The sequence below is a fragment of the Haliotis rubra genome, unplaced genomic scaffold (genome assembly GCF_003918875.1).
Source record: "Haliotis rubra isolate DU_JTF1 unplaced genomic scaffold, ASM391887v1 Scf28, whole genome shotgun sequence".
Lineage (NCBI taxonomy): Eukaryota > Metazoa > Mollusca > Gastropoda > Lepetellida > Haliotidae > Haliotis > Haliotis rubra.
Window position 1 is genome coordinate 2,449,974 of NW_025766891.1, and position 72,089 is coordinate 2,522,062.

The window sequence follows — 72,089 nt, forward strand, 5'->3', positions numbered from 1 at the left end:
AATCTGCGGAATCGATCCGTAGCTGCTACATAAACAGCTCGGACAGTTCCAGGATTGAGTGAGTATGGGTTTACGCCGCTTTTAGCAATATTCCAGCAATATCACGCGGGGAACACCAGAAATGGGCTTCACACATTGTACTCATGCGGGGAATCGAACCCGGGCCTTCGGTGTGACGAGCGAACGCTTTAACCACTAGGCTAGACCACCGCCCCAGTTCCAGGATTGAGAAACATTTGTGGCGGAACCGTATGCCTCAGAGCGAGGAACCTGACGAAACATCTCCGTCTCGGACGACACACCGAGGGCAGCATTCTCCTTACAGGTTTTTCCAGGTTTCATCTGATTGGCATGCAAAGGGTCTACAAGAGAACCTTTTAACAAAACTAGCCGTACTGACCGTTGTTTGCTTGGGAGTGGACATAATATAGGGTATAGGGTAGCATCATAGCTAATGACCTCCTGAGAGGTTACATAAATCCCAAAACTTTCAAAGCAAATTCAATCATTTTATAAATTGTTTTTAAAACGTAGTATTTTGGTGATTTCAAATTATGACACATGTTCTTACAATCGCCAGCGGCTGAAGGGATGGTGTAAATCCATGTAGGATCCATGCAGGTAGAAAAGGCACCGTACATGGACCCTAGTATGGTGATCTACCTTCAGTTGTTAGTGATCTATTTTTATAATAGGATTTGTCCAAATAGCTCTATTGTTTTAACTTTACATGCTAGTTTAAATTCTATCTGTGATAATCTAGTTGTTTTACTGACCTTTGATTACAGGTTTTATAATATATACATAATTATTCTTTATCAATGTCAGATTTGTTCACGTCACGATTAGATATGGCTGAAACACTGCCGATGGTTTCCCACATATTTTCTGTCAACCTCAAGGAAATTGGTTCGCTATGTCCCAGCCTCACGATATTCATTTTGTTTGACTTGTATAGCTTGGTAAGCACACACATGCACGCACGCACGCATGCAAGCACACACACACCGCAAAATCTGCAATTATGGCATTACAATCTTCAGGAAACAAAACATGCAAGAAACATTTTGTGTGTTTGAGATAGGTAGAAGTAGGCAAGAATCAAATTGTGTAAAGTGTATAAACGACGCCAACAACATGACCAGAACTAGAGCACTGCCGCCGTCTTGCATTTATCCATTCACATGGTGTTCACACCTGGTAATGTTTAGTGGATTGTTATCCCCTCATTGATCAGACCAGTAGCCAAATCTGTTTCAATAACATAACAGTTATATCTCTTTATTTCAAACACCTGCAATGCAGATATATGTGAAGGACAGATAGCCAAGCCGTGAGGGTCGCATAGCAAACAATCTGTAAGGTCATGTTGACTGACACTTAGTTTTTGACAGACCCAAATAATTATTTCTAAATTGAAAAAGAAAATCGGTGAGATGGGAGATTCCTGAACCTGAGGAAGTGTAGACTTGCCTCATTCAGAACCTTAGCACTTCTGGGAGGGCTAGGCAGTAGGGAAAACAGAGTAGTACAGTGACTGCTGACGATCACTCTTAGTCATCACTCTTGTCATAGGAACAGAGTGTATTCCTAGAACTGACTGAAAACACTTTACGGCATGTAATCAAGTGATTGTGACAAGCTTCTTACATTACATAACGTTACGGCAGATCTTTGGGCCGTTCTATGCATTTTCCGGTCTTAAGCCACTGTTTCATATCTGTGTAATGCTTTCTTGTAATATTACCATGTAACTTGGCACACAACTGACACCTCCAATCAAACTCCGTACTTTCTGAATGAATGTATTCATATTTGTGCTTCTTTGCAAGAATATCCCCCATAGCTGTCTCATTTCTCTCCAAATATTTGATATAGTTCGCCAAACTCTTGGGACTGTCAAATGATGCCGTGTTGATGAAGGTTCCTTCTGGCAGAAGACGTGCATAGTCAGCGCCTCCACGAACGATGGGAATAGCTGAAGTCATGAACGTGTTGTAGAACTTTTCTGTGATATAGTCTTTACATAGGGAGTTTTCAAACGAAAGATAAAACCTATACGTGGTGTTTAAGAGACTAATACACCCGAGGGACAGTTCTTTCGGGCAGTCATAGCTCTTGTTAGATCTGCAGGCGCCATAAATGTCAACATCAATATGTTTTCGCAGTTCTTGAACATACACTTCCCTCTTTGACGGTGTACCACAGTTACTAACAAACCAAGCTATTGATCGGCTTTTTCGTCTTAGAACATCACTTATATTCACAGTGCCTCCTGTATACAAGATCCTATTGTAAGGAAAGGGTATATCCGAATCCAAACGGTACGTCAATGTCCAGTTAAAACGTCCATTCCAATCAGAACGGAAAATCGTGTTTGAATAATAGTGAAGAGGAGATTCCCATCCATACATAATCCATACCTGATCCATGTTATTGTTTGGGTGTTTTGAAGCAGGCAAATGCACACCATGGACAATAACAGCATCAGCTGATGAAATGAGTGCCTCGCTGGTACTTATTTCACACGAACGAACGTTACAGTGGTCGAAGGATTTTGCAGTCGTGAACCAAGGCGGGACGTTCATCCACACAATACGTTTTAATGTTCCGTTTGGTGAACCTGCTGACGTAATCTTCACACTCTGCCAATGAAGCACGAGGGGATGCTTTTGAGAGACTTCCAAGAGGGATACTTGCTTCACGTTAGGTGTTGATGACATCAAACCTTCCACTACAAACACATCCAGTGACTGAAACCATGTCAAATAGAAAGCTACAGCAGCCGTAGTTGTCCCCAGACATACAAGGAAACCTCCTCTGTAACTGCAATTCATTGTGATTAAAGCTGAAACAAAAAAAGGGGTATTTAAACAAGATGTTGTATGTTAGATTAATACTTTTCATTCATGACACTACCACTCCCGCACACATACCATGCGTGTGTGTGTGCGTGTATGTATACATAATGTAGGAATGTATATATGAATGGACAATTAAGAGTGCATGGAGAAATCAAAATAATGACACAATACGAATTTCCATCCACCTTTAAACCTACCTTCCTGATAATAGGTGCATTTAAACTAGATTAATATTTTGATTCATGAATGTATGACTCCCCTCCTCCCTCACACACGTGTGTGTGATTGCGTGTGCATAATGTACATGGATGTTTGAATGGATGGATAAATGGATATATGTTTATGAAGAAAACCGCAAAATAATGACTATTTCCCTCCATCTTTAAACCTACCTTCCCGATAACAAGGGATTATGTATACTTTATCTATGTACTAATTATTGTCTTTGTTCTCTATAAGGATAAATGAAATGTATATAAACACGACGCGTATCATAGATTTGGATTGGAAATCGTCCAATCATTTCATTGAAAACTCCTGATGTCGGATATGGATGTGTGTGCAGTGCTGTTTATTCAGCACATCTTTCCAGGCTGTGTCGACAAAGTAAACTGATAACAGAGCATTGAAAGCGTTAGTTTAACGTGAAACCGCATCAGAGCGGCGTTATAAAATAGGTGGTTAACTCGTAAAATGCGTACAGGGAACATTAGATTGAAGCCTTCCATTTGCCTTGCATTCCATTGATATGCATTAATCAATACAATAAAGGAAACACAATCCTTTCCATAAACAGTAAATATTTTTGCACAAATTACAATATTTTTCTCAAAAAAGGAAGGGCTGCTTAAAACCACGACGCTTACACATAATTGTTCATCAACTGGACTGTAAATCGTCCAGTGAACGTAATAAATGCTACATAAATGAATACATTGTTGCTACTAGATATAACAGTGTGTGCAATATCCTTTCCAACTAACTGGATGGAGATATATATGAGCATTTTTCCATGAATCCTTATCAAGAATTGATTGTCCCAGAGGTACGTGAAACTGTCAGCGTACTCGGTTGCGATCTGCTATTTCATTGTTATCGATAAACGTGGCTAAATCACCATCCACATTTATGGTTTAACGCCCCATGGATAATAATGATAAACATAAAAATAATGTGTGTACTTATATTGCCCTAATCTCTAGATTCAAGTGTATGACCAAAGCCCTTACATTAGTACCAGTGAATCAGTGTACACTACATGTACAACTCCAGCTGTAGGTGAGGGTTATCAGTAATCTCATCCCATTCTGAGCAGATGTTCAAAGCCTATAGCCTAGGTGTCCCCCCAAACAGCAAACAAACATTATAATATATGAGAGATACCCTTGGACTGTTTACCAAACACCAGCCGCCCGCTAGGTCACTGTGTCAATCCGATTGTCGATTGGGTTATAAATTCATATGAAAATATAGAAGATACATAAACGGGCAAGTGACGTTTGACGCTTGACTGATATAGTTTCGTATACTAAGGTGCAGAAACGTGAATGGCAATACATTGCCTCGATCAAATAACAACAGCAAATGAACACTACCTTGAACGACATGAATCCAGCCCGATGTCCGCCAGTAAAATAATCCTGTTCACGTGATTACACCCTCGTGTCATATTTCGTCCATCACATTAAGAGTACATCTGCAGTGTGAATATCTCTATTCTCATGCCTCCCATCGACAACAGGCTTATCGTTGTGTTTTTAGGTCGACCTTGTCGGCAGGGGAGTTTTTTCCAGGTGTCGGTTAAAGCGGGTATACAAATATGTCAGGCTCAGCATAGAACATTGCTGTTGTTCTTTCCACCATTAACATACGACGACAACGATATCACTGTCCACACCGTGTAACCACACATTTGGTTTGTTGTATAGTTTTAATACAAATAAACCACGATTGTATAATATACTTGCATAACACCAATATGGCTGGGGTAGCCATAAAGAGATACGTAGATGTATACTGACGGAAAAAAGTAAGTGTACATAACATAAAATTGTATGAAATAAAAGTTATTTGAAAAGTTAAAAAAAATAACCCTGAATAACATGTAGCAAATCACTTTGCAGGAAATGTTTTGTTACGTATCGTGCGTTGCACGTGCACTTTGTGCACAACATACTTACTCACCTTTTGCATGCTTTTTGACACCTGAAACTTGAAAATTGAAGAACTGGTGATTATTCTCTTGCCTCTGAATGTTGTTGAAAAATACGTAAATGACATCGTACGCCATGCCACGGCTTACAGAAAATCAGAGTCTCCGCGCCGTGGGAATGCTGGAGACAGGAATGGCCCAAAATGAAGTGGCCAGACATTTGGTGTCCATCAAAACACGATCTCATCTCTATGGAGACGTTTTCAACATGAACGAAAACATGAGAGATTTGCCTCCAACCGGGCGTCCACGCGTGACGTCACGTCAGCAAGACAACCGCATTCGGCTGACCCATCTAATAATTCGATTCCAGACTGCCAGTTGACTGCTCGGACCGTCCCTGGTTTACGTCCAATCACTTCTAGGACTGTACGGAACCGACTGAGGCAGCAGAGCATCAGACCCCGTCACGTTTTGCTCGGTGTAGACAGCATTTAAGGTACAGGATGAAAGATTGGGATGTTGTTTAATTCCCTGACGAGTCGAGATTTCATCTGGACAGCGGGTGTATTCCCAAACTGCCTACAGTTCCAAACTACCTACAGGTGAAAACAACATGATAGGGTCCAGTGATCAGGAAGCGAATGGCAGGGCAAGTTTGTACAGACGGCGAGGTGAACGGTATGCCGACGCATGCGTTGTTTAACGTCGACAGTTTGGTGGCGGGGGGTTATGGTATGGGTAAGCATCACATCTCATGGTCGGACACAACTTGTCATTGGCAATGGCAATCTCACAGGTCTGACTGACTGACTGAGTTTGGTTTTACGCCGCATTTAGCAATATTCCAGTAATATCACGGCGGGGGACACCAGAAATGGGCTTCACTCATTGTACCCATGTGGGGATTCGAACCCGGGTCTTCGGCGAGACGAGCCAACGCTTTAGCCACTAGACTACCCCACCGCCCCTCACAGGTCTCGGGTACCAGGGATGAAATCATTGGGCCTCTTCAGCAAGATAAATGTCCTTCCACATGCCAATCGTGCTCTGACAGATTTCCTGAGACAGCAGAACATTCCGGTACTCCCTTGGCCAGTTGTTTCTCCTGAGCTGTCCCCTAACGTGCACTCTTCGGATGAATTGGAATGAATTTGGACAAGCGTTGGTTCAGACATGGAACACCATTCCTCAACCTTTCTTCAATCGTCATACACTAATGGTGAACCAAATGCAAACCTTATGCAGATGGGTTGTAAGAGGATTATGCATCAAATTGCTGAAAAGCATGTGCAAATATCGTGCATGCGAACAGCTGCGTTTTGGTGTTGAGTTTTGCTAAGAATTCGCCAATTTTCACTGAACTCATGATAATAATCTTTTCAACGTGAATTTACAATACATCAGTTCATGTGTAAACAGTACCTTTAAAGAGTATGGAATATTTTGCAAAATCTAGTTTAGAACAGTTGAGTGAAGTAAGTGGCTACATTTACACTAGTGAGTCTAAACATTTGATGGGTAGTATACATACTTATTGAACTACACGTTCGTTTAAATCCGTCACATTCAAAGAGATGAAACTTACATGTGATGGACAATTGCGAAGACAGATGATTCACTGATACAGCTTGCTACTTCCAACTCATCTTATAACCTATACATTGGTCACACTTAAATAATAATCGATCAGAATTACGGAATCACCGTCCACGGCCTTTAAAATGCCGTGCCCCTATATATGCTGAAATAGTGTATTTATACTTTAACTAGAACACTGTGAGCATGTAACACAATGTAACACAGCAACTTCTTACGTTTATAAGGGAAAGCCAAACAAGGTTTCAAAATAATGTACATACAACTATTTTAAAAATAATGCTAACAATGCTATTTCATAAACGTAATTTGTTTTGTCCACAATTTGTGGCTGGTCCAGTGTTAAATCAAGATACTAAAGTAGTATGCGTGTACATAATTTTGTACTACTTTTCGTCGTATCCTGCTTTGGACACGTAAATTAAGTGAAAAGTGAACATTATAATATCGATCGCTGATAATGATCCTGTCGGTGTGCCTCTTGTGTCTGTATATAGTACAAAACGATTACCTGTCAAAGACTCTCCCCAGCAGCTTACAGGATTTACCAGGATTTACAGTTTTATCGCCTGGACTGGCTCGATGACTGATGCCCATGGATTGTTGCATCTCTGGTTATTTGATCGAGACATGATTATTTTTAGGTCGTCTCATTAGGTGGTTATGAACTTTTAACAAACAAAAACATGATAAAATGAACGACCAAGGAATGTGTATCACACTTGGAAACGATTATCGAAGCATTACAAGCAGAAACAGCTGATCGTACGTTCAATATACGAATCCAGTTCCCAAGGTAGTCTGGAAACGGCAAATGTTCAGCACATCACACTGGATGGAAAAGTGGCTACAGTCGGGGAACCGTTCAGTTATCAGATTAGTAGAATTACCAAGGTAGTCTGGATACGGCAAATGCTCAGCACATCACACTGGAGGTATCAGTAGCTACAGTCAGGGAACCGTTCAGTTATCAGATTAGTAGAATTACCAAGGTAGTCTGGAAACGGCAAATGTTCAGCACATCACACCCGATGGAAAAGTGGCTACAGCCGGGGAAACCGTGCAGTTATCAAATTAGTAGAATTATCAAGGTTTGCCTTGCACCTGATGTTATATTACGTCCGTTCTGAATTTGTTATGGGTTGCATGACTGAACATTTCTTGTATTACGCTTTTCAGAAAACTTTCAAATGGTCTCAAAGGATTTCTAAAGATAACTGTTTGTTGCTAACGTATTTTATTTAAAGTCCCATTTCCTCAGACTGGCTGACTGACTGACTGAGTTTAGTTTTACGCCGCTTTTAGCAATATTCCAGCAATATCACGGCGGGGGACACCAGAAATGGGCTTAACACATTGTGCCCATGTGGGGAATCGAACCCGGGTCTTCGGCGTGACGAGCCAACGCTTTAACCACTAGGCTACCCCACCGCCCCTCCTCAGACTGGTATTGAGAAGGCTTGTTTCATGATCACTTTATAACGTGAATATACATGTATATTTGAAGTATGCTTTCTCAAAAGTCGCACCATTTTTGCATAAAGTATCTAACTTAATGAAAATTTCTCGTTATTTAAAAAGAAAATCCTTATTTTGTTGGTAAATTCGACGTTTTTGACGTGTGTGTTCTGGGTTGACAACAGCCGGCAAAGGATACTGGACTGGCATTGATGTTCTATATTTTTGTAATAACATATGAGTATCTTTTGACAGCAACATCTGTGATATTTATTAATATGTTATTTTGTAACCGTGCCATATATTTCAGACTGTGCTGGTTTTTCTATCACAACGGATAAACATTTCAGTGTGAAATCAGTCGGGGATCTTTTAATAATGTCGGGTTTCATTTGTTTTTTTTATTTTTGAAGCGAAATAGAATTTTGATGAGTGTGTTTTCGGAATAGATAAATAGCACAATCTCCAATTGCTTCGATGATGGTGTAAATCTATGTAGGGTCCATGTAGGAAGCAAAGGTACTGTAATCGGTAAGTGACAATCTACAGTTTAAAACCCCTGTTTGTCTATTGTATGGGGTTTACAGACTAGTGAGTGAGTGAGTGAGTGAGTGAGTGAGTTAAAATTTAAAATCACATCGGCAATATTTCAGCCATATCGAGACTAAAGCTAGTTATAAATTCATAATACATTAAAATTACTAGATTATCACAAAATGAGTTAAAACTAGCTAGCATATATCTTTAAAAGTATTTTTGGACAATACAATGTAAAAATGGGCTGGTAATCGCCAACAACCTAGGTAGATCACCATACGAGGGACTACATACTAGTGAGTGAGTGAGTTAAGATTTATAGTCACATCGGCAATATTTCAGCCATATCGTGACTTTAACAAATTCAAATAATAAATGCAATTAAAAAATGAACAAAGCTATCGAAGAAGCACAGTAAAATAACTAGATCGTCACAGATAGAGAATTAAAACTAGCATGTAACTGTAACATTAAACACATTTTATGAACAATACAATATATAAAAACGGGCTAGAGATCACTAGCAACTGAAGGTAGGTCACCATACTAGATCTACATATTAGATTTACATACTAGATTTAGATACATTTATATACTAGATTTACATACGAGTTTTACATACTAGATTTACATACAAGATTTACATAAATTTATATACTAGATTTACATACTAGTTTTACATACTAGATTTACATACTAGATTTTCATACTAGATTTACATACATTTATATACTAGATTTACATACTAGTTTTACATACTAGATTTACATACTAGTTTTACATACTAGATTTACATACTAAATTTACATACATTTATATACTAGTTTTACATACTAGTTTTACATACTAGATTTGCATACTAGATTTACATACTAGATTTACGTACATTTATATACTAGATTTACATACTAGTTTTACATACTAGATTTACATACTAGATTTACATACTAGTTTACATACTAGTTTTACATACTAGATTTACATACTAGTTTTACATCAGTCTATATTTGCGATATTCTAGTTGTAGTTACTGTTTTTCGTCAACAGGTTTTTATGTTCCGAGTTTATGTGTCATGGATGTGCAACTTGCTTGGCTGAAATACTTCCAATGTGGTTAAAATATCTTTCCGAACACTTTATAGAACACTTGCATCACTGTGAAAGCTGTGTACCCGTGAAGATCCGGGTTAAAATTTGACTTTAGAGGCGACTAACGGGATCGAATGGTCATGCTCGTTGACTGGCTTGACACATGTTCTAAATCCGTACATCGATACTCATGGCGTTGATCACTGGATTGTCTGGCCCAGACTCTATCATTTACAGGCCGCCGCTATATATCTGGAATGGAATGTTGTTGTGTGCGGGATTAAACAACAACCAAACCAAACCCAATGATTAGGCTGGAAGAGTCGATCACAAACATCGACTTTGGAAGAGGCTATATGTAACAGTGTACTTTGTTCAGGCTGGACGGACGAAATATTAAGTACAAAGGAAGGAATGATCATTTCAATGTATCAATGAAGAATGAATAACGTTTAATATACAACATCTAATGTACAGATCTATGTCTACGAGTGACGGACAAAGAACGTCCTCTTTCGATCGGATCACGCACAATCAGTAAGGTCGCCTGTATTGACGATCACCCTCAGTCGCCAAATTAATCATGTGAGTTAGTAAAACATCACATATAAGATAATGTTCTGAAATTGTTATGGTCCAAGAATTGAGTGTGAACAACCACTGTCGTTATGATATCTAGTTTCTTACAATACCAATCATTACGGCAGATCGTTGACCCGTTCCATGCATTTTCCGGTCTTAAGCCACTGTTTCATATCTGTGTAATGCGTTCTCGTAATATTACCATGTAACTTGGAACACAACTGACACCTCCAATCAAACTCCGTACTTTCTGAATGAATGTATTCATATTTGTGCTTCTTTGCAAGAATATCCCCCATAGCTGTCTCATTTCTCTCCAAATATTTGATATAGTTCGCCAAACTCTTGGGACTGTCAAATGATGCGGTGTTGATGAAGGTTCCTTCTGGCAGAAGACGTGCATAGTCAGCGCCTCCACGAACGATGGGAATAGCTGAAGTCATGAACGTGTTGTAGAACTTTTCTGTGATATAGTCTTTACATAAGGAGTTTTCAAACGAAAGATAAAACCTATACGTGGTGTTTAAGAGACTAAGACACTCGAGGGACCTTTCTCTCGGGCAGTCATAGCTCTTGTTAGATCTGCAGGCGCCATAAATGTCAACATCAATATGTTTTCGCAGTTCTTGAACATACACTTCCCTCTTTGACGGTGTACCACAGTTACTAACAAACCAAGCTATTGATCGGCTTTTTCGTCTTAGAACATCACTTATATTCACAGTGCCTCCTGTATACAAGATCCTATTGTAAGGAAAGGGTATATCCGAATCCAAACGGTACGTCAATGTCCAGTTAAAACGTCCATTCCAATCCGAACGGAAAATCGTGTTTGAATGATAGTGAAGAGGTGATTCCCATCCATACATAATCCACACCTGATCCATGTTATTGTTTGGGTGTTTTGAAGCAGGCAAATGCACACCATGGACAATAACAGCATCAGCTGATGAAATGAGTGCCTCGTTCGTACTTATTTCACACGAACGAACCTTACAGTGATCGAAGGATTTTGCAGTCGTGAACCAAGGCGGGACGTTCATCCACACAATACGTTTTACTGTTCCGTTTGATGAAACTGCTGACGTAATTTTCACACTCCTATGAAGCACGAGGGGATATTTTTGAGAGACTTCTAAGAGGGATACTTGCTTCACGTTAGCTTCAGTACGTTTTAACGTTCCGTTTGGTGAACCTGCTGACGTATTGTTCACACTCTGTCTATGAAGCACGAGAGAATGCTTTTGAGAGACGTCAGGTGTTGTTGACATGAAACCTTCCACTACAGACACATCCAGTGATTGATCCATTTTCAAATATAAAGCTACACAAGCCAAAGTTGTCCCCAGGCATATAAAGAAACATCCCCTGTAACTGCAATTCATTGTGACTGAAGCTGAAACAAAAAACGATGCAGAGTCTTTGAAGGGCATTTAGAAGTGAATACACATAAAGGCAAGAATTTTATGGATGTCAACTTCTTTATTGTGAAGGGTCACGTTTTGAAGTATATTCTTACCCTACATCAGGTGAATGAAACAGTTAGGAACAAACAGCTATATATGTACATGTTAAAACAACAACAGTTTGGAGATAACAAGGGAAACCAGTAGTTAATTGGAAGATGGACAAGTGGAAGCCAGGGAACGTCGTGACTCCTCACAATATAGAAGTTGACATCCATAACATTCTTGCCTTAAAAAAGGTTATCTCTCTCTCTCTCTCTCCCCCCCCCCCCTCTCTCTCTCTCTCTCTCTCCCAATTAAAACACACGATGACAGCTATTAATTGTTGGAGGATTTATTGTTACCTGCACCGAGTGCAGGCTGTTACTGAAGCTAGCCTATACAAGCCATTTAAATGTTTAACATGTACCAGGGCAGGTTGTAAATAGTGAAATTGAACCTTCATGTGGCGTCACTTAAATGAGGGATTCTGTTTGGTTTATTCTCGTAACTTGACACGGGGCTTAGGACCTGCCCAGTGGTTGTTATGAACAACGGCTCCCAACACACCCCTGTTCATAGTTGTCATGGTGAAAAAATGAAATTCTTCAAATATCCAAGACAAATCAATCTTACGACTGCATTTTTAGACAAAACAGCATACCCCACCATGAGTGTGATCGTAGTGCTGAGTTGGTCGCACCTAAACTGTCGTAGCGGGCTGGTTGCTATGCACACAGGACCCGATGCTGCTTGTCACTTGTGCTGGTGTGAACATCAAATGCTTGAAAAATCCAAGACGTTTCGTAGGGGTTATTTTATGCACAAAAGCCTCTCATAACACATGTGGGCGGCTGGTATATGAAATATAACCTATTATGTATTTTAAGACGTAATATATCGGGTGAGACTTAAATACGTAATAAATAATCTCTCTCTCTCTCTCTCTCTCTCTCTCTCTCTCTCTCTCTCTCTCTCTCTCTCTCTCTCTCTCTCTCTCTCTCTCTCTCTCTCTCTCTCTCTCTCTCTCTCTCTCTCTCTCTCTCTCTCTCTCTCTCTCTCTCTCTCTCTCTCTCTCTCTCTCTCCCTCCTCCCTCCTCCTCCTCCCTCCCTCCCTCCCTCCTCTCCCTCTCCTCCCTCTCTCTCTCTCTCTCTCTCTCTTCCTGATAACAGGTGCATTTTAACAAGATTTTGTATGTTAGATTAATAATTTTGATTCATGAATGTATCACTTCCTCCTCCCCCATATACACACATTGTGTATGTGTGTGTGCGTGTGCGGGCGTGTATGCGTGCCTCTGTGTATAATGTATGCATGTAAATATGCCATTATATGGGCGAATGGGAGGGTGAATGGATATATGTGTATGAAGAAAACCAAAAAATAATGATAATTATGATTGTGTATACTTTATCTGCGTACTAATTATAATGTTTTTGCTTTTTATAAAGATGAAGGATATGTTTATAACCATGGGGCGTATCATTGATTTGGACTGTAAATCCTCCAATCAATGATTAAGAGACCATTACATTGAAAACTCTTGATGCCGGAAATAGAAGTGTGTGTAGTGTTGTTTATCCAGCACATCTTCCCAGGCTGTGTTAACAAAGTGAATTCATAACAGAGCATTGAAAGCACTAGGTCAACGTGGATCTGTATCCGAGCGTTTGCTATTATAAAATAGGTGATTAATAAAATTTTATATTACATGGTTCAACAAAGGCAAGGAACATTGCATTGAAGCATTCCATTTGCCTGATGGATATGCATTAATATATTACAATATATAGGGGACAAAATCCTTTCCATAAACAAGAAATATATTTGCACGAATTACAATATTTTTCTCAAAAAAAGGAAGGGCTGCTTAAAACCATGACGCTTCCACATAACTGTTTAAGAACTGAACTGTAAATCGTCCAATGAATGGAATAAATGCTACATGAATGAATAGACTGTTACTACTAGATATAACAGTGTGTGCAATATCCTTTCCAACTAACTGGATGGAGATATATATAATAAGCATTTTTCCATGAATCCTTATCAAGAATTGATTGTCCCAGGGGTACGTGAAAAGGTCAGTGCACAGCAACCCGACAGCGATCCGCTATTTCATTGTTATCGATAAACCCAGTTAAATCACCTTCAGTATTTATGGTAAACTGATCCATGAATAATAATAATAGTAATAATAATAAACATATAAACGATGTGTCTGCTTATATTGTCCTAATCTCAGATTCAAGGCTTATCCTCAAAGCCCTTACATTATTGCTAGTGAATCAGTGTACACTACAACCCCAGCTGTATGTTAGTGTTATCAGTAAGGTCATCCCATTGGGTATCCGACCACTATTGTGTGAACCAAGGAACATATTTGAACAACGTCACTTGCCTACTGTTTTACGTGGATCAAGGAAATACAGTTGGGTTTCAATGACTTCAATTTATACTGAAAATGAGGGTAGAGCTCGTTTTCTGAGATGTTCAAAGCCTATAGCATAGGTGTGAATAAATATATGGGAGATACGCTTGGGCAGTTTACTATACAGCCACCAGTCGATCAGGTAACTGTGTCAATGCGTTCATCTCCGAAGCAAACAAATCTCGTGCATGATGTGGCAACTTGGCTAAGTACTTATCCATGGAAATCCGACTAATATAGTCTCGTGTACTAAGGTACATAAAAGTGAATGTCAATACATTGCCTCGAAAACATATGAACAGCAAATGAACACTACCTTGAACAAGAATCCAGCCCGGTGTCCGCCTGGAAATATCATCATGTTCACGTGATCACACCCTCGTGTCATGTATCGTCCTTTACGTTGTGAGTACATCTGCAGTCTGAATATCCCTTTCCTCAGTCCGCGTCTCGACAACAGGTTTTTCATACTCGACAGGGGAGTTTTTTCCAGGTGGCTGGTTACAGCGGGTATGCAAATATGTCAGGCTCGGCAAAGCATACAACATTTCTGTTGTTCTTTCCACCATGAACATACGACGACATCGATATCACTGTTTGTAACTTCTCAACAACATGTAACCACACATTTGGTTTGTTGAATAGTTTTAATACAAATAAACCACGATATTATAATATACCTACATGACACCAATATGGCTGAGGGGTAGCAATAAAGAGATACGTACATGTATACTGACGGAAAAAAGTAAGTTTGCATAACATAAACTTTATGAAATAAAAGTTATTTGAGAAGTAATAAAATAACCCTAAATAAACATCTAGCAAAGCACTTTGCATGAAATGTGATCTCACGTATCGTGCGTGGCATGTGCACTTTGTGCACAATGACATTATTCACCTTTTGCATGCTTTGTGACACCTGAAGTTCCCACACCAGACATTGAAAAGAACTGTTGATTATTCGATAACCTCTGAATGTTGTGGAAAAACATGTGAATTTCAACCTAAACTGCGCGAACGTCATGGCAAGGCTTACAGAAAATCAGAGTCTTCGCGCCATGAGAATGCTAGAGTGAGTGAGTGGGTTAAAATTTCATATCGGCAATATTTCAGTCATATCGTGACTAAAACTAGTTCTAAATTCAGAATACATACATATATTATATAAAACCCTATAAACGAAGGACAGTAAAACTACTAGATTATCACAAAATGAGTTAAAACTAGCTAGCATGTATTTTTAAGAGTAGAAAATTATTTTGGGACAATACAATGTCAAAATGAGCTATTGATTGCCAACTACTGAAGGTAGATCAGCATACATGGGACCATGGGGACTCACAGTACTTTTGCTACCTGCATGGACCCTAGTTGGATTTATATCATTCCTTTAGCCCCTGGCGATTTTAGTCAAATTTAGCGATAAATTAAAATCACGAAAATACTACGTTTAAAGAACTTGGAAATTTGAAATTTACTTTGAATGCTTCGGGACTTATGTACCCTCTCACTAAGACAATAGTTTTACAATACTTTAACCCCCTTTGAGGGTACAACCACTAACAACCTAAGTTACCTAACCTACCAATCATTAAATAATACAATCTATCTGCAGAACATATTAATCTAAATTCATCAAATAAATCAAAATCCCTAAATGAAAATTAACAGTGGTAAAAAGATCCTTAACTGTTTTCATATTGAAATAGTTATCCCTTATGATGGATAATACAATACAGTCAAACAAGGCATGCTTGACTGTGACTCTCTCATCACAAGGGATACAAAAGGGAGGATCTTCACCTTTTAACAGGTATTTGTGAGTATGACGCGTTTGGCCAATGCGACATCGTCGCAAGATGATCTCCTCAAATCAGGACTGACAACACAAGCAGGTGTAACCGATATAGGATTTTATTTCATGTAATTTATTGATACAGATCACGGATGTACGTTCTAACGAAAGGACGATGTCTCATTGGCCAGTAGCAAGATCATTATACAATTCAATAATTTCTATTAAAAGTGGATGATGGTTAGAAGATATATTTTAATAGCCTGAAGGCACGAAAGAGAGACTGAATAGATGGTCTTTGAGTATATTTAAGAGCCGTTAATACGGCGTTGGCTTCTGCTGTGAAAATAGAGCTTTTATCTGGTAGTTGAGAAGATTGTCCTGAATCCAATGACATTGGCACAAGCAACTGCGCAACCACCCTTGGACCCAGCTGTAAATAAGGATTTGTATGTATTGTATTTACTTTTTAATTGATTAAATTCTTGTTTATATTGTTATTCATTAGGTTCTGATTTTTAAATGCTGTCAGTGTTAGGTCAACTTCTGGCCTCACGAATTGCCAAGCAGGAGAAAAAAGCAGATGGGAAGGAGCTATATTTTCCAACTCAATGCCGGCAGCAGAAATGAAAGGTTTAATTCCGAGCACAAATAAATCCTCATAGAGGGGGTTGAAGACACAGTTATATGCAGGGTTAGATTCGTTAGAGTATAGTTTTGTCATATATTGTGAAGATAATTTAATACGGTGTTGCGTAAGAGATGGCTCATCTGCTTCGACGTAGAGACTGTCAACAGGAGAAGTTTTAAAGGATCCAAGACAAAGTCTTAGACCTTGGCGGTGGACAGAATCAAGAATTTTAAGATTGCTTTTGCAGATTCCACTACATACGATGGAGCCGTAATCAAGTTTCGAACGGACCAGTGATCAGTATAGGTTTAGGAGGGTAGCTTGGTCCCCTCCCCTCTTAGAATTAGAAACGACTTTCAAGAAGTCAAGTGCCTTCAGGCATTTATTTTTAAGGTATTTGATATGCGGAAGTAAAGTTAAATGGGAGTCGAAAATTTGACCCAAGAACTTGGCCTCCTTGACAACTTTGATGGGCGTGCCAATTAAAGATAGTTGTGGGTTCTTGTGTGGCTTATATTTGCTACAGAAGTGTAGACAATTAGTTTTTGACTTAGAAAATTAAAAGCCGTTTTCAAGACACTATTCATTTATTTTATTTAAACACAACAGCAGTTGCCGTTCATTAGTATGCATATTTTTACCGCGACAAGAAATATTCAAATCATCCACAAAAAGTGATTCATCGATTGAATCATTTAAAACCTCGGATAAACTGTTGTTCCTAATGCCAAACAGTGTGATACTCACTCACTGTGGACCTTCGGTATACCAGACAGGGTTGAACCCACTCAGATATCTGTGATATAAAAAGGAGGTAAACGACCCTCAAACCAAACTCATGAAACCTTCGCCATTCCGGTCAATTTTTCTCGAAAAATATCGATACGACATTCTCTTTTACTGTTGCATTTTAAAAAAGTTCTAGACTGATCAATAACGGATATTCGGATTTCATGTTAATCTATTGTTTCCGTTCCATGGTTTTACGGTACATTTTTGCAAACAAACCGCAATGTCTAAATCAACATACAAACACCAGATTGACTCACCTTCCGGTCCCATTCTCTTACGTTATAAAAGTGACTGTCTATAACGATATTCGCTTTGATCTTTTACACCCGCTAAATCAACACAAAATTGACTCACCTATCCGAAGGATCTACCGCTAAGTGTGAAGGGAAGTGCGAGAGTCCCACGTGTTTTGACACGAGACGTGGTGTCATATATATTATTGTGTCTACTCACGGATCGAAACGAAGTGTAGTTGACAGAAAATGCATAATATAGCTTCTCTAAATATCATATTTATTGTAGCAACAAACTGGCTTGCTTATTTTACCCCATTCAACAATCACGAACTGATTACCGCCTCGTTTTCCATTGACTGCTAGTTTACAGTAACATCGGTAAAAATGTGTGAATTTAAATGGCTTCCGTATTTTACCCCATTCCATGTGCGTACCACGTTCATGAGGGTCCGTATAACCTTAGGGTTGATTATATATATTTTACATAAAAACTGTAAATAAAATTCTTTGGGTTAAATAATAGTATTCTGTATTATATTTTACTGACGACTGCGTCAGAATTCATCCCGTTATATTATTGTGCATGTTTGAACTTGTTCGCCGGGTAACGTGTGCACAGCTGATTGCTATTTCCGGCTTTGTGTACGAGACAAATACGCACGGTAATCTTAATCCCTGCAAATAATACAATGCCCAGCAAAAACAACTTATAACTTAAAAGGTAAATAATCTTGTCTAGTGATGTTTAATTGTAAATTTGACGTCTCTACTGACAAAGTCGTCTTCTGTTGTTTGTTCACGCGAAGTGATACGATGTTGTTTATTCAGTCAAAGCAATAAAAGTGCAGTGTGTCGATATTCAAGCCAGTTATGTTGTGATGCTGTTTTTGAATGTCTATACATGTATAATAAACGCTTGATGATCATAAATATTTTGGATTTTCCTTGTATCCGAAAAAGACTGTAAAGGATCTTCTCTGTTCCTAAAAAGATCATGCTTCAAGTGTTCAACACACAGAGTCTTATATAATGACCAATCATTCCTGGTGAAGTTCCTTCTTGATACAGGTGGATCATCACCAGAGTTGATGTTTTTGAGAATGGTGGGGAAGTGAACACTCCCACTTACGTCATCATGGACCATCCATTCAAATTCATTATATAAGTTGGAATTTGCAAGTGATAGATCCAGGGAAGAATATTTTCCCGTAGCTGGATGTAAATAGGTGGCTGAATCGTCATTGTAAATACATAAATTATTATTAGAAATAAATTCCTCAAGGATTTTACCTTTATTTATTTATGTGTGATCACTTCCCCAAAGCGGGTTGTGCCCGTTGAGGTCACCCATAATGAGAAGAGACATGGCTTCGGAAGTTGATCATATAAATTTGGGAGCTTAGACTGTTGAATATTACTAGAAGGAGGTATGTACAGGCTGCACAGTGTTATTGCAATCTGTAGGGTCAAACGAACAGCTACACTCTGAAGATTAGTATTAAGAACGACAGGGCTATGTATGATATCCTGTCGTACTAAAATGGAAGTACCCCCTGTTGCTCTATCTCCAGGGGGAGAATAAGAGTGGTAATTACTGTACCGTCTCAAATTAAAAGTATCTGTATCTTTTAGGTACATGTACGTCTCTTGCAGACATAACGCTGACGGTTTAAAATCAACAAGCATTGTCACTAAGGTGACATAATCCCCCGCCGCAAATCATCAAATCAAACTTAAAAAGCAATGAAAGTGAAGATTGTAGTTTAAGATGAAGTTAAATGTTACCAAAAGCATGACCAGTCAACATGCACCTTCCCAAGATGATGCTTTGTGTCAAATATGAAGAAAATACAGTGAATCGTTTGTGAGATGTCTTGCTGACAAGCTTAACATGCAGGTTAACATGCTGAAATCTTCAAAGTGTCGCCATGACCTTGAAACGTATGTAAAGGTCACCAAAATCGACTGATGATGAAGCTTGGTGTCAAATATGAAGGAAATCCAGTGAACGGTTCTTGAGATATCTCGCTGACAAGGGTAAGACGTTAAAGTCCGCTTGTGGCCTTGAAAGGAAGGTCAAGGTCACCAAACCTGACTGGGACCTTTTGCATACTGTGATGAATCTAGGTACTAAATCTGAAAAGAATCTAGTCAACGGTTCTTGAGATATTCCAATTTGTACGTACGTACGGACGGACGGAGGCTAATACTATATCCCCGCTTCCCGCTAACCGCGCGACGGGGCATAATAAGTGGATCTCATAGAGTTATTCTGCAATCCTCTGCAATTCTATTGCATTAAAGTCGACATTTCATTCTGAATTTCAGTCTGAGACCTGACGTAGAGTGACTGACTGGGGAAGTAGGTTTAGAGGTTGAAGAGACAGGTTTTCTGACTAGACCCACGTCAAGTTAGTCTGACATGCAGTGGAGGACACCGCAACGGAAAGGGTGACTGCGGCAGAATAGGTGATATTTGATGGAAGTGATGACTGATTTGTGAAAAGTTTTTTTGCCTCAAGGTAAGAAATATTTTTTTCACATTTAATTTTCATTATTTTTTATTCCCTTTGAAACACAGGGCACCCCCTGGATGAAGCTGAATGTGGGCCGTCACAATTGGCACATTTGTAGTCATTTGTGTAATCTGTATTTTCATCGCGGTCACCACTACGATGACACACCATTGTATTACGGCACGAGTGAAACCGATGTCGAAAGTGTTGACATTTATAACACTGGAGTGGATTGGGGACATACACATCCACACCGATGTTCACATAACCTGCTTTGATCGACTGCGGAAGGAATGATCTAGCAAGGGTCAGGAGATAAGTATTTGTATTGTGATTTTGCCATCTTTTTTATAGTAAAACGTTTAACCGCCGTGACGGCCTGGTCTTCAAGCTCTTCAGTTATGTCCTCCTGTGACATGTCAGAGAGACAACAAGCTCTGTCTCTTATAATACCTTTGCAGGAATTGAGAGTCCTGTGCACGGAGACTGCAACCTCAACAATAGCAAATGTTTTGATAGACAAGAGATTAAGAGATTGCTGTCTCCGTGCGCACTCCATAAGAAGTGAACCACTACGGAGACATTTCTAACTTCCCCACAAATACCATGGATGGCTTTGGAAATAGCGAATGGATTCAATTTAATAGGTAGGTAGTCATTCAGCTTCGATCACTGAGAATCTAGCCAAAGAATCAACGTTTAAAGAATTGTTTTCATTTGGACGATCCATTTCGTCTAGACGTCTCTTTTTTCATTCCGAGATGAACCAGCTTGTTGGGGTAACATGATGAAAGGAAAATAATTCGACACCCCTGCTCCCCACCCACCACGGAGTGTCAACAGGGATGTTGTCAAAATAGCAACGGATATCCAGGATGCTGACACCAAGGATACAGGGGTGTTATACTCCAGAGAAAATGACACAAATAGCTGCCTTTATCTACCGATTTGGAGGCCATTATCACCAGATTGGCCCATGAGCCATCGTCTTCTGGCATAGGACTCTATATTTAACATAATAATAATAATTTGTACATTTACGATCAAAATAACCAAGGCCCAAAAATAAGTAAAGGTGCAAATAATATGATTACCATGCACAGGGCTTGGCGTGACCATCCAATTGATAGAATCGGGCCAATTCTACCACCCGTCTAGGTGAAGTAAGGACCAAAGATGGGTCCTCGGATGGGTGCGTGAGTGTTTGGCAGCTCGACTCCTGAAAGTTTCTAGGACTTCAGTCCTGCCCCACAACGAAGCACATGTGACGCATGTGGTCTCACCTTAGGCAAGTGAGTTTGTTCAAAATTGCTTTTGTCCACCCAGCAGTAAAACTGGGTACCTGGTCTGATACGATGGTAGTCTGAATTTGAACCTTGAGCGCCTGAAAGGCGACCGGATGTATTCTCCACATGGAGTGTTCTGTACTCGTTGACCAGGGGTAATATGTCAGCGCTTTCAGCATGCAATGTGCATGGATAAACGCGCAATATATATAAATGGACTATTATTATAAAGTGGTGTGTTGGGCAAAAGGAACACGGTTCCAGGCTCCCAGTGCCCTCAACCACCAGAATCCCGTCCTCCACCGACACAGGGGCGTAACCCACGGCAAACAGATTGCCCAGTTCGGTCTTACGACCAGTAATTGGGTTACCCAGCACCCACCACGATTAGGTGGCTCTTCACGGGTGCCACGAAGTAACGAAGAATGTGTTTCATCAAATGTAGGAGATTACACATGCACACACATATATCTGATTTAAACATATTTTATTCAAAAAACGAATAGAGATTGATGAATAAACTGTTATTGCTGGTGTTAACACCGCTCCAAACAACATCTTATACAATACAAATTGTAATGTCAGAACATGATATACATTATCATACAAGTTAACAACTGCATGTTACAGAGAAGCACAGAAGTGTGTTACGCATTCCTCACAAGTCCAGTGTCCTCTGGGGTTATTCTGTATAGGTAACTCAGAACATATTCCACTCCTAGGGATTACAAAAATATATACGGTGAGGCACCACACGCTTTAACCTGTAGGCTGCCCCACCGCCTGGAAACAAAATGAAGTGGTTAATACAAAAACGCTCTCTTTGCTCTTGAAAAGCAGAAATATTATTAAATGAAGCTGAGAGTAAATTCATATTGCTGATACAGGTTCACTTCATCAAATAGTGTACTTACAATTATGTACAATATACCATGTTTGGAATTATTACATCTATGCCCATGACAAATGCATCTACACCATTCTGTGCTGATCACAGAATGAGTTATTTACAAATACTTCTAATGTTCGGAAATATCTTGAATTTGAATAAATGCGAGATTATCACGAGCGTCTGATTCCAGATGGTACAATCCTTTATGGGGGAATACGTATTGTATTTGGCGAGCACTTGTTTGGCTGAAATACTGCCGAAGTGACTACAACTCACTCACTCTATGCTGCTAAAATAAAAGTTCGAAGTTTTGATCATAAATATAGGATGATACATACAAACTATCCCGTAAGACATACATTGAATACCCTAATAGAACCTCAGTTTCGTATTGAATGTTCTAAATCATACAGTCATGGACACGATATACAAAAAGTGAAAACCAGTTTGTGAATGTAACGTGACAGAATAGTTGTCCACACCGAATATATAACATCTTTTCATTATATGTGAAGCAATTCATTTTGCAGTGCATTTGTAGAACGACGAGTGATTTACACAAGATATATAAACAGTGAAGGTCCGGGTTAGAATGAGCCTTCAGCAACCCATGCTTGTCGTAAGAGGCGACTAACGGGATCAGGTGGTCAGGCTCGCTGACTTGGTTGGCACGTCATTGGTTCCCAATTGCGCAGATCGATGCTCATGTTGTTGATCACTGGACTGTCTGGTCCAGACTCGATTATTTACAGACCGCCGCCATATAGCTGGAATATCGCTGAGTGCGGCGTAACACTAAACTCACTCACTCACACAAGATATATATCTGGAATGTTGATGTGTGCGGCGTTAAACAACAACCAAACCAAACCAAAGGATAAGGCTGGAAGAGTCGACATCAAACATCGACCTTGGAAGAGTCTCTATGTAACACTGTATTTTGTTCAGGCTGGACGGACGAAATATTAAGTATAAAGGAAGGAATGAAAATTTCAGTGTATCAATGAAGAATGCATAAACGTTTAATATACAGCATCTAATCTACAGATCTATGTCTACGAGTGACGGACAAAGAACGTCGCCTTTTCGATCGGTTCAAACACATCAGTAAGGTCGCCTGTATTGGCGATCACCCTCAGTCGCCAAATTAATCATGTGAGTTAGTAAAACATCACAGATAAGATAATGTTCTAAAATTGGTGTGGTCCAAGAATTGAGTGAGAACAACTGCTGTCGTTATGATATCTGGTGACAAGTTTCTTACAATACCAGTCATCACGGCAGATCTTTGGGCCGGCTTATGCATTTCCCAGTCACAAGCCACTGTTTCATATCTGTGTAATGCTTTCTCGTAATATTACCATGTAACTTGGAACACAACTGACACCTCCAATCAAACTCCGTACTTGCTGAATGAATGTATTCATATTTGTGCTTCTTAGCAAGAATATCTCCTATAGCTGTCTCATTTCTCTCCAAATATTTGATATAGTTTGCCAAACTCTTGGGACTGTCAAATGATGCCGTATTGATAAAGGTTCCTTCTGGCAGAAGACGTGCATAGTCAGCGCCTCCACGAACGATGGGAATAGCTGAAGTCATGAACGTGTTGTAGAACTTTTCTGTGATATAGTCTTTACATAAGGAGTTTTCAAACGAAAGATAAAACCTATACGTGGTGTTTAGGAGACTAAGACACCCGAGGGACATTTCTTTCGGGCAGTCAAAGCTCTTGTTATACCTGCAGGCGCCATAAATGTCGACATCGATATGTTTTCGCAGTTCTTGAACATACACTTCCCTCTTTGACGGTGTACCACAGTTACTAACAAACCAAGCTATTGATCGGCTTTTTCGTCTTAGAACATCACTTATATTCACAGTGCCTCCTGTATACAAGATCCTATTGTAAGGAAAGGGTATATCCGAATCCAAACGGTACGTCAATGTCCAGTTAAAACGTCCATTCCAATCAGAACGGAAAATCGTGTTTGAAAAATAGTGAAGAGGTGATTCCCATCCATACATAATCCACACCTGGCCCATGTTGTTGTTTGGGTGTTTTGAAGCAGGCAAACCCACACCATGGACAATCACAGCATCAGCTGATGAAATGAGTGCCTCGTTCGTACTTATTTCACACGAACGAACCTTACAGTGGTCGAAGGATTTTGCAGTGTTCAACCAGGCTGGAACGTTCATCCACACAATACGCTTTACTGTTCGGTTTTGTGAACCTGCTGACGTAATCTTCACACTCTGCCAATGAAGCACGAGGGGGTGCTTTTGAGAGACTTCTAAGAGGGATACTTGTTTCACGTTAGGTGTTGTTGACATCAAACTTTCCACGACAAACACATCCAATGATTGAGTCATTCTCAAATAGAAAGCTACAGCAGCCAAACATGTCACCACGCACATAAAGAAACAGCCTTTGTAAGTGCAATTCATTGAGGCTGATTATAAACCTGAAACAAAAAAAGGTACATTTGAACAAGATGTTGTATGTTATAAGTCTATACTACCTATTATTGGTTTGTATTACAAGGGGGTATGCACATTAAATGAAACACCGAGAACAAGGAGGGTTGGTCTAAGTTAACGCTCATCACATACCGAACGTGCATTTGTTGCACTGTTTCAACTACTGCGCTTACCCCCTTGTAAAAATACAAACCAATAATAACGATTTGAATTTATGATCGTTTGCTAAACAACTTTTATTCTAAGTTGAAAAAAATTCAGAGATGTAAAACGTTCAGTTGGCAAGTTATAAAAATGAGGATTCGCAATCTTAATTTCACTTTATTTGATTTACTTTTTTGTTTAAAGTGAAATTCATCGGTACGTTTTCAACGCAAACAGACTGTAGACACTTTTGATTCACGAATGTGTCACTCCCCCATCCCTCAAACACACACAAACCATGCGCGCGCGTGTGTGTATACTAAGTATTCATGTATATATGGATGGATCGATGAATAGATATACAACACGAATTTCCCTCCACCTTAAAACCTTCCTTCCTGATAACAAGGGAGTAGGTATACTTTATCTATGTTATAATATCTTTGTTCTCTTTAAGGATGAATGAAACCACAACATAGATTTGGATTGTACATTTTCAATCAATGATTAAAAGACATTGAGAAACCCTGATACCTGATGGACGTGTTTGTAGTGTTGTTTATTCAGCACTTCTCAAAAGACTGTATTAACAAAGTGAGTGAGTGAGTGAGTTAATATTTAACGTCACATCGGCAATATTTCAGCCATATCGTGACGAGAACATTCGATATTAGAATGAAATATATGTATATTATAAAAAACCTGCCGACGAAGGGCAGTAAAACAACTAGAATATCACAGATATCAATATAAAACTAGCGAACAAAGCTAAAATATTCCAAGACAATACAATGTAAAAATGGGCTATAGATCGCCAACAACTGAAGGTAGATCACCATACTAGGAACCATGGGGACTTACATTACTTTTGCTACCTGCATGGACCCTAGTTGGATTAACACCATCCCTTCAGCCATTGGCGACAGAAGAGAAATCTAGCCATAAATTAAAAGCACACATATTCTACGATTAAAAACCTGGTACACTTAAATTGACTTTGAAAGTTTGGGGACTTACGTACCCCCTCAGGAGGACAATAATTTTACGCTACGTCAACCCCCTTTGAGGGTACAGCCACTAACAATCTCAGTTACTAATATAAACTACCAACAATAAAATATTTAACTATTTACAAATCAGTCAACAAATCTATTTTTTTTTAAAATGCAATAACTAAATGAGAACTGACATTATTAAAAAGATCATTCAGAGTTTTGGATTTGAAATAGATATCCCTTGTGATGGAATATTCAATGCAGTCAAGCAAGACATGCTTGACTGTGATCCTTTCATCACAAGGGATACAAAACGGAGGATCTTCGCCTTTTAATAAATATTCATGAGTATATCTTGTATGGCCAATGCGACATCGTCGCCTAATGACCTCCTCAAATCTGGACTGACAACCCAAGTAGGTGTAACCAATGTAGGGTTTTATTGCATGTAATTTATTAATACCTACTTGGATGTCCCACTTCTTTTGCATCAGATCACGGATATAAGATCTTATAGCAGCCTTGTAATCAGAGTAAGGAATAAGAAGTGGTGTCACAGATTTGTTGAGTGCTGCCTTAGCAGCAAGATCGGCCATTGTATTCCCAGAAATGCCAACGTGGCTGGGTAACCAACAAAAGACGATGTCGCATTGGCCAGTAGCAAGCTCATTATATAATTCAATAATTTCTAATAAAAGTGGATGTTTACAAGAAATATTTTTAATAGCCTGAAGGCAAGAAAGAGAGTCAGAAAATATGATATATTGTTGATATTTAGTGTGTTTTTTAATATATTTTAAGGCTGTTAATATGGCGTTTGCTTCTGCTGTAAAAATAGAGCTGTTATCTGGTAAACGAGAGGAGATTGTTCTGGATCCAATGACAGTTGCACATGCCACCGCGCCATCATCCTTGGACCCATCAGTAAATAAGGATTTGTATGTATTATATTTATTTTTTAATTGATTATATTCTTGTTCATATTGTAATTCATTAGTTTGAGATTTCTTAAACTTTGTCAGAGTTAGGTCAACTTCAGGCCTCACCAGTTGCCAAGGAGGAGAAGAAAGAAGACGGGAAGGAGCTATATTTTCCAGCTCAATGCCGGCTGCAGAAATGAAAGGCTTAATTCTGTGCCCAAGAGGCGGAACAAGAGAAGGTTTTTTATTGTATAAATCCTCATAGACGGGATGAAAGACACAGTTAAATGCAGGGTTAGACTCGCTAGAATATAGTTTAGTAATGTATTGTAAGGATAATTTTATCCGACGTTGTGTAAGAGAAGGCTCATCTGCTTCAACATATAGACTATCAATAGGAGAGGTTCTAAAGGACCCAAGACAAAGTCTTAGTCCTTGGTGGTGGACAGAATCAAGAAGTTTTAAGTTGCTTTTGCAGGCTCCACCATATACGATGGAGCCGTAATCAAGCTTCGAGCGGACCAATGATCGATATAGGTGGAGCAGAGTAGCTTGATCCCCTCCCCACTTTGAGTTGGAAACAACTTTCAACAAATCAAGTGCCTTCAGGCATTTAGCTTTAAGTGATTTAATATGCGGTAAAAAAGGTTAAATGGGAGTCGAAGATTAGACCCAAGAATTTGGCCTCCTTAACAACTTTGATGGGAGTGCCATTTAAAGATAGTTCTGGATCTTTATGCGGCTTATATTTTCTACAAAAGTGTAGACAATTAGTTTTGGACTTGGAAAATTTAAAGCCGTTTTCAAGACACCATTTATTTATTTTATTTAAACACAACTGCAATTGCCGTTCAATAGTATGCATATTTTTACCACGACAAGAAATATTAAAATCATCCACAAAAAAGTGATCCATCAATTGAATCGTTTAAAACCTTGAATAAACTGTTTATTTTGATACTAAACAATGTGACAGACAAAATATTGCCTTGAGGGACACCCTGATCCTGATTATAATGATCAGACAGGGTTGAACCCACTCGGACTTGAAATTGTCTGTCTTTTAAAAACTGTGAAATAAAGAGAGGCAAACGGCCTCTCAAACCGAAATCATGTAAATCCTTCAAAATGCCATGCTTCCAGGTCGTATCATAAGCTTTCTCAAGATCAAAGAAAATTGATACAGCATGTTGTTTATTTACTATAGCATTCTTAACGAAGGATTCTAAGCGTACCAAATGATCGATGGTACTACGATTTTTCCTGAAACCACATTGGATATCTGTTATAAGGTGATTGGTTTCAAGATACCAAGTTAATCTGTTATTCACCATACGCTCCATGGTTTTACAGACACAGCTCGTTAAAGATATTGGTCTGTAATTAGACGGATCTGTATGATCCTTGCCAGGTTTTGGTATTGGAACTACAATGGCATTACGCCACGAACGAGGAAATTCTCCAGACGTCCATATTTGGTCAAATATATCTAAAAGTGTCATCAGACATGGTTCCGGTAAGTGTTTCAGTAGCTGGTAATGTATATTATCATCACCCGCTGCAGTGTCATGAGCTTGCTCAAGAGCAGTATGTAGCTCATGTAATGAAAACACTTCGTTATAATCTTCACCGTTATTTGATTTGGAATTAAGTTTTGTCTTTTCCTTTTGTTTCTGATATCTCTGAAACTCAGGGACATAATTTGTCGATGATGAATTTTTGGCAAGGGTTTCGCCAATTTTATTTGCAATGTCAGATTTATCAGTTATCAAGTTATCACCATCTTTAAGATGGTGTACAGCTGATTTTGAACCTTTGCCTTTTATTCGCTGAACCATGTTCCAAACCTTAGACATTGGCGTGCGCAAATTAATTTTGGAGACATAATTTCTCCAAGATTGTCGTTTGTTTTGTTTAAAGGTACGACGTGCCTTTGCATTGAGTATTTTAAATTTATTTAAATTATGGACAGTTGGATGATGGCGGAAATAACGCTCCGCCTTTTTCCTCGCTTTTCTGGCTTGTCTACAGTCTGTATTAAACCATGGTTTTCGTACATGTGGAGTCGTAGAGGACTTGGGTATACACTCATCAGCTATTTCATTTAAAACATCAGAAAAGGTTTGAATGGGATCAGTTGTATCACTGAAACATTCAGGTCGCAATTTAGATTGACATAAAGTTTGATATAAAGACCAGTTCGCCTTCGAAAAGTTCCATCTTGTATACGATGGAGAATCAGAAGGAGTTATTTCTGAAAGTATAGTTGGGAAGTGGTCACTTCCACAAAGGTCATTATGAACAGACCAATCAAATTCATTCAGGAGGTGTGAATCTGCAAGAGATAAATCCAAAGAAGAATAAGTGCCAGTTGCAGGATGAAGATAGGTGCTTGAATCATCATTAAATATGCACAGGTCATTATTGGAAATGAAGTCTTCAATTATTTTACCTTTAGTATTAGTGGTAGTACTGCCCCAGAGTGGTTTGTGACCGTTTAGGTCACCCATGATAACACATGGCTTTGGGAGTTGATCATAGAGTGATTGAAGATCAGTCAGCTGAAGTGTTGATGAAGGTGGGATATACAGAGAGCACAATGTAAATGCTACACCCAGAGTAAGTCGCACTGCAACAGCTTGGAGATTAGTGTTAAGAGTAACAGGGCTGTGAATTACATCCTGTCGAATAAGGATAGTAGAACCTCCAGTGGCTCTATCACCTGGAGGGGAAAAATAATTATAGGCTTCAAACTGACGTAAGTTAAAATTATCTGTCTGTTTCAGATATGTCTCTTGCAGACAGAACGCTGATGGCGTTAAATCCTGGAGTAATAGCTGTATTTCATTAAAATTTGTCCGGAGTCCTCTACAGTTCCACTGCACGATATTGGTAGATAGACCTATCTTTTAGGCGGATTAATTGGGGATCTACCCCGCACCGTTTTCGAGGGCGACAAGCTATGTGCCCTAGAGTGGACGTTTTCGGACACGTCCATGTCCTCAAGTGATCCGTATTTATTAAATAACTTGATTTTATCATCTAACCCCTTGGGGGCTCTGCCACTTTGTTTCTTTGAATCTGGCTTCGGTTTGCCTTTGGTCTTAACAATTGGTTGAACGTTTGACGTTGATTGAGACCGTTGAGTTGACTGAGAAGAGGCGCCACGGTCACGAGATGGTTCTGATTGGACTTGGGGAGTACCAGGAAGTGGTTCTGCAGTTTGTGTAGATATTGCAGGTGACAAAATCTGAGGAGAATCGGTTGTAAGCCAGGTTAAATTCGTCTGACAGCTCACAGACGATTTGGTTAGTGGAGGAGTTGAATCAGACGATGTTTTGGCTATGGATGCATAGGATTCCTTAATTTCAGATCGTAAGACAAGCTTTTTGGCATCAGTAAAACTAATGTTTTGGGTGAACTTGATCTTATTGATCTCCATCTGCTGTTTCCAGATCGGACAATCTTTTGAGAATGATGAGTGATTTCCTGCACAGTTGGTACATTTCTTAAAGTCACTGTCACAATCTTCTGTTGTATGTGTCTTCTCACCACAGTGAGCACACACAACAGACAATGTGCAAGTACTAACCCCATGACCAAACTTCTGGCATTTAAAACACCTTAAAGGATTAGGTATGTAGGTGTCGACATTAATGTGACAATATCCTGCCTTTACTGATCTGGGAGCATTTGGAGAGGAAAACGAAAACAGGTACGTATTAGTCTGAAAGGTTTCCTGGTTTTTACGTGTTGTAAAACGCTTAACGTATGTGACCCCTTGATCTTTCATTTCGGAAACAATATCAAGTTCAGACATGTCAGCAAACAATCGATCTCTACCTCTAATGATTCCTTTGCTGGTGTTCAGTGTTCTATGAGGAGAGACTGACACTGGAATGCCGACGAATGTTTCAGTTGACATCAGGTTATTAGCCTGCGATCTTTTGCTGCACTCAACAAGTAATGCACCTGAACGTAAACGTTTGATATTTTTTACGTCACCGGCAATGCCTTGTATGCCTTTCTGTATTGCAAAAGGGTTCAATTTTAATCTTGTGCTATCTCGAGTCTCAATCACGAGAAAACGTAATGGATGTGGACAGTCGTTGTTCGTTATCATCTGGATCAGTGTCAAGTGGACGTTTTGTTTTTTAAAGGGGGGTTTCGTATGCCATGGTTAGTTTTTAATGGTTCATCATCCGAGCTCCCCACCCACCACGGAGTATCACAAGGACAATGCTAAACACAAGTGGGTCTCCAACTTGTAGCACCAAGGATACTCGGACGATATACTCAAGCAAAAAAAACTAAAAGATTAATTTTTCCACCAGATTGGCCCATGAGTCACCGCCTTCTGGGTATAGTACTCTAGGCAAATTACAAAAGTGAAATATGTTCAAATTCAAAAACAGAAACATGAAGCCAAGTCATTTCAGAAAACATTTTGCATAGTGTCTAAAACGTGTGTATCAAAATATACATACACAGGGCTTGGCATGACCAGCCGATTGATACAACCGGGCCAGTTCTACCACCCGTCTAGGTGAAGTCAGGGCCGAAGTGGTGTGTTGGGCAAAGGAACACTGTTCCTGGAACCAGTGCCCTCAACCACCAGAATCCCGTCCTCCACCGACACAGGGGCGCAACCCACGGCAAACAGGTTGGTGGACCAAATATCCCCCCGGGTCCGCAACGGGGGGTTGAAGGGCGCTTAGCGTGACCCAGCAACCACCACGAGGAGGTGGCCCTTCATGGTTGCCCTATTAACAAAGTAAATTGATAACAGAGCATTGAAAGCCCTAGGTCAACCTGGAGTGAGTGAGTGAGTTAAGATTTAAAGTCACATCGGCAATATTTCAGCCATATCGTGACTAAAACTAGTTCTAACTTTGTAATACAGACATATAATATATAAAACCCTGTCAACGAAGGACAGTAAAACAACTAGAATATCACAATTAGATTTAAAACTAGCGTGGAAGGTTAAAACTAATAGCACTATTAGGACAATACAAGATAAAAACAGGCTATAGATCGCCAACAACTGAAGGTCGATCACAATACTAGGGACCATGGGGACTTACAGTACCTTGGCTACCTGCATGGACCCTAGTTGGATTTACACCATCCCTTCAGCTGCTGGCGATTGTAAGAAATGTTAGCTACAATAAAAATGACAAAAATGCTACGTTTAAAAATCCTGGTAAGTTTAAATTGACTTTCGAAGTTTTGGGACTTACGTACCCTCTCAGGGGGACAATATTTTTACGATACTTCAACCCCTCTTGAGAGTACAGCCACTAACAATCTAAGTTACTAATCAAACTACCAATCATTAAAACACAGCTATATACAGAACATATTAATCAAAATTCATTAATGAAATCAATTTCTTTTAAAAAACCAAGAATTAAATAAGAATTAACAGTAGTAAAAAGATCCTTAAGTGTTTTTACACTGAAATACTTATCCCTTATGATGGAGAATTCAACACAGTCAAGCAGGATATGCTTGACCGTAACTCTCTCATCACAAGGAATACAAAACGGAGGATCTTCACCATTTAACAAATATTTGTGAGTGTACCTTGTATGGCCAATACGACATCGTCGCATGATGACCTCTTCAAATCTGGACTGACAACCCAAGTAAGTGTAACCGATATAGGGTTTTATTTCATGTAATTTATTGATACCTACTTGAGTGTCCCACTTCTTTTGCATCAGATCACGGATATAAGATCTTATAGCAGCCTTGTAATCAGAGTATGGGATCAGAAGTGGTGTCACAGATTTGTTGAGGGCTGCCTTAGCAGCAATATCAGCCATTGTGTTCCCAGAAATGCCAACGTGGCTGGGTAACCAACAAAAGACGATGTCGCATTGGCCAGTAGCAAGCTCATTATACAATTCAATAATTTCTAATAAAAGTGGATGTTTACAAGAGAGATTTTTAATAGCCTGAAGACACGAAAAGAGAATCGGAAAATATTATGTATTGCTCATATTTACGGTGTTTATTAATATATTTAAGAGCTGTTAATATGGCGTTAGCTTCTGCTGTAAAATAGAGCTGTTATCTGGTAAACGAGAAGAGATTGTTCTGGATCCAATGACAATGGCACAAGCCACCGCGCCACCATCCTTGGACCCATCTGTAAATAAGGATTTATGAGTATTATATTTATTTTTTAATTGATTATATTCTTGTTTATATTGTAAGTCATTAGTTACAGATTTCTTAAACTTTGTCAGAGTTAGGTCAACTTCAGGCCTCACCAGTTGCCAAGGAGGAGAAGAAAGAAGACGCGAAGGAGCTATATTTTCCAGCTCAATGCCGGCAGCAGAAATGAAGGGCTTAATTCTGTGCCCAAGTGGCGGAACAAGAGAAGGTTTTTTATTGTATAAATCCTCATAGAGGGGATTAAAGACACAGTTAAATGCAGGGTTAGACTCGCTAGAATATAGTTTAGTAATGTATTGTAAGGATAATTTTATACGACGTTGTGTAAGAGAAGGTTCATCTGCTTCAACATATAGACTATCAATAGGAGAGGTTCTAAAGGACCCAAGACAAAGTCTTAGGCCTTGGTGGTGGACAGAATCAAGTAGTTTTAGGTTGCTTTTACAGGCTCCACCATATACGATGGAGCCATAATCAAGTTTCGAGCGGACCAATGATCGATATAGGTGGAGGAGGGTAGCTTGATCCCCTCCCCACTTTGAGTTGGAAACAACTTTCAACAAATCGAGTGCCTTCAGGCATTTAGCTTTAAGTGATTTAATATGCGGTAAAAAGGTTAAATGGGAGTCGAAAATTAGACCCAAGAATTTGGCCTCCTTAACAACTTTGATGGGAGTGCCATTTAAAGATAGTTCTGGATCTTTATGCGGCTTATATTTTCTACAAAAGTGTAGACAATTAGTTTTGGATTTGGAAAATTTAAAGCCGTTTTCAAGACACCATTTATTTATTTTATTTAAACACAACTGCAATTGCCGTTCAATAGTATGCATATTTTACCACGACAAGAAATATTAAAATCATCCACAAAAGTGATCCATCAATTGAATCGTTTAAAACCTTTGATAAACTGTTTATCTTGATACTAAACAATGTGACAGACAAAATACTGCCTTGAGGGACACCCTGATCCTGATTGTAATGATCAGACAGGGTTGAACCCACTCGGACTTGAAATTGTCTGTCTTTTAAAAACGTGATATAAAAGAGGCAAACGGCCCTTAAACCAAAATCATGTAAATCCTTTAAAATGCCATGCTTCCAGGTGGTATCGTATGCTTTCTCGAGATCAAAGAATATGGATACGGCATGTTGTTTATTTATGATTGCATTTTTAACAAAGGATTCTAATCGTACCAAATGATCAATGGTACTTCGATTTTTCCTGAAACCACATTGAATATCTGTAATAAGGTTATTGGTTTCAAGATACCAAGTTAATCTGTTATTCACCATACGTTCCATGGTTTTACAGACACAGCTAGTTAGAGATATCGGTCTGTAATTAGACGGATCTGTATGATCCTTGCCAGGTTTTGGTATTGGGACTACAATGGCATTACGCCATGAAGGAGGAAATTCTCCAGACGTCCATATTTGGTCAAATATATCTAAAAGTGTCATCAGACATGGTTCAGGTAAGTGTTTCAGTAGCTGGTAATGTATATTGTCATCACCCGCTGCAGTGTCATGAGCTTGCTCAAGAGCAGTATGTAGCTCATATAATGAAAACACTTCATTATAATCTTCACCGTTATGAGATGCAAAATTAAGTTTTGTCTTTTCCTGTTGCTTCTGATATCTCTGAAACTCAGGGACATAATTTGCCGATGATGAATTTTTGGCAAGAGTTTCGCCAATTTTATCTGCAATTTTAGATTTGTCAGTTATTAAATTATCGCCATCTTTAAGATGGTGTACAGCTGATTTTGAACCTTTGCCTTTTATTCGCTGAACCATGTTCCAAACCTTAGACATTGGCGTGCGCGAATTAATTTTGGAGACATAATTTCCCCAAGATTGTCGTTTGTTTTGTTTAAAGGTACGACGCGCCTTTGCATTGAGTATTTTAAATTTATTTAAGTTATGGACAGTTGGATGATGGCGGAAATAACGCTCTGCCTTTTTCCTCGCTTTTCTGGCTTGCCTACAATCAGTATTAAACCATGGTTTTCGTACATGTGGAGTCGTAGAGGACTTTGGTATACACTCATCAGCTATTTCATTTAAAACGTCAGAAAAAGTTTGAATGGGATCAGTTATATCACTGAAAAAATCAGGTCGCAATTTCGATTTACAATTATATTGAAATGAAGACCAGTTAGCCTTCGAAAAGTTCCATCTTGTGTACGATGGAGAATGAGATGGAGTTATTTCTGAAAGGATAGTTGGGAAGTGGTCACTTCCACAAAGGTCATTATGAACAGACCAATCAAATTCATTCAGGAGGTGTGAATCTGCAAGAGATAAATCCAAAGAAGAATAAGTGCCAGTTGCAGGATGCAGATAGGTGCTTGAATCATCATTAAATATGCACAGGTCATTATTGGAAATGAAGTCTTCAATTATTTTACCTTTAGTATTAGTGGTAGTACTGCCCCAGAGTGGGTTGTGACCGTTTAGGTCACCCATGATAACACATGGCTTTGGGAGTTGGTCATAGAGTGATTGAAGATCAGTCAGCTGAAGTGTCATTGAAGGTGGGATATACAGAGAGCACAATGTAAATGCTACACCCAGAGTAAGTCGCACTGCAACAGCTTGGAGATTAGTGTTAAGAGTAACAGGGCTGTGAATTACATTCTGTCGAATAAGGATAGTAGAACCTCCAGTGGCTCTATCACCTGGAGGGGAGAAATAATTATAGGCTTCAAACTGACGCAAGTTAAAATTATCCGTCTGTTTCAGATATGTCTCTTGCAGACAGAACGCTGATGGCGTTAAATCCTGGAGTAATAGCTGTATTTCATTAAAATTTGTCCGGAGTCCTCTACAGTTCCACTGCACGATATTGGTAGATAGACCTATCTTGGAGGCGGATTAATTGGGGATCTACCCCGCACCGTTTTCGAGGGCGACAAGCTATGTGCCCTAGAATGGACGTTTTCGGACACGTCCATGTCCTCAAGTGATCCGTATTTGTTAAATAACTTGATTTTATCATCTGACCCCTTGGGGGCTCTGCCACTTTGTTTCTTTGAATCTGGCTTCGATTTGCCTTTGTTTTTAACGATTGGTTGAACCTTTGACGTTGATTGAGACCGTTGAGTTGACTGAGAAGAGGTGCCACGGTCACGAGATGGGTCTGATTGGACTTGGGGCGTACCAGGAAGTGGTTCTGCAGTTTGTGTAGATATTGCAGGTGACAAAATCTGAGGAGTAGACATAGCAGATGACAAAATCTGAGGAGAATCGGTTGTGAGCCAGGTTAAATTCGTCTGACAGCTCACAGACGATTTGGTTAGAGGAGGAGTTGAATCAGACGATGTTTTGGCTATGGATGCATAGGATTCCTTAATTTCAGATCGTAAGACAAGCTTTTTGGCATCAGTAAAACTAATGTTTTGGGTGAACTTGATCTTATTGATCTCCATCTGCTGTTTCCAGATCGGACAATCTTTTGAGAATGATGAGTGATTGCCTGCACAGTTGGTACATTTCTTAAAGTCACTGTCACAATCTTCTGTTGTATGTGTCTTTTCACCACAGTGAGCACACACAACAGACAATGTGCAAGTACTAACCCCATGACCAAACTTCTGGCATTTAAAACACCTTAAAGGATTAGGTATGTAGGTGTCGACATTAATGTGACAATATCCTGCCTTTACTGATCTGGGAGCATTTGGAGAGGAAAACGAAAACAGGTACGTATTAGTCTGAATGGTTTCCTGGTTTTTACGTGTTGTAAAACGCTTAACGTATGTGACCCCTTGATCTTTCATTTCGGAAACAATATCAAGTTCAGACATGTCAGCAAACAATCGATCTCTATCTCTGATGATTCCTTTGCTGGTGTTCAGTGTTCTATGAGGAGAGACTGACACTGGAATGCCGACGAATGTTTCAGTTGACATCAGGTTATTAGCCTGCGATCTTTTGCTGCACTCAACAAGTAATGCACCTGAACGTAAACGTTTGATATTTTTAACGTCACCGGCAATGCCTTGTATGCCTTTCTGTATTGCAAAAGGTTTCAATTTTAGTCTTGTGCTATCTTGAGTCTCAATCACGAGAAAACGTGGCCAGTAATCAATGGAGGTGGACAGTCGTTGTTCGTTATCATCTGGATCAGTATCAAGTGGACGTTTTGTTTTTTTAAGGGGGGTTTCGTATGCCATGGTTAGTTTTTAATGGTTCATCATCCGAGCTCCCCACCCACCACGGAGTATCACAAGGACAATGCTAAACACAAGTGGGTCTCCAACTTGTAGCACCAAGGATACTCGGATGATATACTCAAGCAGAAAAACTAAAAGATTAATTTTTCCACCAGATTGGCCCATGAGCCACCGCCTTCTGGGTATAGTACTCTAGGCAAATTACAAAAGTGAAATATTTTCAAATTCAAAAACATAAACATGAAGCCAAGTCATTTCAGAAAACATTTTCCAAAGTGTCTAAAACGTGTGTATCAAAATATACATACACAGGGCTTGGCATGACCAGCCGATTGGTTGAACCGGGCCAGTTCAACCACCCGTCTAGGTGAAGTAAGGGTCGAAGTGGTGTTTTGGGCAAAGGAACGCTGTTCCTGGAGCCCTTGCCCTCAACCACCAGAATCCCGTCCTCCACCGACACAGGGGCGCAACCCACGGCAAACGGGTTGGTGGACCTAATATCCCCCCGGGTCAACAACGGGGGGTTGAAGGGCGCTTAGCGTGACCCAGCACCCACCACGAGGAGGTGGCCCTTCATGGGTGCCTGGTCAACCTGGAACTGCTTCAGAGCTTTTGCTATTATAAAATAGGTCGTTAATCTATTCATATATTTGTGTACCCATATAAGGCAAGGAACAGTACTAGTGCATTGACGCATTCGATTTGCCTGATGAATATGCAATAATCTATTATATCATAAGGAGACAAAATCCTTTACATAAACAAGAAATATTTTTGCACGAATTACAAACTATTTCTCAAAACGGAAGGGCTGCTTGTAAACCACGACGCTCACACAAAGCATATGAACAGTAAATCTTCCAATAAATGGCACAAATCCTATTTATAATGAATACATTGTTGCAACTGGATATAACAGGTGAGGTGAGGTGAAATTGGGTTTAACGTCGTACTTGAGAATATTTCGCTCATATGACGACGTGCATGCGCGTGTATGTGTATGTGTGGCTGCTTGTAATAGCCCAGACTGAAGCTGGTTTTATAGTGCTAGCCCACTGAGATACCATGCCGCAGTGTAGCAATGAATACCCCACCCAGACACATTATACTGACTCCGAGCCGACCAGTCCTTGTTGTACCCATTAATGCCGAGCGCCAGGCGGGGACCAACCAGTACCATATTTTAACGTCTTTTGGTATGACGCGGTCGGGGATCGAACCCGCGACCTTCCGCTCTCCGGGCGGACGCTCTAACCACTACACCACGGAGGCGGTCGGATATAACAGTATGTGCAGTGTGCGTCCAATATCCTTTGAACTGAATGGAGATATGTATAATGAGCATTTTCCCATGAATCACCATCAACAATTGACTGTCCAAGATGTTCGTGAAAAGGTCAGTGACCCCTGACTCGGTTGCGATCCGCTTTTTCATTGTTATTGATAAACCTGGCTAAATCACCATCAGCATTAATGAGTGAGTGAGTGAGTGAGTTTAGATTTTAAGTCACATCGGCAATATTTCAGCCATATCGGGTTTAATACAAGGTACAGATTTATAATGATTAAAACTTAAATTATAAACACCTGTCAACGAAGGACAGTAAAACAACTAGATTATCACAAATATATGTTTAATACTAGCAATTAACTATAGAGGACGATACAAAATAAAAAACGGGCTATAGATCGCCAACAACTGAAGGTAGATCACCATACTAGGGGCCATGGGGACTTACAGTACCTTCGCTACCTGCATGCACTTTAGTTGGATTTACACCATCCCTTCAGCTGCTTGCGATTGTAAGAAATGTCAGCCAAAATTAAAATAACAAGAATACTACGTTTAAAAATCCTGGTAAGTTTAAATTGACTTAGAAAATATGGGACTTACGTACCCTCTTAGGAGGACAATAATTTTACAATGCTTCAACACCCTTGAGGGTACAGCCACTAACTACCGGAGTTATTAATGGAATATTCAACACAGTCAAGCAGGACATGCTTGACCGTTATTCTTTCATCACAAGGGATACAAAAAAGGAGGATCCTTACCTTTCAATAGGTATGCATGAGTATATCTTGTGTGGCCAATACGACATCGTCGTATGATGACCTCTTCAAATCTGGACTGACAACCCAAGTAGGCGTAACCTATAGTTGGTTTTATTTCATGTAATTTATTAATACCCACCTGGATGTCCCACATCTTCTGCATCAGATCACGGATATAAGATCTAATAGCAGCTTTGTAATCGGAGTATGGGATAAAAAGTGGTGTCACAGATTTGTTGAGTGCTGCCTTGGCAGCAAGATCGGCCATCGTGTTCCCAGAAATGCCGACGTGGCTGGGTAACCAACAAAAGACGATGTCGCATTGGCCAGTAGCAAGATCATTATACAATTCAATAATTTCTATTAAAAGTGGATGTTTACAAGAAAGATTTTAATAGCCTGAAGGCACGAAAGAGAATCGGAAAAGAGTATGTATTGTTTATGTTTCGTGGGTCTTTGAATATATTTAAGAGCCGTTAATATGGCGTTTGCTTCTGCTGTAAAAATAGAGCTGTTATCAGGTATTCCAGAAGATATGGTTCTGGATCCAATGACAGTGGCACATGCCACCGCGCCACCATCCTTGGACCCATCAGTAAATAAGGATCTGTATGCATTATATGTATTTCTTAATTGACTAAATTCTTGGTTATACTGTAATTCATTAGTTTCTGACTTTTTAAATGTGGCTAATGTTAGGTCAATTTGTGGCCTAGCCAATTGCCAAGGAGGAGAAGAAAGACGACGGGAAGGAGCTATATTTTCCAACTCAATGCCGGCAGCAGAAATGAATGGTTTCATTCTTAAACCAAGAGGCGAAACAAGAGAAGATTTCTTATTGTATAAATTTTCATAGAGGGGATTGAAGACACAGTTATATGCAGGGTTAGATTCGTTAGAATATAGTTTTGTAATATATTGTAAAGATAATTTTATACGGCGTTGGATAAGAGAAGGCTCATCTGCCTCAACATAGAGATTGTCATCAGGAGAAGTTCTAAAGGACGCAAGACATAGTCTTAGGCCTTGATGGTGGACAGAATCAAGAATTTTAAGGTTACCTTTGCAGGCTCCACCATATACGATGGAGCCATAATCAAGTTTCGAACGGACCAATGATCGATACAGATGTAGGAGGGTAGCTTGATCCCCTCCTCACTTAGAATTGGAAACGACTTTTAGCAAGTCAAGCGCCTTCAGGCATTTGTTTTTGAGATATTTGATATGCGGAAGAAAAGTTAAATGTGAGTCGAAAAATAGACCCAAGAACTTGGCCTCCTTGACAACTTTGATGGGAGTGCCATTGAAAGATAGTTCTGGGTCTTTATGCGGCTTATATAGTCTACAAAAGTGTAGACAATTAGTTTTAAACTTCGAAAATTTAAAGCCGTTTTCAAGACACCATTTATTTATTTTGTTTAAACACAACTGCAGTTGCCGTTCAATAGTATGCATATTCTTACCGCGACAAGAAATATTAAAATCATCCACAAAAAGTTATCCATCGATTGAATCGTTTAAAACCTTGGAATGAGTGAGTAAGTGAGTTAATATTTAACGTCACATCGGCAGTATTTCAGCCATACCGTGACGAGAACAATCTATCAATTAAACCACAATAAATATACATCATACCAACCTGTCGTCGAAGGACAGTAAAAATATAAGAATATCACAGATTTGGTTTAGAACTTGTATGTTGTACTAATATCCATGACTGCAGAAAACAATACAAAATACAACCAGGCTACTGATCGCCAGCAACTGAAGGTAGATCACCATACCAGGGACCATGGGGACTTACAGTACTCTTGCTTCCCAGCTGGATTTACACCATCCCCTCAGGTGCTGGCGATATTGCAGAAATTTAGCCGATCATTAAAAGAACAAATATTCTACTATTAAAACGATGGTAGATGTAAACATTATTTGAATGAAATGGGACTTATGTACTCACTTAGGGGCACAATAGTTTTACGGTACTTCAACCCCCGTCAAGGGTACAGCCACAAACAAGCTGTTGTAATAATTATATCCTACCGAGTTATAAAAGACATCACTATGTACATCAAAATTTATGAATTAAGTCTATTTCTTTTAAAAAATCCAAGATTAGGATGAACGTTATTAAAAAGATCCTTTATTGTTTTGACACTATAACATTTATCACTTGCGATGGAAAAATCAATACAGTCAAGCAGGACATGCTTGACCGTGATTCTCTCATCACAATTAAAACCTTGGATAAACTGTTGATCTTAATGCTAAATAAAGTGACAGGCAAAATACTTCCTTGTGGGACACCTCCGCATTTATGGTTAAATGCCCCATGGATAATACTAATAAACATAATGATAATATTTGTACTTATATTGTGCTAACCTCCAGATTCCAGGCTTATCCTCAAAGCCCTTACATTATTGCCAATGGATCAGTGTGCACTGCAACCTGAGCTGCAATATAGGGTTATCAGTAATCTCATCCCATTGGGTATCCATTCACTGCTGCGTGAACCAAAAAAATCTTAACGAAGCCGCTTGCCTACGGTGAGACACATGTGTTACATGGTTCTTTCGAATCTTCTTTATTTCTGAACTGTAGGCCAGAGGCCCGGAGTACACGTAAAAACAGTTATAATGGGTGAGTTGTACAAGCGCTTTTGCGTTTTAACAGTGAATGGTGTATAGACATGGCAAGGAGCTGTACATTTTCGGTTGACATTAGTAAACAGAATTTGTAAAATGTGGGACAGGACGTATACTTAGATGGTATATAATAGCTCCTTAGATCTTCATACTGTGGACAAATTAGAAGGACATGGCATTCACCTTCAGCAATATCCCTGTCACACATTTTGCAGGATTGGTTCTCAGTAGCATGACATATTCTTTTAAAATACATTAAATCATAATAACCACATCGAAACTGCGATAACGACACTCTTAATTTCCTTATATTTACAACTGTTAAATACTTTTACACATAAAATGTTGTTTAAACAATATACGAATAAGAACATTTTCCAGTTTGGATATTTCTGGTCCACTCTTGCTGAAAGCAATCCTTACATCGTTGTTGGACAATGGATAAAAAAACTGTAGCATCCCCAACTCCCTGTCCAACTCATGCATATCCAAGGCCAAGTTGGAACAATGTATTTTTAATTAGCATATCCTAGTTATGTGTATTTCTACCCTCACTTGCATTTTCAACCAAATACAGTAGCATCTTATAGGCTTTTAAGGGATGGCGGTGAGGACGCATTGAGATGACTTTCAACCAATATAATATAGAACGTTTCAGTGCCAAGATATAGAATGGGTATCTTCCGCATTAACCTCATACAATATCACTAATTGTTGATCTGCGGATGTCAAGAAAACTTTTACATTCTTGCAACTGTACTTTTTCAATGCTTTTAAACCTTTGAATACCCCATACCTGAGAACCATAAAATAGAATTGGCAGTATTTTAGTGTCAACGATTTTAAAATATAATTCATATGAGAGATTTTCAAACTTAAACAAACTATGCGAGCCTTCTTAGCTTTATGAGTCAGATTGTTTATAGTTGCCTGCCAAGTGAGATTTCTAGTAAATAGCATACCAAGGTAATTGTATGATGATGAAACTTTAATTGGAGCAAGTTTGTATATCCACTTTTCCGTTCTAGAAAGTCTGCCCCCATGTTTAAATACAACAATACTTGTCATGCTTAAATTTACTTGGAGACTCCATCATTCGCAGTAATTCTCTAAAATATCAATTTGCTTTTGGAGTCCAATTACCGTATCAGAAAACAGAACAACATCATCAGCAAATAAACGAAGGAATAACTCGAGTAAGTGTTACATGGATCAAGGAATACAGTTGGTTTTCTATGGCAACGAATTCAATTTAAACTTAAAAGGAGGGTACAGCTCGTTTTCTAAGCAGATCTTCAAAACCTATAGCCCGGGTGCTCCTCCAAACAGCAAAGAAATATTATAACAAATGAGAGGTACGCTTGGACTGTTTACTAAACACCCGCCGGCGGCCAGGTCACTGTTGTCATTGCATTCATCTCCGAAGCAGACAATTTCGTGCACGATGTGGAAACTGGGTTAAGTACTATTTATGGAAATTCAATGGTCTGCTCTACGATTGAGTTCAAATTTCACATGAAAATATAGAAGAGACATTATCAGCCAATGACTGGTGACTGACGCCTAACATAGTTCGTGTACTAAGGTGCAAGAAAGTGAACGGCAATACATTCCCTCGACAAAATAACAACAGCAAATGAACATTACCTTGAACAAGAACCCGGCCCGGTGTCCGACAGTAAATGTAAGCCTGTTACGTGATCACGCCCTTGTGTCATCTATCGTCCTTTACGTTGTGGGAACATCTGCTCTATGACTATCCCTTTTCCTCAGTCCTCCTCTCGAGAACAGGTTTATCATTGTTAGGTCAACCTTGTCGGCAGGGGAGTTTTTTCCAGGTCGTTGCTTATAGCAGGTATACAAATATGTCAGGCTCAGCAAAACATTATAACTTCTCCACACCATGTAACCACACATTTTGGTTTTCTTATGTTTGATACAAAGAAACTACGATTGTATAATATACCTGCATAACACCAATGGGGCTGAGGGGTACCCATAAAGAGAAACGTACATATATCCTAAAGGAAAAAGGTAATTGTGCCTAGCAAAAAATTGCATAAAAAATAAGTTATTTGAAATATAACCCTAAATAAACATGTAGCAAAGCAATTTGCATGAAATGTGATCTCACGTATCGTGCGTGGCACGTGCCATTTGTGCACAATGAACTTACTCATTTTTTGCATGCTTTTTGACACCACACCTGATATTGAAAATTGGAGAACTGTTGATAATTCTCTAACCTCTGAATGTTGTGGAAAACACGATAATTGCAATCTAAACTGTGCGTACGTCATGCCAAGGCTTGCAGAAAGTCAGAGTCTCCGCGCCGTGTGTATGCTAGAAACTGGAATGGCCCAAAATGAAGTGGTCAGACATTTTGGTGTCCATCAAAACACGATCTCATCTATGTAGACGTTTTCAAAATAATGGAAACACGAGAGATATGCCTCGGACCGGCCAACCATGCGTGACGTCACGCCAGCAAGACAACCAAATTCGGCTGACCCATCTATGGAATCGATTCCAGACTGCCAGTTTGATTGCTCAGACCATTCCTTGCTTACTTCCAATCAGTTCCACGACTGTACGTAACCAACTGGGGGAGCACAACAATCGATCCCGTCACGTCTTGCTAGGTGCAAACAGCATCTATGGGATGTTTGTTCAATGACGAGTGAGTGAGTGAGTGAGTTAATATTTAACGTCACATCGGCAATATTTCAGCCATATCGTGACGAAAACAATTTATACAATACAAAAATGAAAACATTGTCAAGAGTTAAACCTGTCGACGATGGACAGTAAAAACACTAGAGTATCACAGATATGAACATAAAACTAGCATGTAAAACTAAAACAGTGTAATTAAAGAAGACAATACAATATACAACACGGGCTATAGATCGCCAGCATCTGAAGGTAGATCACCATACTAGGAACCATGGGGCTTACATTACTTTTGTTACCTGCATGGACCCTAGCTGGATTTATATCATTTCTTCAGTTGTTGGTGATTGTACAATAATTTAGCCGAAATTTAAAAGAACAAAAATACTACGTTTAAAATCCTGGTACGTGAACATTTTACTTTGAAAGTTTTTGGGACTTACGTACCCTCTCAGGAGGACAATAATTTTACAATACTTCAACCCCCTTTGAGGATACAGCCACTAACAATCTAAGATGATAATCTGAACTACCAATTATAAAATCCTTAAAATTATAAAATCAATGATTAAATGATAATTAACTTTATTAAAAGGGTCCTTTACTGTTTTGATATTGAAATATTTATCCCTTATGATGGAGAATTCAACACAGTCAAGCAGGACATGCTTGACCGTGGTTCTCTCATCACAAGGGATACAAAACGGAGGATCCTCACCTTTCAATAGGTATGCATGAGTATATCTTGTGTGGCCAATGCGACATCGTCGCATAATGACCTCCTCAAATCTGGACTGAAAACCCAAGTAGGTGTAACCAATATAAGGTTTAATTTTATGTAATTTATTGATACCTATTTGGATATCCCACTTCTTTTGCATCAGATCACGGACGTAAGTTCTAATGAAAGATTTGTAATCAGAGTAAGGAAGAAGAAGTGGTGTCACAGACTTGTTGAGTGCTGCCTTGGCAGCAAGCTCGACCATTGTGTTCCCAGAAATGCCAACGTGGCTGGGTAACCAACAAAAGACGATGTCGCATTGGCCAGTAGCAAGATCATTATACAATTCAATTATTTCAATTAAAAGTGGATGTTTCCAAGAGAGATGTTTTATATCCGAAGACAAGAAAGAGAATCTGAAAATATAATATATTGTTTATATTTGGGGTGTCTATTAATATATTTAAGAGCTGTTAGTATTGCGTTTGCTTCTGCTGTAAAAATAGAGCTGTTATCAGGCAATCGAGAAGATATTGTTCTGGATCCAATGACAGTGGCACAATCTACTGCGCCACCATCCTTGGATCCATCTGTAAATAAGGATTTGTATGTATTATATTTATTTCTTAACTGACTAAATTCTTGTTTATACTGTAATTCATTAGTTTTGAATTATTTAAATGTGGTCAATGTTAGGTCAACTTGGGGCCTCACAAATTGCCAAGGAGGAGAAAAAAGAAGACGGGAAGGAGATATGTTGTCCAGCTCAATGCCGGCAGCAGTAATGAATGGTTTAATTCTGAGCCAAAGAGGCGGAACAAGAGAAGGTTTCTTGGTGTATAAATCCTCATAGAGGGGATTGAAGACACAGTTATATGCAGGGTTAGATTTGTTAGAGTATAGTTTTGTAATATACTGTAAAGATAGTTTTGTACGGCCTTATGCAAGAGATGGCTCATCTGCCTCGACATAGGGACTGTCAACAGGAGAAGTTCGAAAAGACCCAAGACAAAGTCTTAGGCCTTGGTGGTGGACAGAATCAAGGTTGCTTTTGCATGCCCCACCATACACAATGGAGCCATAATCAAGCTTCGAACGGACCAGTGATCTATATAGATGCAAGAGGGTAGATTGATCCCTTCCCCACTTTGAGTTGGAAACAACTTTCAACAAATTAGGGCCTTCATGCATTTAGCTTTAAGGGATTTAAGTTAAATGGGAGTCGAAATTGAAACCAAGAACTTGGCCTCCTTGACAACATTGGTGGGAGTGCCATTTAAAGATAGTTCTGGGTCTTAATGTGGCTTATATTTTCAAGACACCATTTATTTATTTTGTTTTAACATAACTGCAGTTGCCGTTCAATAGTATGCATATTTGTACCACGACAGGAAACATTAAAATCATCCACAAATAACGATCCATCAACTGAATCGTTTAAAACTTTTGATAAACTATTTATCTTTATACTAAATAGTGTGACAGACAAAATACTGCCTTGTGGTACGCCTGATCCTGATTGTAATGATCAGACAGGGTAGAACCTACGCGGACTTGAAATTGTCTGTCATTTAAAAAAGTTGGCTATAAATTGAGGCAAACGGCCTCGCAATCCGAAGCCATGTAAATCATTTTTAAAATGCCATATTTCCACGTAGTGTCATATGCCTTTTCAAGATCAAAAAAGATAGACACAGTGTGTTGTTTATTAATTAGAGCATTTTTAACAAATGATTCCAAACGTACTAAGTGATCGACAGTACTTCTGTTTTTACGGAAACCACATTGTATATCTGTTATAAGGTTATTTGTTTCCAAGTACCAAACAAGTCGATTAATTATCATGCGTTCCATGGTTTTGCAAACACAGCTAGTGAGAGAAATCGGACGATAATTCGGAGGATCGGTATGATCACGTCCAGGTTTAGGGATAGGGACAATTATAGCATCACGCCATGAAGAAGGAAACTCTCCGGAATTCCAAATATCATCGAAAATATTCAAAAGGGTCTCTAAACATGATTCCGGCAAATGCTTCAGAAGTTGATAATGGATCGATGTTATCAGCTCCTGTAGCAGTATCGTGCGCCTGGTCAAGAGCAGTATGGACCTCACCAGTCGAAAATACCTCGTTATAATCTTCCCCATTATCTGAAGTAAACTTAATAGGTTTCTTTTCTTGCTGTTTTTGTATTGTTGGAAAATGGTCACTGTCACAGAGGTCGTCGTGGACTGACCGTTCGAATTCGGCTAATAGGTTGGAATCAGAAATAGACAAATCAAGAGCTGAGTATGTTCCTGTGCCAGGATGTAAATATGTCTTTGAACCATCATTATAAATGCATAGATCATTATTTGAGATCAAATTTTCCAATAATTTACCTTTGGTGTTTGTATTAGTACCACTCCAGAGTGGTTTTGTTGCCATTTAAATCACCATAATTAAACAGGGTTTAGGTAGTAGATCATAAAGAGCTTGTAGATCAGTTAACTGGACAGCAGATGAAGGTGGAACATACAATGAACAGAGAGTAAATGCAACTTGTAATGTAAGTCGCACAGCCACGGCTTGGAGATTTGTTTTAAGTGTGACTTGGCTATGGATAACATTATTCCTCACCAGGATAGATGATCCACCAGTCACCCTTTCAACCCGGAGGAGAAAAATAGTGGTATGCATTATACTGACCTAGGTCAAAATTATCCGTCTGCTTTAGATATGTTTCTTGAATGAAGAATAATGACGGATTAAATCTTGGTCTAATAGTTGTAAATCGTTTAAATTAGTCCTGAGTCCTCTACAATTCCATTGAATTATAGGCGAAGACATTATTTGTTCCGCGGAGGATAGACTGGAGATCTACCCCTCACCTTTCTTGAAGGCGACAAGCTATGTTTTGGTCGGACACATCCATGTCTTCAAGAGATCCAAACTTGTTAAACGTTCGCCCCTTTCGGGGTTCTAGTACTCTGATTCTTTTTGTACGTTTCACTGCTCGTTTTTGTTTTGTTATTCGCTGGTTGTTATACATTTGTTTCTGGTTGAGAAGATGCTTTCTGAGATTTAGATGTATCCTTCTCAGATGATACCTTTGATTGAATGACTGTCTTTGATTGAGATGTGGTTTGTGCACTGGTTGTCTATTGGGGAGGCCTCGGTTGGATGTCAACAGATAGCAAGGTAGGCGCAGAGGTATGTGCCCACGTGTAATCAGTCTGACAGCCTACTGAATTACATGAAACATGTTTAGCTTTGTTGACCGGGAGAGATGCAGAAACAGTAGCAGAGTAGCTCGGGCCTGATTGGTCTTGTGCCAAAACAATCTGTTTCGCTTCATAAATGTAACGTTATGTTCGTGCTTCAAACGCGATATCCTGGACTGAAGCTCCCAAGTAGGACATTCCTTCGAGGAGAAGGGGTGGGAACCAGAACAATTGACACATACGAGGGGTTTGTCACAAAGGTTAGCATTTTAACATGACCCTGCACATCGATGGCAAACGGCTTGATTATGGCACGATTTAGAACCGTGGCCATATCTTTGGCAAGTATAGCATCTCAAGGGATTAGGGATAAAAGTATCCACCCTCAAGTTGCCTTTAGTGATTTTGGATGTGTTGGGAGGCAAAACGTAAACAGATATGTATTAGTTTTTGAGATTTCATTGTTCTTTCTGACAGTGAAACGTTTTACACCAGTAACTCCTTGGGAGCGCAATTCTTTCACGATGTCGGTCTCTGTCATATCAGAAAGGCAACGTCCAGTGCCACGGACGATGCCTTTACTACTGTTTAATGATCTGTGAGGGGACACCTCAACAGGAATATTTGCTAGAGATGTGGCTGAGAGCAGGATTTGCGATTGGATCTGCTTCCTACACTCAATGAGCAAAGAACCAGATCGCAGTTTTTTAATTTCTTTTACTTCACCGGCCAAACCTTCAATGCCCTTTGCTACTGCAAAAGGGTTTAGCCTCAGGGGACCACCATCGGGTGCTGTCATGACAACGAAACGCGGCCAATTTTCAGCATTTATGAGAGGTACGGGAGCCTCCTCATCCGACGAGAACGAATCATCCGACTCGTGGGAACGTTTTGGGTTGTTGTTTTGTTGTTTGTTTGGGGTTTTTTTGGGGGGGAAGAGGGAAGGGGGGTGCCATGATAATAATATATATGATTCACCCTCCTAGCTCCCCACCCACCATGGAGTGTCAACAAGGACGATGTCGTATGTCTGTGGTTCTCCAACAGATGACACCAGGGATATAAGGAGGGTATACGCAAGCAGGTATATATCATAAAAAGATATCTCCTACCAGATTGGCCCATGAGCCACCGCCTTCTGTGCAATGTTGACTCTAGGCAATTATAGACTTGGTTATTTAATAGCCAAGACCCTAAATTAATCATTTCAAAAAGGTCAGATTTGTGCAAATGAAATATACTGCACAGGGCTCGGCGTGACCAGCCGATTGATAGAACCGGGCCCATTCTACCACCCGTTTAGGTGAAGTCAGGGGCGAAGTGGTGTGTTGAGCAAAGGAACGCTATTCCTGGAACCAGTGCCCTCAACTACCAGACTCCCTTCCTCCACCGACACAGGGGCGCAATCCACGGCAAACAGGTTGCCCAATTCGGTCTTATGACCAGCAATGGGGTGCTGTGGACCAAATATGGCCCCGGGTCCACAACGGGGGATTGAAGAGCGCTTAGCATTACCCAGCACCCACCACGAGGAGGTGGCTCTTCACGGGTGCCTTCTCTAACGAGTCGATAGCAGGGCATTGGTGTACGGACGGCGAGGTGAACGGTATGCTGACGCGTGCTTTGTTTAAGGTCGACAGTTTGGTGGCGACAGTGTTATGGTATGAGTAGTCATCACATCTCATGGTCGGACTAAATGGCATGTACACAAACATTTCTGAAGAACTTACACATGTGCGCACATATATGTGACTTAAATATATTTTATTCAAAAAACGAATAGAGATTGATGAATAAGCTGTTATTGCTTATGTTAACACCGCTCCAAACAACATCTTATACAAAACAAATTGTAATGTCAGAACATGATATACATTATCATACAAGTTAACAACTGCATGTTATACAGAACTACAGAAGTGTGTTACGCGTTCCTCACACGTCCAGTGTCCTTTCGGGTTATTCTGTATAGTTAACTGAGAACATATTCCACTCCTAGGGGTTACAAAAATATATAAGTTGAGGCACTTACCATTATTGGGGTTTACAACAGTATGAAGTATTACCGTTATGTGTGAAAATGTGTCCGAAAAAAAAGCTATTATCCAACACGTGTTTCATAATAATAATAATAATAGTGAGTGAGTTAAAATTTAACGTCACATCGGCAATATTTCAGCCATATCGTGACGAGAACAATTAATTTTATACATAATAAGCAAGGGCAAACTATAAAAACCTGTCAACGAAGGACAGTAAAATAACTAGATTATCACAGATTCGAATTTAAAACTAGCAATCAAATCTAAAGCAGTCTAACTATAGGACAATACAAGGTAAAAACCGGCTATATATTGCCAACAACTGAAGGTAGATCACCATACTAGGGACCATGGGGACTTACAGTACATTAGCTTCCTGCATGGACCCTAGCTGGATTTACACCATCCCTCAGCTATTAGCAATGTTAGATAATCTAGCCATATATTAAAGGAACATATATTCTACGATTAAAAGAGTAGTAGGTTGAAATTTACTTTGAATGTTTTGGGACTTACGTACCCTCTCAGGAGGACAATAATTTTACGCTACTTCAACCCCCTTTGAGGGCACTGCCACTCACAATCTAAGTTACAAATCAAAACTACCAATAATTAAAATACATCTATGTACAGAACATATTAATCAAAATTCATTCATTAAATCAATTTCTTTTAAAAGCCAATAATTAAATGATAATTAACATTTGTAAAAGATCCTTCAATGTTTTACATTGAAATATTTATCCCTTATGATGGAGAATTCAACACAGTCAAGCAGGACATGCTTGACCGTGGTTCTCTCATCACAAAGGGGATACAAAACGGAGGATCCTCACCTTTCAGTAGGTATTTGTGAGTATAACGCGTATGGCCAATGCGACATCGTCATATAATGACCTCCTCAAATCTGGACTGACAACCCAAGTAGGTATAACCAATGTAGGGTTTTATTTCATGTAATTTATTAATACCTACTTGGGTGTCCCACTTCTTCTGCATCAGATCACGGATGTAAGTTCTAATGCCAGCTTTATAATCAGAATATGGAATAAGAAGTGGTGTCACAGATTTGTTGAGTGCCGCCTTGGCAACAAGATCAGCCATTGTGTTCCCAGAAATGCCAACGTGGCTGGGCAGCCAACAAAAGACGATGTCGCATTGGCCAGTAGCAAGTTCATTATATAATTCGATTATTTCAATTAAAAGTGGATGTTTGCAAGATAGATTTTTAATAGCCTGAAGGCAAGAAAGTGAGTCAGAAAAGATTATATATTGTTTATGTTTAGGATGTCTTTGAATATATTTAAGAGCTGTTAAGATGGCGTTTGCTTCTGCGGTAAATATAGAGCTGTTATCCGGTATTCTAGAAGATATTGTTCTGGATCCCAATGACAGTGGCACATGCCACTGCACCACCGTCCTTGGACCCATCCGTAAATAAGGATTTGTATGTATTATATTTATTTCGTAGTTGACTAAATTCTTGCTTATACTGTAAGTCATTTGTTTCTGATTTTTTAAATGTAGTTAATGTTAGGTCAACGTGTGGTTTAACCAATTGCCAAGGAGGAGAAGAAAAAAAGACGGGAAGGAGATATATTCTCCAACTCAATGCCGGCAGCAGAGATATATGGTTGGATTCGTATCCCAAGAGGCGGAACAAGGGCAGTTTTTATTATACAAATCCTCATAAAGAGGGTGAAAAACGCAGTTGTGAGCAGGATTGGAATCATTAGAAGATAACTTTGTGACATATTGTAAAGACACATTTTGATACGGCGAAGTGTTAAAGATGGCTCATCGGCCTCAACATAAAGACTGTCAATGGGAGAGGTTCTAAAGGATCCAAGACAAAGTCTTAGACCTTGGTGGTGGACAGAATCTAATAGACTCAAGTTACTTTTGCAGGCTCCACCATACACGATCGAACCATAATCAAGTTTGGAACGAATTAGTGCTCTGTATAAGTGAAGGAGGGTCGACTGATCACCTCCCCACTTAGCATTGGAGACGACTTTTAATATATCTAATGCCTTCAGACATTTTGCCTTAAGATATTTAATATGAGGTAAAAACGTAAGATGATGGTCAAATATGATACCCAAAAATTTAGCCTCCTTAACTACTTTAATGGGGTACCCGATAGATGTAAATATGGGTCCTTGTGTGGTTTATATTTGCGACAGAAATGGATGCAGTTAGTTTTAGATTTAGAAAACTTAAAGCCATTTCGTTCGGACCAATCTTTAATTTTATTGAGACAGAGCTGCAACTGTCTCTCAATCGTGTGCATATTTATACCCCGACATGAGACATTAAAATCATCAACAAATAATGACCCATCAACAGAGTCATTTAACACTTTCGATAAACTATTTATTTTGATACTGAACAACGTTACAGATAATATGCTACCTTGCGGGACACCTTGATCTTGTTCATACAATTCAGACAAGGTGGAACCCACACGCACCTGGAAATTTCGATCTGTTAAAAACTGTGATATGAAATTAGGCAAACGGCCTCTCAGACCCATATCATGAAGATCATTCAAAATTCCATGTTTCCAGGTGGTATCATAAGCTTTTCGAGATCAAAAATATAGATACAGCATGTTGTTTATTTACGATAGCATTCTTAACAAACGTTTCTAATCTAACTAAATGGTCAATGGTACTTCTGTTTTTCCTAAACCCACACTGGATATTTGTAATAAGATTATTAGTTTCTAAGTACCATACAAGTCTGTTATTGACCATTCTTTCCATGGTCTTGCAAACGCAACTAGTAAGCGATATTGGCCTATAGTTGGAAGGATCAGTATGATCACGGCCTGGTTTTGGAATAGGAATAATGACAGCATTCCGCCACGAGGAAGGAAAATTACCCGTTGTCCATATTTGATCAAAAATATTTAACAGGGTTTCTAAACAAGAATCAGGTAAATGTTTAAGTAACTGATAATGAATACCATCAGCACCCGTAGCAGTATCATGAGCTTGCCCTAAGGCAGTGTGTAGTTCATGAATGGAAAAACCTCATTATAGTCCTCACCATTATCAGACGCAAAATTGATTTTCTTTTTTCAGCTTGTTTTTAAATTTTGAAATGTTTGTGTATAATTTGATGATGAGGAATGTTGAGCTAAAGTTTCTCCTAATTTATTAGCTATGTCAGATTTATCAGTTAATATGGTGTTTCCATTTTAAGATGATGAACACCAGATTTTGATCCTTTACCTTTTATCCTTTGCACCATATTCCATATTTTGGACATAGGTGTTCGTGAATTAATTTTGAAACATAGTCTCGCCAAGACTGACGTTTAGTTTGCTTGAAGGTACGACGCGCCTTCGCATTTAGTATTTTGAATTTATTTAAGTTATGGACAGTTGGATGATGGCGGAAATATTTCTCTGCCTTCTTCCTTGCTTTCCTAGCATTTTTACAGTCTGCAGTAAACCATGGCTTCCGTACATGTGGAGTTGTAGAGGACTTTGGTATACATTCATCAGCTATTACAGTTAAAACGTCAGAAAACATCTCAATAGGATCAGCAACATCACTGAAACATTCAGGTCTTAGTTTAGATGTACATAAAGTTTGAAATAAGGACCAATCTGCCTTGGAAAAATTCCATTTTGAGTAAGATGGAGAATCAGTTGGGGAAATGTGTGATAGTATCGTTGGAAAATGATCACTTCCACAGAGATCATTATGGACTGACCAATCAAATTCATTGAGTAGATTAGAGTCTGCAACAGATAAATCTAAAGAAGAGTAGGTGCCGGTTGCAGGATGCAGATAAGTGCTTGAATCATCATTGAATATACACAAGTCATTGTTCGCGATGAAATCTTCTAGTAATTTACCTTTATTGTTAGTAGCTGTGCCACCCCAGAGTGGATTATGGCCATTGAGATCACCCATTATAATGCATGGTTTCGGAAGCTGATCATAGAGACCCTGAAGATCAGACAGATGAAGTGTGAAAGAAGGCGGGATATACAACGAGCATATTGTAAAGGCAATATGAAGAGTGATTCTTACTGCAACCGCTTGAAGATTAGTTGTAAGTTTTACTGGGCTGTGAATAACATTCTGCTTAACAAGGATTGAAGATCCGCCAGTGGCCCTGTCACCCAGAGGTGAGAAATAGTGATATGCATCAAACTGACGTAGATTAAATGTATCTGTCTGTTTCAGATAAGTTTCCTGCAGACAGAACGCTGATGGTGCCAGATCTTGAACTAAAAGATGTAACTCATTAAAATTTGTCCTTAATCCTCTACAATTCCACTGTACTATATTTTTGGAAAACATTATCTTTTTTGGTGGGTTGACTGGGGATCTACCCGCACGGTTTTTGAGGGCGACAAGCTATGTGCCCTGGAATGGATAGTGTCAGACACTTCCATATCCTCCATTGATCCAAACCTATTAAACAATTTGATCTTATCATCTGACCCTTTAGGAGCTCGAGTTGGTTTCGACGATTCTGTTCTTGTTTTGGTTTTCGATTTTACTGTTTGTTTTCATTCTTCTTTTCACACTGAGATCGAGACTGAGAAGGAGGAGATACGTTTTGCTGCGTAGAAGGTGGTGTTGTCTGAGTGGACTGTTCAGGAAAGATAGATTTGGGATGTTCTGTATTCACCCATGTCAAGTCAGTCTGACATGAGCTTGATGAAGTGATTACAGGTGAAGTAGTTCTTTTGAGGACGATTCAGGAGTTTTAGTGACGGAGGCGTAGGTCTCAGTGAGTTCAGAGGACAGTACAATTTTTGGCTTCTGCGAAACTGACGTTTCTGGAAAATTTGACTTTGTTAATTTCCATTTGCGTTTTCCAAATGGGACATTCTTTAGAAAAAAGACGAGTGAGGTCCCGAACAGTTTGCACATTTTTAGAAATACTATCACAATCTTCTGTTACATGTGTATTCTCAGCACAGTGAGCACATGTAACAGACAATGTCTGAGTATTCACACCATGTCCGTATTTCTGACACTTGAAGCAGCGCAGAGGGTTTGGAATATATACATCAACGTTTAGATTGCAATAACCTGCCTTGACTGACTTTGGAGGAAGTGGTGCAGAAAATGAAAACAGGTAAGTGTTTGTTTGAATGATCTCATTATTTTTCCGGGTTGTAAACCTTTTGACGAATGAAACTCCTTGGTCTTTCATCTCGGATACAATATCGAGCTCAGTCATGTCTGCAAATAGATGATCCCGATCTCTAACAATACCTTTGCTGGTGTTTAACGTTCTGTGAGCTGACACCAGAACCGGAACTCCAATGAATACATCAATTGATAGCAGGTTGGTTGCTTGTATCTTTCTGTTACATTCGATTAACAGCGATCCTGTTCGCAAGCGTTTGATGTTTTTTGACTTCTCCTGCTATTCCAGAGACACCTTTAGAAATTGCAAAAGGGTTTAGTTTTAATGGAGTCTTGTCAAGAGTCTCGATAACCAAAAATCGTGGCCAATAATCGATAGATGTGGAGGGACGTTGCTGATCATCGTTTTCAAGTGGACGTTTGGTTTTTTTTTTGTTAGGGGTTTGATAATCCATGGCTGTTGTTATATTGTTTCGTCATCCAAGCTCCCCACCCACCACGGAGTACCATATAGACAATGCTAAAAACAAGTGGATTTCCGACTTGTAGCACCAAGGATACTTGGATGATATACTCCAGCAGAAGAATTATAAATAATTACTCCACCAGATTGGCCCATGAGCCACCGCCTTCTGGGCATAGGACTCTAGGCAAGTTATAGAATGAAAGTTCTAATTGAATTTCGAAGGAAACATCATAAAGCCAAGACATTTGCCAAAACATTTAACAATATAAAATATATGTGCACCACAATATACATGCACAGGGCTTGGCATGACCAGCCGATTGGTAGAACCGGGCCCATTCTACCTCCCGTCTAGGTGAAGTCAGGGCCGAAGTGGTGTGTTGGGCAAAAAGGAACACTGTTCCTGGCTCCAGTGCCCTCAACCACCAGAATCCCGTCCTCCACCGACACAGGGGCGCAACCCACGGCAAACGGGTTGGTGGACCAAAATATCCCCCCCGGGTCCACAACGGGGGGGTTGAAAGGCGCTTAGCGTGACCCAGCACCCACCACGAGGAGGTGGCCTTTCATGGGTGCCAATAATAATAATAATAAAAGATGGCAATGTACTGCTGGACGGTACAGCGATGGGAGTAAACAAGGTGAAGTCCTTTACCAAGTCTGCCCAGAGTCGGTCATTTGTGGAGAAGCTTTCTGAGAAGCCATTGCATCGTGTGTACATGGAGTGTGTGGAACAGAATAGCAATCCCACCGACTCCTTTGCCTGGAAGGTTGAAAACTGAGGGCTTTGTTTTTGCTGCTCAGGACCAGTCACTGCCCACTCGCAATTGCCAAAATGTGATTCTTAAAGAAAACATCAATATGAAATGTCGACTATGTAATGAATTTACAGAGACTGTCCAACACCTTGTTAGTGGATGCCCTTCCTTGGCACAAACAGCATATCTTAAGAGACATGATGACATGGCTCGTTGCTTTTACTACCGTCTTCGCCATGCCTGTGGCTTTAACTCAGAGGTCCATCCATGGTACTACCCTGAACATGTCCAGGGCGTCATGGAAAATGATGCTTTCAAACTTCTATGGAACAGGCCCATATACAGCCTCAGAAGAATTCCTGCCAACAAACCTGGTCTTGATAAAGCCAATGAATGTATTTATATCATTGAATTTTCTGTCCCTTTTGACAGCAACGTGAGTGACAAGATTCAGGAAATGCATGATAAGTATGCGGACCTCGCCTTTGAAATGTCTCGCTTGCATCCCAAGTACACTGTCGTCAGGCTCCCCATTGTTCTCGGTGCCCTTGGTTTGGTACCTCCTGATCTCTTGGCGAAGATCAGGAGACTGCCCGGGTTCTCCACCGGGAGCACAGCCCTTCTGACACTCTGGGTAATGCAGAAGGCTGCAGGGTTGGGGAGCCTTCATATTCTCCGGAAAGTTCTTGGTAGGTTCGACTAGGCAGTGGTTCCTGGGACAAGTCCCATTCGCTGTCTGGGCTGCGTGTAGAGGGGGCGAGGGCCCTGAGCTGATGATGAGCCTTACCAGCCTGACTGTGCCAAGATCACCCGAACCCTCTCTGCTACATACTATCTTTAATCTGTAAAACATAATAACATGATGGCATGGCTCCTTGGTTTTACTACAGTCTTCGCCATGCCTGTGGCTTTGACTCCGAGGTCCATCCATGGTACGACCCTGAACATGTCCAGGGCGTCATGGGAAATGATGCTTTCAGACGTCTGTGGAATAGGCTTATATACAGCCTGAGGTGAGTTCCTGCCAACAAACCTGATCTTGTACTTTTTGAAAAAGCCAATGTATTTATATATATCATTGAATTTTCTGTCCCTTTTGACAGCAACGTGAGTGACAAGATTCAGGAAATGCATGATAAGTATGCGGACCTCGCCTTTGAAATGTCTCGCTTGCATCCCAAGTACACTGTCGTCAGGCTCCCCATTGTTCTCGGTGCCCTTGGTTTGGTACCTCCTGATCTCTTGGCGAAGATCAGGAGACTGCCCGGGTTCTCCACCGGGAGCACAGCCCTTCTGACACTCTGGGTAATGCAGAAGGCTGCAGGGTTGGGGAGCCTTCATATTCTCCGGAAAGTTCTTGGTAGGTTCGACTAGGCAGTGGTTCCTGGGACAAGTCCCATTCGCTGTCTGGGCTGCGTGTAGAGGGGGCGAGGGCCCTGAGCTGATGATGAGCCTTACCAGCCTGACTGTGCCAAGATCACCCGAACCCTCTCTGCTACATACTATCTTTAATCTGTAAAACATAATAACATGATGGCATGGCTCCTTGGTTTTACTACAGTCTTCGCCATGCCTGTGGCTTTGACTCCGAGGTCCATCCATGGTACGACCCTGAACATGTCCAGGGCGTCATGGGAAATGATGCTTTCAGACGTCTGTGGAATAGGCTTATATACAGCCTGAGGTGAGTTCCTGCCAACAAACCTGATCTTGTACTTTTTGAAAAAGCCAATGTATTTATATATATCATTGAATTTTCTGTTCCTTTTGACAGCAACGTGATTGGCAAGATTCAGGAGGAGCATGATAAATATGCGGACCTCGCCTTTGAAATGTCTCGCTTGCATCCCAAGTACACTGTCGTCAGGCTCCCCATTGTTCTCGGTGCTCTTGGTTTGGTACCTCCTGATCTCTTGGCGAAGATCAGGAGACTGCCCGGGTTCTCCACCGGGAGCACAGCCCTTCTGACACTCTGGGTAATATAGAAGGCTGCAGTGTTGGGGAGTCTACATATTCTCCGGAAAGTTCTTGGTGGGCTCGACTAGGCAGCGTTTCCTGGGAGAAGTCCTTTTCACTGTCTGGGCTGCGTGTAGAGGGGGCGAGGGCCCTGAGATGATGATGAGCCTTACCAGCCTGACTGCGTCAGGATCACCTGAACCGTCTCTGTTGCATTTTCATCTTAATCTGTAAAACACAATAATAATAGTCCAATTATCGTGCGCATACCTCCATGCACAATGCATGCTCGAAGCGCCCAAACAATCTGATTATTATTACCCTGGATAACCCAAGCTGCCTATGAGGCGCTAGAGGGTTATAGTCACATGACTCTATCAAACTGCGTCCCATTTTCTGCTGGGTAAACAGAAGCAAATTTGAACAAACTCACTTGCCTAAGGTGAGACCACATGTATCGCATGTGCTTCATTGTAGGGCAGGACTGGAGTCCGAGAAACTCCCAGGAGTCAAGCTGCCAAACACGGTCACCCATCCAAGGACACTCCGCGCCCAACGTTGCTTAACTTCCCCTGATTTGTGACCTGCGTTCTATGCACAGGACGTGCCACCACATAACAAAACACTTGTATTTAATCTTCACATAAGAAGATCTGATATTCCATAAAGTCGTGGCTGTGTAATACATACGATTAACAAAAATTATTCACATAGGAGCGAAGGGGGAAAGGCCGTTATGGAAGCGATGGAAGCAAATTCGCCACTTTTAGCAATATTCCGGCAATATTACGGCATGGAGCACAGGAAATGGACTTCACAAATTGTACCTATGTTGGGAAACGAACCTTGGGCGTGATAAGCACACGCTTTAACAACTAGGCTACCCCACCGCCCGGTAGCAAAATGAAGTGTGTAAATACAAAACGCTCTCTTTTCTCTTGAAAAGCAGAAATATTATTAAATGAAGCTCAGGATAAATTCATTCCTGATACAGGTTGTGAATAAAGACTTCACTTCATGAAACAGTTTACTTACAATTACAATACAAACATCGTAAGCACATAGGGATACTGTAACATAACTACAACACGGTATTGATGGTCATATATTTGTGGACACATATTGAGTAATGTGGTCGTGCCTGAGTGTGAATACTTTGCAGAAAGGTAGTTCAGATATGGTACTAACTGAAAAGAATGACTTTATATTTTCACAGCAGCAGACCCCAATAGTCCCCGTTTAATGAGAACGAGTGATTACGTCTTTGCCCATGACAAATGCATCTACACCATTCTGTGCTGATTGTAACGAATACATGCTACAGAATGAGCTATTTACAAATACCTGTAATGTTCTGAAAGATCTTGAATTTGAAATAAACACAAGAGGTTATCATGAGCGTGTGATTCATGAAAGTAAAATCCTGTGTGGGGAATACACATTGTATTTGGCGAGCTCTGGGGAGTTACTATTCTCTTCCCACAGCGGTTACTTGTCAACGGTTCGTAGGAAGATATGACAAGTAACCTCCGTGGGAAGAGAATGTAGAGTTACAGGCATAAGATGTGTTCCTGATGCAGGACATTCAACAGACGAAACCAAATAGCGACTCTATAAATAAGGTCTTTATCATCTAATATCATTCTTAAATTTTGTCGTCGAAAGTCCTATTCTCATCTCTCCCGAACATGAACCAAACATTGCAAGTGTTCCGGAAATACAGCGCAATTATATACCATACGTCACGAGCTCAGAGATGTGTCAGGTGGTCGACAACCGTTAATATATGTATAGAATTTTTTTAAACCTTTTTCTAAGATACTGTCGTAGCTACATACAGGCAAAATAACAACTGCCTACACACTGTTTTCATTTGCCTTTCGCGGCAATCTTCCGGTCATTCTGAAGAGTGAAGAGGTAGTGTTCTTTAACTAAGGGATGCTTTTCATCCCACGTCATTGAGACTTTTACATAGGCGGATCCAGAGGAGGGTTGCAGGGGTGCACACACCTCTCCCCCCTTTTGTCCTGAAATTTGATTATACGACCATTAAAACGCCCCCTTATCAATAGTGTGCAACAACCTTTCTCAAAAAGATGTATCCGCCCCTGATTTATTATAGTCCGTTTGACTCAAAATCGGACAGATGAATTGCAATCTAACTCGAATGAGTGAGTTAATATTTAACGTCACACCGGCAATATCTCGGCCATATCGTGACGAAAACAATTCATACAATGAAAACATTATGAAGAGTAAAACCTGTGGACGATGGACAGTAAAAACACTAAAGTGTCACAGATGTGAATATAAAACTAGCATGAAAAACTAAAACATTTTAACTAAAGAAGACAATCCAATATAAAACACGGGCAATAGATCGCCAACAACTGAAGGTAGATCACCATACTAAGAACCATGGGGACTTACATTACTTTCGCTACCTGCATGGACCCTAGCTGGATTTACACCATCCCCTCAGCCACTGGCGATTGTACGATAATTTAGCCGAAATTTCAAAGAATAAAAATACTACGTTTAAAAACTTGGTACGTGAACATTTTACTTTGAAAGTTTTTGGGACTTATGTACCCTGTCAGGAGGACAATAATTTTACGCTTCAACCCCCTTTGAGAATACAGCTACTAACAATCTAAGATGATAATCTGAACTACCAGTTATAAAACTGTATCTATTTACAAAACATATCTCAAAATTCATTTAACAAATCTATCTCTTTTAAAAACTCTTTTAAATGATAATTAAGGTCTTTTACAGTTTTGATATTGAAATATTTATCCCTTATGGTGGAGAATTGAACACAGTCAAGCAGGACATGCTTGACCGTGGCTCTCTCATCACAAGGGATACAAAACGGAGGATCCTCACCTTTCAATAGGTATGCATGAGTATATCTTGTGTGGCAATTACGACATCGTCGTATAATGACGCCTTCAAATCTGGACTGACAACCCAAGTAAGTGTAAACGATATAGGGTTTTATTTCATGTAATTTGTTAATACCTACTTGGGTGTCCCGCTTCTTTTGCATCAGATCACGGATGTAGGTTCTAATGCAAGCTTTGTAATCAGAGTATTGAATAAGAAGTGGTGTCACAGATTTATTGAGTGCTGCCTTGTCAGCAAGATCAGCCATTGTATTCCCAGAAGTGCCAATGTGGCTGGGTAACCAACAAAAGACGATGTCGCATTGGCCAGTAGCAAGATCATTATACAACTCAATAATTTCTAATAAAAGTCATGGCTCCAAATCATGCAATCGATCTGCTGTTTGTCAACGCTGTGGAGAGGGACATGAGAACGCAGATTGCTCAGCAGACATCAAATTTGCAAATTGCAAAGGACAACATCTTGCTTCATCAAGGTTATGTCCTGTGTGGCAAAACCAGTCTAAAATACTTAAGGTCAAACATGAAAAAAACATCTCGTTTTATGAAGCAAAAACATTTGTTGAAAATCAGTCACCAATTCCACTCAATAAAACTTTTTCTGCAGTTGCTGCTACTTCTACTACTAAATGCACTTCAGTTTCTGTTCAGACTGATTTGACATGGCTCAAATCAGATCAACCCTCTAACATAACTTCAGTCAGTGAGTCACACACATCTTCAACCCAAACTGTAAATCAAGCTCAGATTGATGTCAATGTACTTGATGTTCCCAATGTACCAGTCACTGCACCACCAGCTTCTCAACCTTTGACCAAAAATGAAAGAAAGAAATTCAATAGAAAACAGACAAACAGGAAAACTTCATCTTCAGATATAGTTGTCCATAACTCTTTTGAAGCACTTGATATGGACACAACCCCTTTGTCTCAGAGCGGTAAACATCCGTCCTTACAACGAGAACGATCCCCAATAGAGCCACCGTGACGCAGTCATCCAGCATAATCCAATGGAATTGTAAAGGACTTAGGAATAACTTTAATGATTTACAGATTTTAATACAGGATTTTACACCATCAGCAATGTGTCTTCAAGAAACGTATCTTCGAGACACAGATAAATGTGATATCAGAAAATATCATTTGTATAATCACTTTTCTCCTCCAGGTGCAAAAGCCACTGGAGGTTCTTCTATCTTGGTAAGACAGGATGTTATTCATAATGTTGTTCCATTAACTACTAATCTTCAAGCTGTTGCAGTTCGACTTACATTTCACATTGCCTTAACACTTTGTTCTAATGCTGAAGGCAAAGTAATTGAAGATTTTATTTCTGACAATAACATATGTATCTTAAATGATTGCTCCAACACGTACTTACATCCTGCCACGGGAACTTATTCAGCATTGGATCTGACTCTGACAGATGCCAATTTACTAAATGAATTTGACTGGTCTGTCCATGATGACCGATGTGGAAGTGATCATTTCCCTACGCTACTTAAAGCTATAAACCCTACTGATGAGCCACCTGTGAACAGATGGAATTTTACCAAAGCAAACTGGCCATTATTTCAAAGTCTTTGTTCCAGAACACTGAAGCCTGAAACTTTCAGAAATGTTTCAGACCCAATTCAGTTTTTCTCAGAGACACTGAAAAGTATAGCTGATGAAACTATTCCTAAGTCCTCTATGAACCTACACATACGTAAACCATGGTTTACAGATGATTGCAAACGAGCTAGAAAATGTAGGAAAAGGGCAGAAAAGTATTTCCGGCGACACCCTACAGTTCATAATTTCAATACTGTAAAAATAAACTACGCAAAGGCTAGACGTACATTTAAACAGAGTAAACGTCAGTCCTGGAGACATTATGTATCTAAAATTAATTCACGTACACCATTATCAAAGGTGTGGAACATGATCCAAAGAATTAAGGGCAAAGGTTCCAAATCTACTGTTCATCATCTGAAGGATGGTGACAATATATTAACTGGTAAGTCTGACATTGCCAATAAGCTTGGTGAAACTCTCGCCAAACACGCTTCTTCGTCAAACTACGTCCCTGAATTTCAACAATATCAGAAACAACAGGAGAAGAAGAGAATAAATTTTAACTCAGACAATGGCGAAGACTATAATGAATTATTTTCATTACATGAGCTACACACTGCCCTTCAGCAAGCTCATGATACAGCAACAGCAGCTGATAACATACACTATCAGCTCTTGAAGCATATACCGGTAGCATTTATAGACCAATCTCTTTAACGAGTTGTGTCTGTAAAACCATGGAAAGAATGGTGAATAATAGATTAACTTGGTATCTTGAAACCAATAACCTGATATCAAATATCCAATGTGGTTTCAGGAAAAATGCAGTATCGATATTCTTTGATCTCGAGAAAGCATACGATACCACCTGGAAGCATGGCATTTTAAAGGATTTACATGATTTTGATTTAAGGGGTCGTTTACCTCTTTTTGTATCACATTTTTTAAAAGACAGGCAATTTCAAGTCCGAGTGGGTTCAACCCTGTCTGTCCTGATAATCAGGATCAGGGTGTCCCACAAGGAAGTTTTTTGTCTGTAACATTGTTCAGTATTAGGATCAACAGTTTATCCAAGGTTTTAAACAATTCTATCGATGGATCACTTTTTGTGGATGATTTTAACATTTCTTGTCGCGGTAAGAATATGCATACTATTGAACGGCAATTGCAGTTTTGTTTAAACAAAATAAATAAATGGAGTCTTGAAAACGGCTTTAAATTTTCTAAATCAAAAACTAATTGCATGCATTTCTGCCGTAAATATAAACCACATAAAGACCCAGAACTGTTTTTAAATGGCACTCCCATCAAGGTTGTAAAAGAGTACAAGTTCTTGGGTCTGATTTTCGACTCCCATTTAACTTTTCTTCCGCATATTAAATCCCTAAAAACTAAATGCCTGAAGGCACTTGATTTATTGAAAGTCGTTTCTAATTCAAGGTGGGGAGGGGACCAAACTACCCTCCTACACCTATATAGATCACTGGTCCGCTCGAAGCTTGATTATGGCTCCATCATATATGGTGGAGCCTGTAAAAGCAACTTAAAACTATTAGATTCTGTCCACCACCAAGGTCTGAGACTTTGTCTTGGGTCATTCAGAACATCTGTTGACAGTCTCTACGTCGAGGCAGATGAACCTTCTCTTACCCAACGCCGTATAAAACTATCATTACAATATATTATAAAACTATATTCTAACGAGTCTAATCCTGCATTTCACTGCATCTTTAATCCGCTTTATGAGGATTTGTACAACAAGAAATCTTCTCTTGTTCCGCCTCTTGGGCTCAGGATTAAGCCATTCATTACTGCTGCCGGCATTGAGCTGGAAAATATATCTCCTTCTCGTCTTCTTTCTTCTCCTCCTTGGCAATTGGTTAGGCCACAAGTCGACCTAACACTCACTAAATTTCACAAATCTGAAACTAATGACCTACTATATAAACAAGAATATAATCAATTAAAAATTAAATATAATACATATAAATCCTTATTTACAGATGGGTCCAAGGATTGTGGCGCGGTTGCTTGTGCCACTGTCATTGGGTCCAAAACAATATCTTCCAGATTACCCAATGACAGTTCAATTTTCACAGCAGAAGCAAACGCAATACTAACAGCTCTTAAATATATAAATAGACACTCTAAATATAAACAATATATGATATTTTCAGACTCTCTTTCTTGCCTTCAGGCGATTAAAAATGATTCTTGTAAACATCCACTTTAAATAGAAATTATAGAATTATATAATGATCTTGCAACTGGCCAATGCGACATCGTCCTCTGTTGGTTACCCAGTCACGTTGGGATTTCTGGGAATACAATGGCCGATTTTGCTGCCAAGGCAGCACTCAACAAATCTGTGACACCACTTCTGATCCCATACTCTGATTACAAAGCTAGCATTAGAACTTACATCCGTGATCTGATGCAGAAGAAGTGGGACGCCCAAGTAAGTATCAATAAATTACAAGCAATAAAACCAACTATCGGTTACACCTACTTGGGTTGTCAGCCCAGATTTGAAGAGGTCATCATACGACGATGTCGCATTAACCAAACAAGATATACTCATGCATACCTATCAAAAGGTGAGGATCCTCCGTTTTGTATCCCTTGTGATGAAAGAATCACGGTCAAGCATGTCCTGCTTGACTGTGTTGAATATTCCATCACAAGGGATAAGTATTTCAATGTCAAAACATTGAAGGATCTTTTTTAAAATGTTAGTTATTATTTAATAGTTGAATTTTTAAAAGAACTAGACTTATTGACTGATCTGTAAATAGCTAAATATTTTATTATTGGTAGTTTAGATTAGAAACTGTAAAATATAAATTATCACATTTTAAACGTAGTATTTCTGTTATTTTAACTGTTGGCTAAATTTTCCTACAATCGCCAGCGGCTGAAGGGATGGTGTAAATCCAGCTAGGATCCATGCAGGTAGCAAAAGTAATGTAAGTCCCCATGGTTCCTAGTATGGTGATCTACCTTCAGTTGTTGGCCATCTATAGCCCATTTTTACATTGTATTGTCCAAAAATAGTTTTAAACTTTTAAAGATATCTGCTAGCTAGTTTTAACTCAATCTGTGATAACCTAGTGGTTTTACTGTCCTTTGCTGACAGGGTTTTGTGTATTATATGTGTGTATTATGAATTTAGAACTAGTTTTAGTCACGATATGGCTGAAATATTGCCGATGTGACTTTAAATCTTAACTCACTCACTCACTCACTCACTCACTGTCACCCATGGTCAACCTTCAGACATGAAGTAGATGCTGCAACAGCGTACGTTTTTTTGTGGAGAGGTATGACAAGTGTTTGGTAACAATTTCTTCGCTTCAGCAAAACAGATATTATTGGTGTGTTTTATTTTCAGAATCTGTGCTTGTCTTTCAAAGGCTGGACATGATTTTGAGGAGGACATGTGATCACCATGACAGTTTGCACACTTGATGCCACTTGTACAGTCGGCATTGTCATGTTTGCCGCTATAGCGAGAACATATTTGAGAATTATTACATGCAGTAGCACCGTGTCCAAACTGCTGACACTTAAAACACCGAAGAGGATTCGGGATGTAGAATTCCACCTCGATGTTGAAATATCCAGCTTTGATTGTTTTTGGTATTGATGAAAGACAAAATGTGAAAAGATACGTATTGGTTTTGATAAACTTATCACCATCTTTTCTTGTGAATCTTTTCACGGACGTGACACCTTGAGATTCTGCTGCAATATCTACTTCTGTCATATCAGACATTTTGCCCTATCGGGGACAATGCCCCTACAAGAATTCAGTGTTCTATGGGGCGAGACATCAATCCTAGTATTTGCAAAGTGTCCTGCTTTGAGCAAATTGATAGATTGTTGCTTCCTGGCACACTCCACCAGCAAGGAACCTGTTCTGAGGCGAGTAACATTTTTCACATCACCACATATTCCAGCAATAGCTTTAGATACAGCAAAAGGATTAAGCTGCAGTGGTTGTCCATCAGCTCCCTGTACAACCAGGAAACGGGGCCAAGAATCCAAATTAGTTGTCCCTGATTCATCATCAGAAGACGAGACAAAGTCTAAATCGATATGTTTTCTCTTTGATTTGGAACGAGAACCAGAGGGTTGTTGGGTAGCCATAATGAAGAATGTAAATTCAACATCCCTGCTCCTCACCCACCATGGAGTGTCAACAAGGACGGTGTCGAAGTGGAAACCGACTACGAAACACCAGGGTTACAGGGATGTTATACTCAAGCAATACAGACACAGGAAGCTAATATTGTCATACAGAATAAAAGTCAGGCTGGTTCCGCCCATGACAGTTGTCTGAAGACAATTAGAACCCGGAGGTCAGTAAAGCCAGATTGGCCCATGCGCCACCGCCTTCTGGCATAGGATTCTAGGCAATAGAATATCATGAATAATTTGAATTTAGAATAGCCAAGACCAAGATAATATATAGAATATGTGCAATAATATTCACTATGCACAGGGCCTGGCGTGACCAGCCGATTGATTGAACCGGGCCCATTCAACCACCCGTCTAGGTGAAGTAAGAGGCGAAGTGGTGTGTTGGGCAACAGGAACACCTGGTCCTGGTTCCAGTGCCCTCAACCACCAAACTCCCGTCCTCCACCGACACAGGGGCGCAACCCACGGCAAACGGGTTGGTGGACCAAATATCCCCCCGGGTCCACAACGGGGGGTCGAAGAGCGCTTAGCGTTACCCAACACCCACCACGAGGAGGTGGCTCTTCACGGGTGCCTCGAGTCAAAGAACATAGCACATCCGTTAACAATTCTGACAGCAATCAGCCATCACTGACCACATCAAAGCTAACCCCAATCACCAAATAGAGTGGTTTGACATCACCATTCTTGCTAACAAGCAACGTTCGTTCAGTATGATTTGAATATTGATATAAAATGTTTTCGTCACGATATGGCTGCAATATTGCCGATGTGACGTTAAATTTTATCTCACTCACTCATCTAAAAAAAATATCGAGCTCAGTCATGTCTGCAAGGAGATGATCACAGTCTTGGACAATACCTTTGTTGGTGTTCAACGTTCTGTGAGCTGAAACCAGAACCGTGACTCCAATAAACACATCAGTTGAAAATATGTTCGTTGCTGGTTGTTTTGTTACATTCGATTAACAGTGATCCAGTTCGCAAGCGTTTGATGTTTTTAACTGCTCCTGCTATCCCGGATATACCCTTAGAAATTGCAAACGGATTTAGTTTGATCGGAGTCTTATCAAGAGTTTCAATAACCAAACCCCGTGGCCAAAAAGCAATAGATACTGAGGGTCGTTGCTGATCGTCATTTTCGAGTCGACGTTTGGTTTTTTTTTTAGGGAGTGTGATATCCATGATTGTTAGTATAGTGGTTCATGTTAGATTTATGATCTAATAGTATTGTATTTGAAATCTGAGTGAGTTAAGTGAGTTAAAATTTAACGTCACATCGGCAATATTGCAGCCATATCGTCACAAGAACAATTATTTTTATACATAGTAATTAATAGTAAATTGTATAAACCTTTCAACGAAGGACAGTAAAATAACTAGATTATCACAGATTCGATTGTAAATGATGTTTCTCTCGGTTGAATGCATTGTGAATAAGAGAGAAACTACTTTCTCCGTAGTGGTATGCAATGGTAAAGGGAGGTAATTACACCGGGTGATCTAGGGGTATATATAGGGGTGTATGACAGTAGGTCTTCTCTCTCGCTAATTACCACGGCAGTGTTCATATTGTTACGCAGCAATCATGTCTGAGGATTCAACCGCGGCAAAACTTGACGCCATTTTGAAAAGGCTTGACAATCAACGAGACTTTGAAGCTGTGTTTGACGAAAAGCTATCGCATTTGAGAGAAGAATTCATCGAGCAGGCCAAGGGGTTGAAAAAATGAAGACTGATACAGAATATTCATGGTCTCGTGAAGGGAACAGAATTCAGTTTAATGTCAACTCTGAAGTTCTGGAGGATTTATTCACAGCAAGGCAAGCTAAATACGGTGTGAATGGTGAAGATGTTTCCGAGTATATTGAAGCGGCTATATCTAAACTAGAAAAGAGAAATAAAATGATTAAAATTGCGGACTCATCGGAAGGGGGCTGGGAGACAGTGAAAAATTACGTTTCTAACGAGTTGGCTGATGATAGTGATGATGACAAGAAAATTGAGAAAGCAGAACTTAAGGCAGTCAAGAAGCTTAAAGCCAAACAAAACCGGAGATCCCCGTATGGAGCTCGAGCTTTTACCCGGAGACCAAGTGTTACGTCGCACGCACAACACGCTCTACCTGTGCATACTCCTGTGCACAGTGTTCCAGTCGTGCAGTCTTTTCGTGTCAAAGGTTCCCGACAGGGTTCATGCCACCACTGCGGGGAGTTCTCGCACTACGTCAGAGAGTGCCCCTACCGTACAGCCAGCACGATCAGAGCAACGTCAGCAGCCAATGCTACAGCTACCAGTGTCTCATAGACAGGACGATACAGATTTGTCAGTTAAGTCTAACTTTGAAGTACGCTTAGACAATGATGATATTGATTATGATATTGCTCTCACTCATGATTTTTATGAATATGAACAGGGGTCAGCGGAAATCATAGTGAAGGGTCGTTTAAAGTCTAGTATTGCATTCTGGCATAGTACAGGTGCTTCACAATTTGTTATAGACATTATAGACAAAGGATACAAAATTCCTTTCATTTCCAGACCGCCGAGGATGGATTTACGAAATAACAAGTCGGCGTTGGAACATTCAGATTTTGTCAGTCAGGCTATTTCAGAGTTGCACAAAAAACACTTGATTGTTGAGTGTGATGCTCCACCCTATACAGTAAATCCACTTTCTGTGTCTATTCAGTCTTCGGGGAAAAAGCGTCTAATCTTAGATCTGTCTCGAGTGAACAAGTTTATTAACAAAAAGTCAGTTAAATATGAAGACTGGAAATCTGCGCTTGAGTACATTAACCTCAATGACTGGCTGATTAAGTTCGATATACATTCAGCTTATCATCATGTAGACATTTTTGAGGGTCATACCGAATTTTTAGGCTTTGCTTGGGTAAACGCATTACAAGAGAAACAGTATTACAAGTTTATGGTTTTACCTTTCGGGCTTACATCAGCGCCCTATGTGTTTACAAAGATTACACGACAGTTGGTCAAAAAGTGGCGTTTCGAAGGAAAAAGGGTAGTCACGTTTTTAGATGACGGTATCTTGTCAGCGCAGTCTGAGCATATCACTCGTGTGTCTGGTGAGGCGGTGAAAGGAGACTTGATCAAGTCTGGTTTTGTTCCGAAGGTTGAAAAATCACTGTGGGCTCCCTCTCAGTCTGTAGAGTGGTTAGGTTTCCACATAGACACGCGACAGTTGCGTTTATCTGTTCCTCAGAGGAAGTTGGATAAGGTTGTAGCAAATTTGAAATTTCTGTTGAGTAATAAACGTTTTAATCAGCCAGTGCGTTTGATTGCAGCGGTGGTCGGACAGATAATCGCTATGAAATTAGTGATGGGGAATGTAGTTCAACTCATGACGAGGTTTTTGAGTATTGATATTTTGTCAGCTCAATCTTGGAACAGAAAAGTTCATCTGTCGGTGCTTAGTGTTGATCAGTTAAGGTATTGGATTGATAACATTCCTCGTCTGTCGAGTACAGTGCTGATTAAAAGTTCCACTGTGAGTCGTGTCGTGTACAGCGATGCAAGTGACACTGGATATGGAGGCTATTGTGTAGAGATGGATTCGGCTTTTTCCCATGGCCAGTGGTCAGAAGAAGAGGGCTAGGAAAAGTTCAACTTGGAGAGAGTTGAAAGCTGTTTATCTTGTTTTGAAAAGCTTTATTCATCAAATGCAGCATCGTAGGATTATGTGGTGTACTGACAATCAGAATGTGGTAACTATAGTGGACAAGGGAAGTATGAAGCCCCATTTACAGTCAATAGCTCTTGATATATTTGAGTTGTGTTCAACGCGAAATGTTGCTCTGAGTATGCAGTGGATCCCGCGTGCAGAGAATGCAGTGGCAGATATGCTGAGTAAGATACTTGACTATGATGATTGGGCTATTGCCTCACATGTATTCAAACGGATAGATGACAAATGGGGCCCTCATGATGTGGATAGATTCGCATCTTGGTACAATGCAAACTTGTCATGTTTTAATTCCGGATATTATAATCCAGGATGTTCTGCAGTGGACTGTTTTTCAGTTAGTTGGAGTGACGTCATGAATTGGGTTGTACCCCTGTTGGTATGATACCGAGGACTTTGAGACACATGGCTGAGTGTCGGGCGAGAGGCACTCTTGTAGTACCTGAATGGTATTCGGCATGTTTTTGGCCACTTATCACCTGTAGCTATTTGTTTATCCCTCAGGTGTTAGAATACATGTATTTACCCAAAACTAAACAAAGTTATGTGCCTTCCAGGATAAGAGGCGGTTTGTTTGGTGAACAGGACTTGCACTTTAACATGTTAGCTCTGCGAGTTGATTTTAGCAAATGTTGATTTTGTATATTGCGTGTTACAGGTGTGATATCTTGTGCTTATGGAGAGGAGATGAAGGCGTTACCCCCTGGTGTGAGGGGACTGGTGACAGGTTTACCAGAGTTGTTGAGCGAATGTAGAGCTGAGTCTACGTCGCGGAAGTACAGATACGGTTTTCAGGCCTGGAAACGGTGGGCGCAATCTTGTGGTATGCCTACAAGTTTACCTATTGCCCCTTGCA

At 39.8% G+C, this 72,089-nt stretch overlaps 2 protein-coding genes and 1 long non-coding RNA gene across 7 annotated transcripts in view; 1 reads left to right on the forward strand and 2 right to left on the reverse strand.

Annotated features, from left to right (window-relative positions):
- Window positions 1-1,265: 1,265 nt before the first annotated feature.
- On the reverse strand, window positions 1,266-14,741 carry LOC124281133 (glycoprotein 3-alpha-L-fucosyltransferase A-like). 5 transcript variants are annotated; one of them, XM_046717156.1, is made up of 3 exons: window positions 14,475-14,741; window positions 11,430-11,677; window positions 1,266-2,696 (listed from the first exon to the last, which is right to left on the reverse strand). In XM_046717156.1, exons 2-3 carry the CDS (start codon window positions 11,664-11,666, stop codon window positions 1,662-1,664), a joined length of 1,272 nt encoding a protein of 423 aa, XP_046573112.1. In that variant the 5' UTR covers window positions 11,667-11,677; window positions 14,475-14,741; the 3' UTR covers window positions 1,266-1,661. The 5 variants fall into 5 exon arrangements, with proteins under 5 accessions (XP_046573112.1, XP_046573114.1, XP_046573113.1 ...); XM_046717158.1 differs by lacking the exon at window positions 14,475-14,741 and adding an exon at window positions 14,133-14,269; XM_046717157.1 differs by lacking the exon at window positions 14,475-14,741 and adding an exon at window positions 12,391-12,488.
- Window positions 14,742-23,313: 8,572 nt separating this feature from the next.
- LOC124281135 (glycoprotein 3-alpha-L-fucosyltransferase A-like) lies at window positions 23,314-43,795 on the reverse strand. The gene is made up of 2 exons (XM_046717162.1): window positions 43,567-43,795; window positions 23,314-24,777 (listed from the first exon to the last, which is right to left on the reverse strand). Exon 2 carries the CDS (start codon window positions 24,758-24,760, stop codon window positions 23,585-23,587), a length of 1,176 nt encoding a protein of 391 aa, XP_046573118.1. The 5' UTR covers window positions 24,761-24,777; window positions 43,567-43,795; the 3' UTR covers window positions 23,314-23,584.
- A 28,096-nt stretch (window positions 43,796-71,891) lies between these two features.
- The window catches only part of LOC124281136, a 2,129-nt gene continuing 1,931 nt past the window's right edge, over window positions 71,892-72,089 (forward strand). Inside the window, exon 1 of the long non-coding RNA XR_006899853.1 lies at window positions 71,892-72,056. This is a non-coding gene — a long non-coding RNA (uncharacterized LOC124281136). The remainder of the gene's footprint in view (window positions 72,057-72,089) is intronic.

Bases quoted from the DNA above. Each gene is read 5' to 3' on its own strand.
- LOC124281135 (XM_046717162.1), bottom strand. From the start codon at position 24,760: ATGAATTGCACTTACAAAGGCTGTTTCTTTATGTGCGTGGTGACATGT.
- LOC124281133 (XM_046717156.1), bottom strand. From the start codon at position 11,666: ATGAATTGCAGTTACAGGGGATGTTTCTTTATATGCCTGGGGACAACT. The intron at 2,697-11,429 runs GTATCCCTCTTA...AACGTGAAGCAA, and splicing joins CTGAAGCTAACGTGAAGCAA to GTATCCCTCTTGGAAGTCTC.